Raw genomic sequence first — 72,089 nt, 5'->3', positions numbered from 1 at the left:
CATCGTCATTCGGAGGCCCTGAACGTTACAATTAACTATCATTTTTGCGTCGGATTCGAAAATCTAGACTCACAGGAGAAGGAACATGTAGTGCCCGAGGCAGCGATATCCCCTTGGAGACAAGTCGGCAGGAGGCCGATGTATTGAATCTCGACGCAATTTGAGTGTTCCATCGTCATTAGAAGGCCCTGAACGTTACAATTCACTATCATTTTAACGTCGGTTTCGAAAATCTAGACTCACAGGAGAAGGATCATATTGTGCCCGTGACAGCAATATCCCCTTGGAGAAAAGTCGGCTGGAGGACGATGTATTGAATCTCGACGCAATTTGAGTGTCCCATCGTCATTAGGAGGCCCTAAACGTTACAATTAACTATCATATTTGCGTCGGATTCGAAAATCTAAACTCACAGGCGAACGACCATACGGTGCCCGAGGCAGCTATTGACCCTTGGAGACTAGTCGGTTGGAGGAAGATGTATTGGATCGCCACGCAAAATGAGTGTTCCATCGTCATTAGGAGGCCCTGAATGTTACAATTAACTATCAGTTTTTCGTCGTATTCGAAAATCTAAACTCACAGGAGAACGACCATAAGGTGCCCGAGGCAGCAATAGACCGTTGGAGACAAGTCGGCTGGAGGCCGATGTATTGAATCTCGACGCAATTTGAGTGTTCCTCGTCATTACAAGGCCCTGAACGCTACAATTAACTATCATTTTTGCGTCGGATTCGAAAATCCAGACTCACAGGAGGGTGGCCGAGGCAGCAATAGACCCTTGGAAACAAGTCGGCTGGAGGCCGATGTATTGAATCTCGACGCAATTTGAGTGTTCCATCGTCATTAGGAGGCCCTAAACGTTACATATAACTATCATTTTTGTGTCGGATTCGATAATCTAAACTCACAGGAGAACGACCATAAGGTGCCCGAGGCAGCAACAGACCCTTGGAGACAAGTCGGCTGGAGGCCGATGTATTGAATCTCGACGCAATTTGAGTGTTCCATCGTCATTACAAGACCCTTAACGTTACAATTAACTATCATTTTTGCGTCGTATTCGAAAATCTACTCACAGGAGAAGTTCATACGGTGCTCGAGACAGCAATATACCCCTTTGGAGACAAATCGGCTGGAGGACGATGTATTGAATCTCGACGCAATTTGAGTCTTCTATCGTCATTAGGAGGCGCTGAACGTTACAATTCACTATCATTTTGGCGTCGGAGTCGAAAATCTAGACTCACAGGAGAAAGTTCATATTGTGCCCGAGACAGCAATATCCCCTTGGAGACAAGTCGGCTGGAGGACGATGTATTGAATCTCGACGCAATTTGAGTGTCCCATCGTCATTAGGAGGCCCTAAACGTTACAATTAACTATCATTTTTGCGTCGGATTCGATAATCTAAACTCACAGGGGAACGACCATACGGTGCCCGAGGCAGCTATTGACCCTTGGAGACAAGTCAGTTGGAGGACGATGTATTGGATCGCCACGCAAAATGAGTGTTGCATCGTCATTAGGAGGCCCTGAATGTTACAATTAACTATCAGTTTTTCGTCGGATTCGAAAATCTAAACTCACAGGAGAACGACCATAAGGTGCCCGAGGCAGCAATAGACCGTTAAAGACAAGTCGGCTGGAGGCCGATGTATTGAATCTCGACGCAATTTGAGTGTCCCATCGTCATTAGAAGGCCCTGAACGTTACAATTAACTATCATTTATGCGTCGGATTCGAAAATCTACTCACAGGAGAAGTTAATACGGTGCTCGAAACAGCGATATCCCCTTGGAGACAAGTCCGCTGGAGGCCGATGTATTGAATCTCGACGCAATTTGGGTGTTCCATCGTCATTACAAGGCCCTGAACGTTACAATTCAGTATCATTTTAGCGTCGGATTCGAAAATCTAGACTCACAGGAGAAGGATCATATTGTGCCCGAGACAGCAATATCCCCCTGGAGACAAGTCGGCTGGAGGACGATGCATTGAATCTCGACGCAATTTGAGTGTCCCATCGTCTTTAGGAGGCCCTAAACGTTACAATTAACTATCATTTTTGCGTCGGATTCGAAAATCTAAACTCACAGGAGAACGACCATAAGGTGCCCGAGGCAGCAACAGACCCTTGGAGACAATACTGCTGGAGGCCGATGTATTGAATCTCGACGCAATTTGAGTGTTCCATCGCATTACAAGGCCCTGAACGTTACAATTAACTATCAGTTTTTCGTCGGATTCGAAAATCTAGACTCACAGGAGAAAGACCATAAGGTGCCCGAGGCAGCAATATACCCTCGGAGACAAGTCGGCTGGAGGCCGATGTGTTGAATCTCGACGCAATTTGAGTGTTCCATCGGCATTAGGAGGCCCAGAACGTTACAATTAACTATCATTTTTGCTTCGGATTCGATAATCTAAACTCACAGGAGAACGATCATAAGGTGCCCGAGGCAGCAACAGACCCTTGGAGACAAGTAGCCTGGAGGACGATGTATTGAATCTCGACGCAATTTGAGTGTTCCATCGTCATTACAAGGCCCTGAACACTACAATTAACTATCATTTTTGCGTCGGATTCGAAAATCCAGACTCACAGGAGAACGACCATAAGGTGGCCGAGGCAGCAATAGACCCTTGGAGACAAGTCGGCTGGAGCACGATGTATTGGATCGCGACGCAATTTGAGTCTTCTATCGTCATTAGGAGGCGCTGAACGTTACAATTCACTATCACTTTTGCGTCGGATTCGAAAATCTAGACTCACAGGAGAAGGACCATGTGGTGTCCGAGGCAGCGATATCCCGTTGGAGACAAGTCGGCTGGAGGCCGATGTATTGAATCTCGACGCAATTTGAGTGTTCCATCGTCATTAGAAGGCCCTGAACGTTACAATTCACTATCATTTTAGCGTCGGATTCGAAAATCTAGACTCACAGGAGAAGGATCATATTGTGCCCGAGACAGCAATATCCCCCTGGAGACAAGTCGGCTGGAGGACGATGTATTGACACTCGACGCAATTTGAGTGTCCCATCGTCATTAGGAGGCCCTAAACGTTACAATTAACTATCATTTTTGCGTCGGATTCTAAAATCTAAACTCACAGGGGAACGATCATACGGTTCCCGAAGCAGCTATTGACCCTTGGAGACAAGTCGGTTGGAGGACGATGTATTGGATCGCGACGCAAAATGAGTGTTCCATCGTCATTCGGAGGCCCTGAACGTTACAATTAACTATCATTTTTGCGTCGGATTCGAAAATCTAGACTCACAGGAGAAGGAAGATGTAGTGCCTGAGGCAGCGATATCCCCTTGGAGACAAGTCGGCTGGAGGCCGATGTATTGAATCTCGACGCAATTTGAGTGTTCCATCGTCATTAGGAGGCCCTAAACGTTACAATTAACTATCATTTTTGCGTCGGATTCGATAATCTAAACTCACAGGAGAACGACCATAAGGTGCCCGAGGCAGCAACAGACCCTTGGAGACAAGTCGGCTGGAGGCCGATGTATTGAATCTCGACGCAATTTGAGTGTTCCATCGTCATTACAAGGCCCTGAACGCTACAATTAACTATCATTTTTGCGTCGGATTCGCAAATCCAGACTCACAGGAGAACGACCATAAGGTGCTCGAGGCAACAATAGACCCTTGGAGACAAGTCGGCTGGATGACGATGTATTGGATCGCGACGCAATTTGAGTCTTCTATCGTCATTAGGAGGCTCTGAACGTTACAATTCACTATCATTTTTGCGTCGGATTCGAAAATCTAGACTCACAGGAGAAGGACCATGAGGTGCCCGAGGCAGCGAGATCCCCTTGGAGACAAGTCGGCTGGAGGCCGATGTATTGAATCTCGACGCAATTTGAGTGTTCCATCGTCATTACAAGGCCCTGAACCTTACAATTAACTATCAGTTTCGCGTCGGATTCGAAAATCTACTCACAGGAGAACGACCATAAGGTGCCCGAGGCAGCAATAGACCGTTGGAGACAAGTCGGCTGGAGGCCGATGTATTGAATCTCGACGCAATTTGAGTGTCCCATCGTCATTAGAAGGCCCTGAACGTTACAATTAACTATCATTTATGCGTCGGATTCGAAAATCTACTCACAGGAGAAGTTCATACGGTGCTCGAGACAGCGATATCCCCTTGGAGACAAGTCCGCTGGAGGCCGATGTATTGAATCTCAAAGCAATTTGAGTGTTCCATCGTCATTACAAGGCCCTGAACGTTACAATTCACTATCATTTTAGAGTCGGACTCGAAAATCTAGACTCACAGGAGGAGGATCATATTGTGCCCGAGACAGCAATATCCCCCTGGAGACAAGTCGGCTGGAGGACAATGTATTGAATCTCGACGCAATTTGAGTGTTCCATCGTCATTACAAGGCCCTGAACGTTACAATTAACTATCATTTTTGCGTCGGATTCGAAAATCTAGACTCACAGGAGAAAGACCATAAGGTGCCCGAGGCAGCAATAGACCCTTGGAGACAAGTCGGCTGGAGGCCGATGTGTTGAATCTCGACGCAATTTGAGTGTTCCATCGGCATTAGGAGGCCCTGAACGTTACAATTAACTATCATTTTTGCGTCGGATTCGATAATCTAAACTCACAGGAGAACGACCATAAGGTGCCCGAGGCAGCAACAGACCCTTGGAGACAAGTTGGCTGGAGGACGATGTATTGAATCTCGACGCAATTTGAGTGTTCCATCGTCATTACAAGGAACTGAACGCTACAATTAACTATCATTTTTGCGTCGGATTCGAAAATCCAGACTCACAGGAGGGTGGCCGAGACAGCAATAGACCCTTGGAGACAAGTCGGCTGGAGGACGATGTATTGAATCTCGACGCAATTTGAGTGTCCCATCGTCATTAGGAGGCCCTAAACGTTACAATTAACTGTCATTTTTGCGTCGGATTCGAAAATCTAAACTCACAGGGGAACGACCATACGGTTCCCGAGGCAGCTATTGACCCTTGGAGACAAGTCGGTTGGAGGACGATGTATTGGATCCCGACGCAATTTGAGTCTTCTATCGTCATTAGGAGGCGCTGTACGTTACAATTAACTATCAGTTTCGCGTCGGATTCGAAAATCTACTCACAGGAGAAGTTCATACGGTGCTCGAGACAGCAATATACCCCTTGGAGACATATCGGCTGGAGGACGATGTATTGAATCTCGACGCAATTTGAGTGTCCCATCGTCATTAGGAGGCGCTGAACGTTACAATTAACTATCATTTTTGCGTCGGATTCGAAAATCTAGACTCACAGGAGAAGGATCATATGGTGCCCGAGGCAGCAACAGACCCTTGGAAACAAGTCGGCTGGAGGCCGATGTATTGAATCTCGACGCAATTTGAGTGTTCCATCGTCATTAGGAGGCCCTAAACGTTACAATTAACTATCATTTTTGTGTCGGATTCGATAATCTAAACTCACAGGAGAACGACCATAAGGTGCCCGAGGCAGCAACAGACCCTTGGAGACAAGTCGGCTGGAGGCCGATGTATTGAATCTCGACGCAATTTGAGTGTTCCATCGTCATTACAAGGCCCTTAACGTTACAATTAACTATCATTTTTGCGTCGTATTCGAAAATCTACTCACAGGAGAAGTTCATACGGTGCTCGAGACAGCAATATACCCCTTTGGAGACAAATCGGCTGGAGGACGATGTATTAAATCTCGACGCAATTTGAGTCTTCTATCGTCATTAGGAGGCGCTGAACGTTACAATTCACTATCATTTTTGCGTCGTAGTCGAAAATCTAGACTCACAGGAGAAAGATCATATTGTGCCCGAGACAGCAATATCCCCTTGGAGACAAGTCGGCTGGAGGACGATGTATTGAATCTCGACGCAATTTGAGTGTCCCATCGTCATTAGGAGGCGCTGAATGTTACAATTAACTATCATTTTTGCGTCGGATTCGAAAATCTAGACTCACAGGAGAAGGATCATATGGTGCCCGAGGCAGCAACAGACCCTTGGAAACAAGTCGGCTGGAGGCCGATGTATTGAATCTCGACGCAATTTGAGTGTTCCATCGTCATTAGGAGGCCCTAAACGTTACAATTAACTATCATTTTTGTGTCGGATTCGATAATCTAAACTCACAGGAGAACGACCATAAGGTGCCCGAGGCAGCAACAGACCCTTGGAGACAAGTCGGCTGGAGGCCGATGTATTGAATCTCGACGCAATTTGAGTGCTCCATCGTCATTACAAGGCCCTTAACGTTACAATTAACTATCATTTTTGCGTCGTATTCGAAAATCTACTCACAGGAGAAGTTCATACGGTGCTCGAGACAGCAATATACCCCTTTGGAGACAAATCGGCTGGAGGACGATGTATTGAATCTCGACGCAATTTGAGTCTTCTATCGTCATTAGGAGGCGCTGAACGTTACAATTCACTATCATTTTTGCGTCGGAGTCGAAAATCTAGACTCACAGGAGAAAGATCATATTGTGCCCGAGACAGCAATATCCCCTTGGAGACAAGTCGGCTGGAGGACGATGTATTGAATCTCGACGCAATTTGAGTGTCCCATCGTCATTAGGAGGCCCTAAACGTTACAATTAACTATCATTTTTGCGTCGGATTCGATAATCTAAACTCACAGGGGAACGACCATACGGTGCCCGAGGCAGCTATTGACCCTTGGAGACAAGTCAGTTGGAGGACGATGTATTGGATCGCCACGCAAAATGAGTGTTGCATCGTCATTAGGAGGCCCTGAATGTTACAATTAACTATCAGTTTTTCGTCGGATTCGAAAATCTAAACTCACAGGAGAACGAAAATAAGGTGCCCGAGGCAGCAATAGACCGTTGGAGACAAGTCGGCTGGAGGCCGATGTATTGAATCTCGACGCAATTTGAGTGTCCCATCGTCATTAGAAGGCCCTGAACGTTACAATTAACTATCATTTATGCGTCGGATTCGAAAATCTACCCACAGGAGAAGTTCATACGGTGCTCGAAACAGCGATATCCCCTTGGAGACAAGTCCGCTGGAGGCCGATGTATTGAATCTCGACGCAATTTGAGTGTTCCATCGTCATTACAAGGCCCTGAACGTTACAATTCACTATCATTTTAGCGTCGGATTCGAAAATCTAGACTCACAGGAGAAGGATCATATTGTGCCCGAGACAGCAATATCCCCCTGGAGACAAGTCGGCTGGAGGACGATGCATTGAATCTCGACGCAATTTGAGTGTCCCATCGTCTTTAGGAGGCCCTAAAAGTTACAATTAACTATCATTTTTGCGTCGGATTCGAAAATCTAAACTCACAGGAGAACGACCATAAGGTGCCCGAGGCAGCAACAGACCCTTGGAGACAATACTGCTGGAGGCCGATGTATTGAATCTCGACGCAATTTGAGTGTTCCATCGCATTACAAGACCCTGAACGTTACAATTAACTATCAGTTTTTCGTCGGATTCGAAAATCTAGACTCACAGGAGAAAGACCATAAGGTGCCCGAGGCAGCAATAGACCCTCGGAGACAAGTCGGCTGGAGGCCGATGTGTTGAATCTCGACGCAATTTGAGTGTTCCATCGGCATTAGGAGGCCCAGAACCTTACAATTAACTATCATTTTGTCGTCGGATTCGATAATCTAAACTCACAGGAGAACGATCATAAGGTGCCCGAGGCAGCAACAGACCCTTGGAGACAAGTAGCCTGGAGGACGATGTATTGAATCTCGACGCAATTTGAGTGTTCCATCGTCATTACAAGGCCCTGAACACTACAATTAACTATCATTTTTGCGTCGGATTCGAAAATCCAGACGCACAGGAGAACGACCATAAGGTGGCCGAGGCAGCAATAGACCCTTGGAGACAAGTCGGCTGGAGCACGATGTATTGGATCGCGACGCAATTTGAGTCTTCTATCGTCATTAGGAGCCCCTGAACGTTACAATTCACTATCACTTTTGCGTCGGATTCGAAAATCTAGACTCACAGGAGAAGGACCATGTGGTGCCCGAGGCTGCGATATCCCCTTGGAGACAAGTCGGCTGGAGGCCGATGTATTGAATCTCGACGCAATTTGAGTGTTCCATCGTCATTAGAAGGCCCTGAACGTTACAATTCACTATCATTTTAGCGTCGGATTCGAAAATCTAGACTCACAGGAGAAGGATCATATTGAGCCCGAGACAGCAATATCCCCCTGGAGACAAGTCGGCTGGAGGACGATGTATTGAATCTCGACGCAATCTGAGTGTCCCATCGTCATTAGGAGGCCCTAAACGTTACAATTAACTATCATTTTTGCGTCGGATTCGAAAATCTAAACTCACAGGGGAACGACCATTCGGTGCCCGAGGCAGCTATTGACCCTTGGAGACAAGTCGGTTGGAGGACGATGTATTGGATCGCGACGCAAAATGAGTGTTCCATCGTCATTCGGAGGCCCTGAACGTTACAATTAACTATCATTTTTGCGTCGGATTCGAAAATCTAGACTCACAGGAGAAGGAACATGTAGTGCCCGAGGCAGCGATATCCCCTTGGAGACAAGTCGGCAGGAGGCCGATGTATTGAATCTCGACGCAATTTGAGTGTTCCATCGTCATTAGAAGGCCCTGAACGTTACAATTCACTATCATTTTAACGTCGGTTTCGAAAATCTAGACTCACAGGAGAAGGATCATATTGTGCCCGTGACAGCAATATCCCCTTGGAGAAAAGTCGGCTGGAGGACGATGTATTGAATCTCGACGCAATTTGAGTGTCCCATCGTCATTAGGAGGCCCTAAACGTTACAATTAACTATAATTTTTGCGTCGGATTCGAAAATCTAAACTCACAGGCGAACGACCATACGGTGCCCGAGGCAGCTATTGACCCTTGGAGACTAGTCGGTTGGAGGACGATGTATTGGATCGCGACGCAAAATGAGTGTTCTATCGTCATTAGGAGGCCCTGAATGTTACAATTAACTATCAGTTTTTCGTCGTATTCGAAAATCTAAACTCACAGGAGAACGACCATACGGTGCCCGAGGCAGCAATAGACCGTTGGAGACAAGTCGGCTGGAGGCCGATGTATTGAATCTCGACGCAATTTGAGTCTTCTATCGTCATTAGGAGGCGCTGAACGTTACAATTCACTATCATTTTTGCGTCGGATTCGAAAATCTAGACTTACAAGAGAACGACCATAAGGTGCCCGAGACAGCATTACACCCTTGGAGACAAGTCGGCTGGAGGCCGGTGTATTGAATCTCGACGCAATTTGAGTGTCCCATCGTCATTACAAGGCCCTAAACGTTACAATTAACTATCATTTTTGCGTCGGATTAGATAGTCTAAAATCACAGGAGAACGACCATAAGGTGCCCGAGGCAGCAACAGACCCTTGGAGACAAGTCGGCTGGAGGCCGATGTATTGAATCTCGACGCAATTTGAGTGTTCCATCGGCATTACAAAGCCCTGAACGTTACAATTAACTATCATTTTTGCGTCGGATTCGAAAATTTAGACTCCCAGGAGAACGACCATAAGGTGCCCGAGGCAGTAATAGACCCTTGGAGACAAGTCGGCTGGAGGCCGATGTATTGAATCTCGACGCAATTTGAGTGTTCCATCGGCATTAGGAGGCCCTGAACGTTACAATTAACTATCATTTTTGCGTCGGATTCGAAAATCTAGACTCACAGGAGCAGGATCATATGGTGCCCGAGGCAGCAACAGACCCTTGGAGACAAGTCGGCTGGAGGCCGATGTATTGAATATCGACGCAATTTGAGTGTTCCATCGTCATGAGGAGGCCCTAAACGTTACAATTAACTATCATTTTTGCGTCGGATTCGGTAATCTAAACTCACAGGAGAAAGACCATAAGGTGCCCGAGGCAGCATTAGACACTTGGAGACAAGTCGGCTGGAGGAGGATGTATTGAATCTCGACGCAATTTGAGTGTCCCATCGTCATTACAAGGCCCTGAACGTTACAATTAACCATCATTTTTGCGTCGGATTCGAAAATCTAGACTCACAGGAGAACGACCATAAGGTGCCCGAGGCAGCAACAGACCCTTGGAGACAAGTAGGCTGGAGGACGATGTATTGAATCTCGACGCAATTTGAGTGTTCCATCGTCATTACAAGGCCCGGAACGCTACAATTAACTATCGTTTTTGAGTCGGATTCGAAAAACCAGACTCACAGGAGAACGACCATAAGGTGCTCGAGGCAGCAATAGACCCTTGGAGACAAGTCGGCTGGAGGACGATGTATTGGATCGCGACGCAATTTGAGTCTTCTATCGTCATTAGGAGGCGCTGAACGTTACAATTCACTATCATTTTTGCGTCGGATTCGAAAATGTAGACTCACAGGAGAAGGACCATGTGGTGCCCGAGGCAGCGATATCCCCTTGGAGACAAGTCGGCTGGAGGACGATGTATTGAATCTCGACGCAATTTGAGTGTTCCATCGTCATTACAAGGCCCTGAACCTTACAATTAACCATCAGTTTCGCGTCGGATTCGAAAATCTACTCACAGGAGAAGTTCATACGGTGCTCGAGACAGCAATATACCCCTTTGGAGACAAATCGCCTGGAGGACGATGTATTGACTCTCGACGCAATTTGAGTCTTCTATCGTCATTAGGAGGCGCTGAACGTTACAATTCACTATCATTTTTGCGTCGGATTCGAAAATCTAGACTCACAGGAGAAAGATCATATTGTGCCCGAGACAGCAAAATCCCCTTGGAGACAAGTCGGCTGGAGGACGATGTATTGAATCTCGACGCAATTTGAGTGTCCCATCGTCATTAGGAGGCCCTAAACGTTACAATTAACTATCATTTTTGCGTCGGATTCGATAATCTAAACTCACAGGGGAACGACCATTCGGTGCCCGAGGCAGCTATTGACCCTTGGAGACAAGTCGGTTGGAGGACGATGTATTGGATCGCCACGCAAAATGAGTGTTCCATCGTCATTAGGAGGCCCTGAATGTTACAATTAACTATCAGTTTTTCGTCGGATTCGAAAATCTAAACTCACAGGAGAACGACCATAAGGTGCCCGATGCAGCAATAGACCGTTGGAGACAAGTCGGCTGGAGGCCGATGTATTGAATCTCGACGCAATTTGAGTGTCCCATCGTCATTAGGAGGCCCTAAACGTTACAATTAACTATCATTTTTGCGTCGGATTCGAAAATCTAAACTCACAGGAGAACGACCATAAGGTGCCCGAGGCAGCAACAGACCCTTGGAGACAATACTGCTGGAGACCGATGTATTGAATCTCGACGCAATTTGAGTGTTCCATCGTCATTACAAGGCCCTGAACGTTACAATTAACTATCATTTTTGCGTCGGATTCGAAAATCTAGACTCACAGGAGAACGACCATAAGGTGCCCGAGGCAGCAATAGACCCTTGGAGACAAGTCGGCTGGAGGCCGATGTGTTGAATCTCGACGCAATTTGAGTGTTCCATCGGCATTAGGAGGCCCTGAACGTTACAATTAACTATCATTTTTGCGTCGGATTCGATAATCTAAACTCACAGGAGAACGACCATAAGGTGCCCGAGGCAGCAACAGACCCTTGGAGACAAGTAGGCTGGAGGACGATGTATTGAATCTCGACGCAATTTGAGTGTTCCATCGTCATTAGAAGGTCCTGAACGTTACAATTCACTATCATTTTAGCGTCGGATTCGAAAATCTAGACTCACAGGAGAAGGATCATATTGTGCCCGAGACAGCAATATCCCCCTGGAGACAAGTCGGCTGGAGGACGATGTATTGAATCTCGACGCAATTTGAGTGTCCCATCGTCATTAGGAGGCCCTAAACGTTACAATTAACTATCATTTCTGCGTCGGATTCGATAAGCTAAAGTCACAGGGGAACGACCATACGGTGCCCGAGGCAGCTATTGACCCTTGGAGACAAGTCGGTTGGAGGACGATGTATTGGATAGCCACGCAAAATGAGTGTTCCATCGTCATTAGGAGGCCCTGAATGTTACAATTAACTATCAGTTTTTCGTCGGATTCGAAAATCTAGACTCACAGGAGTAAGACCATAAGAGGCCCGAGGCAGCAATAGACCCTTGGAGACAAGTCGGCTGGAGGCCGATGTGTTGAATCTCGACGCAATTTGAGTGTTCCATCGGCATTAGGAGGCCCTGAACGTTACAATTAACTATCATTTTTGCGTCGGATTCGATAATCTAAACTCACAGGAGAACGACCATAAGGTGCCCGAGGCAGCAACAGACCCTTGGAGACAAGTAGCCTGGAGGACGATGTATTGAATCTGGACGCAATTTGAGTGTTCCATCGTCATTACAAGGCCCTGAACACTACAATTAACTATCATTTTTCCGTCGGATTCGAAAATCCAGACTCACAGGAGAACGATCATAAGGTGGCCGAGGCAGCAATACACCCTTGGAGACAAGTCGGCTGGAGCACGATGTATTGGATCGCGACGCAATTTGAGTCTTCTATCGTCATTAGGAGGCGCTGAACGTTACAATTCACTATCATTTTTGCGTCGGATTCGAAAATCTAGACTCACAGGAGAAGGACCATGTGGTGCCCGAGGCAGCGATAACCCCTTGGAGACAAGTCGGCTGGTGGCCGATGTATTGGATCGCGACGCAAAATGAGTGTTCCATCGTCATTAGGAGGCCCTGAATGTTACAATTAACTATCAGTTTTTCGTCGGATTCGAAAATCTAAACTCACAGGAGAACGACCATAAGGTGCCCGAGGCAGCAATAGACCGTTGGAGACAAGTCGGCTGGAGGCCGATGTATTGAATCTCGACGCAATTTGAGTGTTCCATCGTCATTACAAGGCCCTGAACCTTACAATTAACTATCAGTTTCGCGTCGGATTCGAAAATCTACTCACAGGAGAAGTTCATACGGTGCTCGAGACAGCAATATACCCCTTGGAGACAAATCGGCTGGAGGACGATGTATTGAATCTCGACGCAATTTGAGTCTTATATCGTCATTAGGAGGCGCTGAACGTTACAATTCACTATCATTTTTGCGTCGGATTCGAAAATCTAGACTCACAGGAGAAAGATCATATTGTGCCCGAGACAGCAATATTCCCCTGGAGACAAGTCGGCTGGAGGACGATGTATTGAATCTCGACGCAATTTGAGTGTCCCATCGTCATTAGGAGGCCCTAAACGTTACAATTAACTATCATTTTTGCGTCGGATTCGAAAATCTAAACTCACAGGGGAACGACCATACGGTTCCCGAGGCAGCTATTGACCCTTGGAGACAAGTCGGTTGGAGGACGATGTATTGGATCGCGACGCAAAATGAGTGTTCCATCGTCATTAGGAGGCCCTGAACGTTACAATTAACTATCATTTTTGCGTCGGATTCGAAAATCTAAACTCACAGGAGAACGACCATAAGGTGCCCGAGGCAGCAATAGACCGTTGGAGACAAGTCGGCTGGAGGCCGACGTATTGAATCTCGACGCAATTTGAGTCTTCTATCGTCATTAGGAGGCGCTGAACGTTACAATTCACTATCATTTTTGCGTCGGATTCGAAAATCCAGACTTACAAGAGAACGACCATAAGGTGCCCGAGACAGCTTTACACCCTTGGAGACAAGTCGGCTGGAGGCCGGTGTATTGAATCTCGACGCAATTTGAGTGTCCCATCGTCATTACAAGGCCCTACACGTTACAATTAACTATCATTTTTGCGTCGGATTCGATAATCTAAAATCACAGGAGAACGACCATAAGGTGCCCGAGGCAGCAACAGACCCTTGGAGACAATTCGGCTGGAGGCCGATGTATCTAATCTCGACGCAATTTGAGTGTTCCATCGTCATTACAAGGCCCTGAACGTTACAATTAACTATCATTTTTGCGTCGGATTCGAAAATCTAGACTCACAGGAGAACGACCATAAGGTGCCCGAGGCAGCAATAGACCGTTGGAGACAAGTCGGCTGGGGGCCGATGTATTGAATCTCGACGCAATTTGAGTGTTCCATCGGCATTAGGAGGCCCTGAACGTTACAATTAACTATCAATTTTGCGTCGGATTCGAAAATCTAGACTCACAGGAGAAGAATCATATGGTGTCCGAGGCAGCAACAGACCCTTGGAGACAAGTCGGCTGGAGGCCGATGTATTGAATACCGACGCAATTTGAGTGTTCCTTCGTCATTAGGAGGCCCTAAACGTTACAATTAACTATCATTTTTGCGTCGGATTCGGTAATCTAAACTCACAGGAGAACGACCATAAGGTGCCCGAGGCAGCATTAGACACTTGGAGACAAGTCGGCTGGAGGAGGATGTATTGAATCTCGACGCAATTTGAGTGTCCCATCGTCATTACAAGGCCCTAAACGTTACAATTAACTATCATTTTTGCGTCGGATTCGATAATCTAAACTCACAGGAGAACGACCATAAGGTGCCCGAGGCAGCAACAGACCCTTGGAGACAAGTCGGCTGGAAGGCGATGTATTGAATCCCGACGCAATTTGAGTGTTCCATCGTCATTACAAGGCCCTGAACGTTACAATTAACTATCATTTTTGCGTCGGATTCGAAAATCTAGACTCACAGGAGAACGACCATAAGGTGCCCGTGGCAGCAACAGACCCTTGGAGACAAGTCGGCTGGAAGCCGATGTATTGAATCTCGACGCAATTTGAGTGTTCCATCGTCATTACAAGGCCCTGAACGTTACAATTAACTATCATTTTTGCGTCGGATTCGAAAATCTAGACTCACAGGAGAAGGACCATGTGGTGCCCGAGGCAGCGATATCCCCTTGGAGACAAGTCGGCTGGAGGACGATGTATTGAATCTCGACGCAATTTGAGTGTCCCATCGTCATTAGGAGGCCCTAAACGTTACAATTAACTATCATTTTTGCGTCGGATTCGATAATCTAAACTCACAGGGGAACGACCATTCGGTGCCCGAGGCAGCTATTGACCCTTGGAGACAAGTCGGATGGAGGACGATGTATTGGATCGCCACGCAAAATGAGTGTTCCATCGTCATTAGGAGGCCCTGAATGTTACAATTAACTATCAGTTTTTCATCGGATTCGAAAATCTAAACTCACAGGAGAACGACCATAAGGTGCCCGATGCTGCAATAGACCGTTGTAGACAAGTCGGCTGGAGGCCGATGTATTGAATCTCGACGCAATTTGAGTGTCCCATTGTCATTAGAAGGCCCTGAACGTTACAATTAACTATTATTTATGCGTCGGGTTCGAAAATCTACTCACAGGAGAAGTTCATACGGTGCTCGAGACAGCGATATCCCCTTGGAGACAAGTCCGCTGGAGGCCGATGTATTGAATCTCGACGCAATTTGAGTGTTCCATCGTCATTACAAGGCCCTGAACGTTACAATTCACTATCATTTTAGCGTCGGATTCGAAAATCTAGACTCACAGGAGAAGGATCATATTGTGCCCGAGACAGCAATATCCCCCTGGAGACAAGTCGGCTGGAGGACGATGTATTGGATCGCGACGCAAAATGAGTGTTCCATCGTCATTAGGAGGCCCTGAATGTTACAATTAACTATCAGTTTTTCGTCGGATTCGAAAATCTAAACTCACAGGAGAACGACCATAAGGTGCCCGAGGCAGCAATAGACCGTTGGAGACAAGTCGGCTGGAGGCCGATGTATTGAATCTCGACGCAATTTGAGTGTTCCATCGTCATTACAAGGCCCTGAACCTTACAATTAACTATGTTTCGCGTCGGATTCGAAAATCTACTCACAGGAGAAGTTCATACGGTGCTCGAGACATCGATTTCCCTTGGAGACAAGTCCGCTGGAGGCCGATGTATTAAATCTCGACGCAATTTGAGTGTCCCATCGTCATTAGGAGGCCCTAAACGTTACAAATAACTATCATTTTTGCGTCGGATACGAAAATCTAAACTCACAGGAGAACGACCATAAGGTGCCCGAGGCAGCAACAGACCCTTGGAGACAAGACGGCTGGAGGCCGATGTATTGAATCTCGACGCAATTTGAGTGTTCCATCGTCATTACAAGGCCCTGAACGTTACAATTAACTATCATTTTTGCGTCGGATTCGAAAATCTAGACTCACAGGAGAAAGACCATAAGGTGCCCGAGGCAGCAACAGACCCTTGGAGACAAGTAGGCTGGAGGACGATGTATTGAATCTCGACGCAATTTGAGTGTTCCATCGTCATTACAAGGCCCTGAACGCTACAATTAACTTTCATTTTTGCGTCGGATTCGAAAATCCAGATTCACAGGAGAACGACGATAAGGTGGCCCAGGCAGCAATAGACCCTTGGAGACAAGTCGGCTGGAGGACGATGTATTGGATCGCGACGCAATTTGAGTCTTCTATCGTCATTAGGAGGCGCTGAACGTTACAATTCACTATCATTTTAGCGTCGGATTCGAAAATCTAGACTCACAGGAGAAGGATCATATTCTGCCCGAGACAGCAATATCCCCCTGGAGACAAGTCGGCTGGAGGACGATGTATTGAATCTCGACGCAATTTGAGTGTCCCATCGTCATTAGGAGGCCCTGAATGTTACAATTAACTTTCAGTTTTTCGTCGGATTCGAAAATCTAAACTCACAGGAGAACGACCATAAGGTGCCCGAGGCAGCAATAGACCGTTGGAGACAAGTCGGCTGGAGGCCGATGTATTGAATCTCGACGCAATTTGAGTGTTCCATCGTCATTACAAGGCCCTGAACGTTACAATTAACTATCATTTTTGCGTCGGATTCGAAAATCTAGACTCACAGGAGAAGGACCATGTGGTGCCCGAGGCAGCGATATCCCCTTGGAGACAAGTCGGCTGGAGGACGATGTATTGAATCTCGACGCAATTTGAGAGTCCCATCGTCATTAGGAGGCCCTAAACGTTACAATTAACTATCATTTTTGCGTCGGATTCGATGATCTAAACTCACAGGGGAACGACCATTCGGTGCCCGAGGCAGCTATTGACCCTTGGAGACAAGTCGGTTGGAGGACGATGTATTGGATCGCCACGCAAAATGAGTGTTCCATCGTCATTAGGAGGCCCTGAATGTTACAATTAACTATCAGTTTTTCATCGGATTCGAAAATCTAAACTCACAGGAGAACGACCATAAGGTGCCCGATGCTGCAATAGACCGTTGGAGACAAGTCGGCTGGAGGCCGATGTATTGAATCTCGACGCAATTTGAGTGTTCCATCGTCATTACAAGGCCCTGAACCTTACAATTAACTATGTTTCGCGTCGGATTCGAAAATCTACTCACAGGAGAAGTTCACACGGTGCTCGAGACAGCGATATCCCCTTGGAGACAAGTCCGCTGGAGGCCGATGTATTAAATCTCGACGCAATTTGAGTGTCCCATCGTCATTAGGAGGCCCTAAACGTTACAAATAACTATCATTTTTGCGTCGGATACGAAAATCTAAACTCACAGGAGAACGACCATAAGGTGCCCGAGGCAGCAACAGAGCCTTGGAGACAAGACGGCTGGAGGCCGATGTATTGAATCTCGACGCAATTTGAGTGTTCCATCGTCATTACAAGGCCCTGAACGTTACAATTAACTATCATTTTTGCGTCGGATTCGAAAATCTAGACTCACAGGAGAAAGACCATAAGGTGCCCGAGGCAGCAATAGACCCTTGGAGACAAGTCGGCTGGAGGCCGATGTGTTGAATCTCGACGCAATTTGAGTGTTCCATCGGCATTAGGAGGTCCTGAACGTTACAATTAACTATCATTTTTGCGTCGGATTCGATAATCTAAACTCACAGGAGAACGACCATAAGGTGCCCGAGGCAGCAACAGACCTTTGGAGACAAGTAGGCTGGAGGACGATGTATTGAATCTCGACGCAATTTGAGTGTTCCATCGTCATTACAAGGCCCTGAACCTTACAATTAACTATCATTTTTGCGTCGGATTCGAAAATCCAGATTCACAGGAGAACGACGATAAGGTGGCCGAGGCAGCAATAGACCCTTGGAGACAAGTCGGCTGGAGGACGATGTATTGGATCGCGACGCAATTTGAGTCTTCTATCGTCATTAGGAGGCGCTGAACGTTACAATTCACTATCATTTTAGCGTCGGATTCGAAAATCTAGACTCACAGGAGAAGGATCATATTGTGCCCGAGACAGCAATATCCCCCTGGAGACAAGTCGGCTGGAGGACGATGTATTGAATCTCGACGCAATTTGAGTGTCCCATCGTCATTAGGAGGCCCTGAATGTTACAATTAACTTTCAGTTTTTCGTCGGATTCGAAAATCTAAACTCACAGGAGAACGACCATAAGGTGCCCGAGGCAGCAATAGACCGTTGGAGACAAGTCGGCTGGAGGCCGATGTATTGAATCTCGACGCAATTTGAGTGTTCCATCGTCATTACAAGGCCCTGAACCTTACAATTAACTATCAGTTTCGCGTCGGATTCGAAAATCTACTCACAGGAGAAGTTCATACGGTGCTCGAGACAGCAATATACCCCTTGGAGACAAATCGGCTGGAGGACGATGTATTGAATCTCGACGCAATTTGAGTCTTCTATCGTCATTAGGAGGCGCTGAACGTTACAATTCACTTTCATTTTTGCGTCGGATTCGAAAATCTAGACTTACAAGAGAACGACCATAAGGTGCCCGAGGCAGCATTAGACCCTTGGAGACAAGTCGGCTGGAGGCCGGTGTATTGAATCTCGACGCAATTTGAGTGTCCCATCGTCATTACAACGCCCTGAACGTTACAATTAACTATCATTTTCGCGTCGGATTCGAAAATCTAGACTCACAGGAGAACCACCATAAGGTGCCCGAGGCACAATAGACCGTTGGAGACAAGTCGGGTGGGGGCCGATGTATTGAATCTCGACGCAATTTGAGTGTTCCATCGTCATTACAACGCCCTGAACCTTACAATTAACTATCAGTTTCGCGCCGGATTCGAAAATCTACTCACAGGAGAAATTCATACGGTGCTCGAGACAGCAATATACCCCTTGGAGACATATCGGCTGGAGGACGATGTATTGAATCTCGACGCAATTTGAGTGTTCCATCGGCATTACAAGGCCCTGAACGTTACAATTAACTATCATTTTTGAGTCGGATTCGCAAATCTCGACTCACAGGAGAACGACCATAAGATGCCCGAGGCAGTAATAGACCCTTGGAGACAAGTCGGCTGGAGGCCGATGTATTGAATATCGACACAATTTGAATGTTCCATCGTCATTAGGAGGCCCTAAACGTTACAATTAACTATCATTTTTGCGTCGGATTCGATAATCTAAACTCATAGGAGAACGACCATAAGGTGCCCGAGGCAGCAATAGACCCTTGGAGACAAGTCGGCTGGAGGCCGATGTGTTGAATCTCGACGCAATTTGAGTGTTCCATCGGCATTAGGAGGCCCTGAACGTTACAATTAACTATCATTTTTGCGTCGGATTCGATAATCTAAACTCACAGGAGAACGACCATAAGGTGCCCGAGGCAGCAACAGACCCTTGGAGACAAGTAGGCTGGAGGACGATGTATTGAATCTCGACGCAATTTGAGTGTTCCATCGTCATTAGGAGGCGCTGAACGTTACAATTCACTATCATTTTTGCGTCGGATTCGAAAATGTAGACTCACAGGAGAAGGACCATGTGGTGCCCTAGGCAGCGATATCCCCTTGGTGACAAGTCGGCTGGAGGCCGATGTATTGAATCTCGACGCAATTTGATTGTTCCATCGTAATTCCAAGGCCCTGAACCTTACAATTAACTATCAGTCTCGCGTCGGATTCGAAAATCTACTCACAGGAGAAGTTCATACGGTGCTCGAGACAGCAATATACCCCTTTGGAGACAAATCGGCAGGAGGACGATGTATTGAATCTCGACGCAATTTGAGTCTTCTATCGTCATTAGGAGGCGCTGAACGTTACAATTCACTATCATTTTAGCGTCGGATTCGAAAATCTAGACTCACAGGAGAAGGATCATATTGTGCCCGAGACAGCATTATCCCCCTGGAGACAAGTCGGCTGGAGGACGATGTATTGAATCTCGACGCAATTTGAGTGTCCCATCGTCATTAGGAGGCCCTGAATGTTACAATTAACTTTCAGTTTTTCGTCGGATTCGAAGATCTAAACTCACAGGAGAACGACCATAAGGTGCCCGAGGCAGCAATAGACCGTTGGAGACAAGTCGGCTGGAGGCCGATGTATTGAATCTGGACGCAATTTGAGTGTTCCATCGTCATTACAAGGCCCTGAACCTTACAATTAACTATCAGTTTCGCGTCGGATTCGAAAATCTACTCACAGGAGAAGTTCATACGGTGCTCGAGACAGCAATATACCCCTTGGAGACAAATCGGCTGGAGGACGATGTATTGAATCTCGACGCAATTTGAGTGTTCTATCGTCATTAGGAGGCGCTGAACGTAACAATTCACTTTCATTTTTGCGTCGGATTCGAAAATCTAGACTTACAAGAGAACGACCATAAGGTGCCCGAGGCAGCATTAGACCCTTGGAGACAAGTCGGCTGGAGGCCGGTGTATTGAATCTCGACGCAATTTGAGTGTCCCATCGTCATTACAACGCCCTGAACGTTACAATTAACTATCATTTTCGCGTCGGATTCGAAAATCTAGACTCACAGGAGAACCACCATAAGGTGCCCGAGGCACAATAGACCGTTGGAGACAAGTCGGGTGGGGGCCGATGTATTGAATCTCGACGCAATTTGAGTGTTCCATCGTCATTACAACGCCCTGAACCTTACAATTAACTATCAGTTTCGCGTCGGATTCGAAAATCTACTCACAGGAGAAATTCATACGGTGCTCGAGACAGCAATATACCCCTTGGAGACATATCGGCTGGAGGACGATGTATTGAATCTCGACGCAATTTGAGTGTTCCATCGGCATTACAAGGCCCTGAACGTTACAATTAACTATCATTTTTGAGTCGGATTCGCAAATCTAGACTCACAGGAGAACGACCATAAGATGCCCGAGGCAGTAATAGACCCTTGGAGACAAGTCGGCTGGAGGCCGATGTATTGAATATCGACGCAATTTGAATGTTCCATCGTCATTAGGAGGCCCTAAACGTTACAATTAACTATCATTTTTGCGTCGGATTCGATAATCTAAACTCACAGGAGAACGACCATAAGGTGCCCGAGGAAGCATTAGACCCTTGGAGACAAGTCGGCTGGAGGAGGATGTAGTGAATCTCGACGCAATTTGAGTGTACCATCGTCATTACAAGGCCCTAAACGTTACAATTAACTATCATTTTTGCGTCGGATTCGATAATCTAAACTCACAGGAGAACGACAATAAGGTGCCCGAGGCAGCAACAGACCCTTGGAGACAAGTCGGCTGGAGGCCGATGTATTGAATCTCGACGCAATTTGAGTGTTCCATCGTCATTACAAGGCCCTGAACGTTACAATTAACTATCATTCTTGCGTCGGATTCGAAAATCTAGACTCACAGGAGAACGACCATAAGGTGCCCGAGGCAGCAATAGACCCTTGGAGACAAGTCGGCTGGAGGCCGATGTGTTGAATCTCGACGCAATTTGAGTGTTCCATCGGCATTAGGAGGCCCTGAACGTTACAATTAACTATCATTTTTGCGTCGGATTCGATAATCTAAACTCACAGGAGAACGACCATAAGGTGCCCGAGGCAGCAACAGACCCTTGGAGACAAGTAGGCTGGAGGACGATGTATTGAATCTCGACGCAATTTGAGTGTTCCATCGTCATTACAAGGCCCTGAACGCTACAATTAACTATCATTTTTGCGTCGGATTCGAAAATCCAGACTCACAGGAGAACGACCATAAGGTGCTCGAGGCAGCAATAGACCCTTGGAGACGAGTCGGCTGGAGGACGATGTATTGGATCGCGACGCAATTTGAGTCTTCTATCGTCATTAGGAGGCGCTGAACGTTACAATTCACTATCATTTTTGCGTCGGATTCGGAAATGTAGACTCACAGGAGAAGGACAATGTGGTGCCCTAGGCAGCGATATCCCCTTGGTGACAAGTCGGCTGGAGGCTGATGTATTGAATCTCGACGCAATTTGAGTGTTCCATCGTAATTACAAGGCCCTGAACCTTACAATTAACTATCAGTTTCGCGTCGGATTCGAAAATCTACTCACAGGAGAAGTTCATACGGTGCTCGAGACAGCAATATACCCCTTTGGAGACAAATCGGCTGGAGGACGATGTATTGAATCTCGACGCAATTTGAGTCTTCTATCGTCATTAGGAGGCGCTGAACGTTACAATTCACTATCATTTTTGCGTCGGATTCGAAAATCTAGACTCACAGGAGAAAGATCATATTGTGCCCGAGACAGCAATATCCCCTTGGAGACAAGTCGGTTGGAGGACGATGTATTGAATCTCGACGCAATTTGAGTGTCCCATCGTCATTAGGAGGCCCTAAACGTTACAATTAACTATCATTTTTGCGTCGGATTCGATAATCTAAACTCACAGGGGAACGACCATTCGGTGCCCGAGGCAGCTATTGACCCTCAGAGACAAGTCGGTTGGAGGACGATGTATTGGATCGCCACGCAAAATGAGTGTTCCATCGTCATTAGGAGGCCCTGAATGTTACAATTAACTATCAGTTTTTCGTCGGATTCGAAAATCTAAACTCACAGGAGAACGACCATAAGGTGCCCGATGCTGCAATAGACCGTTGGAGACAAGTCGGCTGGAGGCCGATGAATTGAATCTCGACGCAATTTGAGTGTTCCATCGTCATTACAAGGCCCTGAACCTTACAATTAACTATGTTTCGCGTCGGATTCGAAAATCTACTCACAGGAGAAGTTCATACGGTGCTCGAGACAGCGATATCCCCTTGGAGACAAGTCCGCTGGAGGCCGATGTATTAAATCTCGACGCAATTTGAGTGTCCCATCGTCATTAGGAGGCCCTAAACGTTACAAATAACTATCATTTTTGCGTCGGATACGAAAATCTAAACTCACAGGAGAACGACCATAAGGTGCCCGAGGCAGCAACAGAGCCTTGGAGACAAGACGGCTGGAGGCCGATGTATTGAATCTCGACGCAATTTGAGTGTTCCATCGTCATTACAAGGCCCTGAACGTTACAATTAACTATCATTTTTGCGTCGGATTCGAAAATCTAGACTCACAGGAGAAAGACCATAAGGTGCCCGAGGCAGCAATAGACCCTTGGAGACAAGTCGGCTGGAGGCCGATGTGTTGAATCTCGACGCAATTTGAGTGTTCCATCGGCATTAGGAGGTCCTGAACGTTACAATTAACTATCATTTTTGCGTCGGATTCGATAATCTAAACTCACAGGAGAACGACCATAAGGTGCCCGAGGCAGCAACAGACCTTTGGAGACAAGTAGGCTGGAGGACGATGTATTGAATCTCGACGCAATTTGAGTGTCCCATCGTCATTAGGAGGCCCTGAATGTTACAATTAACTTTCAGTTTTTCGTCGGATTCGAAAATCTAAACTCACAGGAGAACGACCATAAGGTGCCCGAGGCAGCAATAGACCGTTGGAGACAAGTCGGCTGGAGGCCGATGTATTGAATCTCGACGCAATTTGAGTGTTCCATCGTCATTACAAGGCCCTGAACCTTACAATTAACTATCAGTTTCGCGTCGGATTCGAAAATCTACTCACAGGAGAAGTTCATACGGTGCTCGAGACAGCAATATACCCCTTGGAGACAAATCGGCTGGAGGACGATGTATTGAATCTCGACGCAGTTTGAGTCTTCTATCGTCATTAGGAGGCGCTGAACGTTACAATTCACTTTCATTTTTGCGTCGGATTCGAAAATCTAGACTTACAAGAGAACGACCATAAGGTGCCCGAGGCAGCATTAGACCCTTGGAGACAAGTCGGCTGGAGGCCGGTGTATTGAATCTCGACGCAATTTGAGTGTCCCATCGTCATTACAACGCCCTGAACGTTACAATTAACTATCATTTTCGCGTCGGATTCGAAAATCTAGACTCACAGGAGAACCACCATAAGGTGCCCGAGGCACAATAGACCGTTGGAGACAAGTCGGGTGGGGGCCGATGTATTGAATCTCGACGCAATTTGAGTGTTCCATCGTCATTACAACGCCCTGAACCTTACAATTAACTATCAGTTTCGCGTCGGATTCGAAAATCTACTCACAGGAGAAATTCATACGGTGCTCGAGACAGCAATATACCCCTTGGAGACATATCGGCTGGAGGACGATGTATTGAATCTCGACGCAATTTGAGTGTTCCATCGGCATTACAAGGCCCTGAACGTTACAATTAACTATCATTTTTGAGTCGGATTCGCAAATCTCGACTCACAGGAGAACGACCATAAGATGCCCGAGGCAGTAATAGACCCTTGGAGACAAGTCGGCTGGAGGCCGATGTATTGAATATCGACACAATTTGAATGTTCCATCGTCATTAGGAGGCCCTAAACGTTACAATTAACTATCATTTTTGCGTCGGATTCGATAATCTAAACTCATAGGAGAACGACCATAAGGTGCCCGAGGAAGCATTAGACCCTTGGAGACAAGTCGGCTGGAGGAGGATGTATTGAATCTCGACGCAATTTGAGTGTACCATCGTCATTACAAGGCCCTAAACGTTACAATTAACTATCATTTTTGCGTCGGATTCGATAATCTAAACTCACAGGAGAACGACAATAAGGTGCCCGAGGCAGCAACAGACCCTTGGAGACAAGTCGGCTGGAGGCCGATGTATTGAATCTCGACGCAATTTGAGTGTTCCATCGTCATTACAAGGCCCTGAACGTTACAATTAACTATCATTCTTGCGTCGGATTCGAAAATCTAGACTCACAGGAGAACGACCATAAGGTGCCCGAGGCAGCAATAGACCCTTGGAGACAAGTCGGCTGGAGGCCGATGTGTTGAATCTCGACGCAATTTGAGTGTTCCATCGGCATTAGGAGGCCCTGAACGTTACAATTAACTATCATTTTTGCGTCGGATTCGATAATCTAAACTCACAGGAGAACGACCATAAGGTGCCCGAGGCAGCAACAGACCCTTGGAGACAAGTAGGCTGGAGGACGATGTATTGAATCTCGACGCAATTTGAGTGTTCCATCGTCATTAGGAGGCGCTGAACGTTACAATTCACTATCATTTTTGCGTCGGATTCGAAAATGTAGACTCACAGGAGAAGGACCATGTGGTGCCCTAGGCAGCGATATCCCCTTGGTGACAAGTCGGCTGGAGGCCGATGTATTGAATCTCGACGCAATTTGAGTGTTCCATCGTAATTCCAAGGCCCTGAACCTTACAATTAACTATCAGTCTCGCGTCGGATTCGAAAATCTACTCACAGGAGAAGTTCATACGGTGCTCGAGACAGCAATATACCCCTTTGGAGACAAATCGGCTGGAGGACGATGTATTGAATCTCGACGCAATTTGAGTCTTCTATCGTCATTAGGAGGCGCTGAACGTTACAATTCACTATCATTTTAGCGTCGGATTCGAAAATCTAGACTCACAGGAGAAGGATCATATTGTGCCCGAGACAGCATTATCCCCCTGGAGACAAGTCGGCTGGAGGACGATGTATTGAATCTCGACGCAATTTGAGTGTCCCATCGTCATTAGGAGGCCCTGAATGTTACAATTAACTTTCAGTTTTTCGTCGGATTCGAAAATCTAAACTCACAGGAGAACGACCATAAGGTGCCCGAGGCAGCAATAGACCGTTGGAGACAAGTCGGCTGGAGGCCGATGTATTGAATCTGGACGCAATTTGAGTGTTCCATCGTCATTACAAGGCCCTGAACCTTACAATTAACTATCAGTTTCGCGTCGGATTCGAAAATCTACTCACAGGAGAAGTTCATACGGTGCTCGAGACAGCAATATACCCCTTGGAGACAAATCGGCTGGAGGACGATGTATTGAATCTCGACGCAATTTGAGTGTTCTATCGTCATTAGGAGGCGCTGAACGTTACAATTCACTTTCATTTTTGCGTCGGATTCGAAAATCTAGACTTACAAGAGAACGACCATAAGGTGCCCGAGGCAGCATTAGACCCTTGGAGACAAGTCGGCTGGAGGCCGGTGTATTGAATCTCGACGCAATTTGAGTGTCCCATCGTCATTACAACGCCCTGAACGTTACAATTAACTATCATTTTCGCGTCGGATTCGAAAATCTAGACTCACAGGAGAACCACCATAAGGTGCCCGAGGCACAATAGACCGTTGGAGACAAGTCGGGTGGGGGCCGATGTATTGAATCTCGACGCAATTTGAGTGTTCCATCGTCATTACAACGCCCTGAACCTTACAATTAACTATCAGTTTCGCGTCGGATTCGAAAATCTACTCACAGGAGAAATTCATACGGTGCTCGAGACAGCAAAATACCCCTTGGAGACATATCGGCTGGAGGACGATGTATTGAATCTCGACGCAATTTGAGTGTTCCATCGGCATTACAAGGCCCTGAACGTTACAATTAACTATCATTTTTGAGTCGGATTCGCAAATCTAGACTCACAGGAGAACGACCATAAGATGCCCGAGGCAGTAATAGACCCTTGGAGACAAGTCGGCTGGAGGCCGATGTATTGAATATCGACGCAATTTGAATGTTCCATCGTCATTAGGAGGCCCTAAACGTTACAATTAACTATCATTTTTGCGTCGGATTCGATAATCTAAACTCACAGGAGAACGACCATAAGGTGCCCGAGGAAGCATTAGACCCTTGGAGACAAGTCGGCTGGAGGAGGATGTAGTGAATCTCGACGCAATTTGAGTGTACCATCGTCATTACAAGGCCCTAAACGTTACAATTAACTATCATTTTTGCGTCGGATTCGATAATCTAAACTCACAGGAGAACGACAATAAGGTGCCCGAGGCAGCAACAGACCCTTGGAGACAAGTCGGCTGGAGGCCGATGTATTGAATCTCGACGCAATTTGAGTGTTCCATCGTCATTACAAGGCCCTGAACGTTACAATTAACTATCATTCTTGCGTCGGATTCGAAAATCTAGACTCACAGGAGAACGACCATAAGGTGCCCGAGGCAGCAATAGACCCTTGGAGACAAGTCGGCTGGAGGCCGATGTGTTGAATCTCGACGCAATTTGAGTGTTCCATCGGCATTAGGAGGCCCTGAACGTTACAATTAACTATCATTTTTGCGTCGGATTCGATAATCTAAACTCACAGGAGAACGACCATAAGGTGCCCGAGGCAGCAACAGACCCTTGGAGACAAGTAGGCTGGAGGACGATGTATTGAATCTCGACGCAATTTGAGTGTTCCATCGTCATTACAAGGCCCTGAACGCTACAATTAACTATCATTTTTGCGTCGGATTCGAAAATCCAGACTCACAGGAGAACGACCATAAGGTGCTCGAGGCAGCAATAGACCCTTGGAGACGAGTTGGCTGGAGGACGATGTATTGGATCGCGACGCAATTTGAGTCTTCTATCGTCATTAGGAAGCGCTGAACGTTACAATTCACTATCATTTTTGCGTCGGATTCGGAAATGTAGACTCACAGGAGAAGGACCATGTGGTGCCCTAGGCAGCGATATCCCCTTGGTGACAAGTCGGCTGGAGGCTGATGTATTGAATCTCGACGCAATTTGAGTGTTCCATCGTAATTACAAGGCCCTGAACCTTACAATTAACTATCAGTTTCGCGTCGGATTCGAAAATCTACTCACAGGAGAAGTTCATACGGTGCTCGAGACAGCAATATACCCCTTTGGAGACAAATCGGCTGGAGGACGATGTATTGAATCTCGACGCAATTTGAGTCTTCTATCGTCATTAGGAGGCGCTGAACGTTACAATTCACTATCATTTTTGCGTCGGATTCGAAAATCTAGACTCACAGGAGAAAGATCATATTGTGCCCGAGACAGCAATATCCCCTTGGAGACAAGTCGGTTGGAGGACGATGTATTGAATCTCGACGCAATTTGAGTGTCCCATCGTCATTAGGAGGCCCTAAACGTTACAATTAACTATCATTTTTGCGTCGGATTCGATAATCTAAACTCACAGGGGAACGACCATTCGGTGCCCGAGGCAGCTATTGACCCTCAGAGACAAGTCGGTTGGAGGACGATGTATTGGATCGCCACGCAAAATGAGTGTTCCATCGCCATTAGGAGGCCCTGAATGTTACAATTAACTATCAGTTTTTCGTCGGATTCGAAAATCTAAACTCACAGGAGATCGACCATAAGTTGCCCGAGGCAGCAATAGACCGTTGGAGACAAGTCGGCTGGAGGCCGATGTATTGAATCTCGACGCAATTTGAGTGTTCCATCGTCATTGCAAGGCCCTGAACCTTACAATTAACTATCAGTTTCGCGTCGGATTCGAAAATCTACTCACAGGAGAAGTTCATACGGTGCTCGAGACAGCAATATACCCCTTGGAGACAAATCGGCTGGAGGACGATGTATTGAATCTCGACGCAATTTGAGTCTTCTATCGTCATTAGGAGGCGCTGAACGTTACAATTCACTATCATTTTTGCGTCGGATTCGAAAATCTAGACTCACAGGAGAAAGAGCATATTGTGCCCGAGACAGCAATATCCCCTTGGAGACAAGTCGGCTGGAGGACGATGTATTGAATCTCGACGCAATTTGAGTGTCCCATCGTCATTAGGAGGCCCTAAACGTTACAATTAACTATCATTTCTGCGTCGGATTCGATAAGGTAAACTCACAGGGGAACGACCATACGGTGCCCGAGTCAGCTATTGACCCTTGGAGACAAGTCGGTTGGAGGACGATGTATTGGATCGCGACGCAATTTGAGTCTTCTATCGTCATTAGGAGGCGCTGAACGTTACAATTCACTATCATTTTTGCGTCGGATTCGAAAATCTAGACTCACAGGAGAAGGACCATGTGGTGCCCGAGGCAGCGATATCCCCTTGGAGACAAGTCGGCTGGAGGCCGATGTATTGAATCTCGACGCAATTTGAGTGTTCCATCGTCATTAGAAGGCCCTGAACGTTACAATTCACTATCATTTTAGCGTCGGATTCGATAATCTAAACTCACAGGGGAACGACCATACGGTGCCCGAGGCACCTATTGACCCTTGGAGATAAGTCGGTTGGAGGACGATGTATTGGATCGCGACGCAAAATGAGTGTTCCATCGGCATTAGGAGGCCCTGAACGTTACAATTAACTATCATTTTTGCGTCGGATTCGAAAATCTAGACTCACAGGAGAAGGATCATATGGTGCCCGAGGCAGCAACAGAGCCTTGGAGACAAGTCGGCTGGAGGCCGATGTATTGAATATCGACGCAATTTGAGTGTTCCATCGTCATTAGGAGGCCCTAAACGTTACAATTAACTATCATTTTTGCGTCGGATTCGATAATCTAAACTCACAGGAGAACGACCATAAGGTGCCCGAGGAAGCATTAGACCCTTGGAGACAAGTCGGCTGGAGGCCGATGTATTGAATCTCGACGCAATTTGAGTGTTCCATCGTCATTACAAGGCCCTGAACGTTACAATTAACTATCATTCTTGCGTCGGATTCGAAAATCTAGACTCACAGGAGAACGACCATAAGGTGCCCGAGGCAGCAATAGACCCTTGGAGACAAGTCGGCTGGAGGCCGATGTGTTGAATCTCGACGCAATTTGAGTGTTCCATCGGCATTAGGAGGCCCTGAACGTTACAATTAACTATCATTTTTGCGTCGGATTCGATAATCTAAACTCACAGGAGAACGACCATAAGGTGCCCGAGGCAGCAACAGACCCTTGGAGACAAGTAGGCTGGAGGACGATGTATTGAATCTCGACGCAATTTGAGTGTTCCATCGTCATTACAAGGCCCTGAACGCTACAATTAACTATCATTTTTGCGTCGGATTCGAAAATCCAGACTCACAGGAGAACGACCATAAGGTGCTCGAGGCAGCAATAGACCCTTGGAGACGAGTCGGCTGGAGGACGATGTATTGGATCGCGACGCAATTTGAGTCTTCTATCGTCATTAGGAGGCGCTGAACGTTACAATTCACTATCATTTTTGCGTCGGATTCGGAAATGTAGACTCACAGGAGAAGGACCATGTGGTGCCCTAGGCAGCGATATCCCCTTGGTGACAAGTCGGCTGGAGGCTGATGTATTGAATCTCGACGCAATTTGAGTGTTCCATCGTAATTACAAGGCCCTGAACCTTACAATTAACTATCAGTTTCGCGTCGGATTCGAAAATCTACTCACAGGAGAAGTTCATACGGTGCTCGAGACAGCAATATACCCCTTTGGAGACAAATCGGCTGGAGGACGATGTATTGAATCTCGACGCAATTTGAGTCTTCTATCGTCATTAGGAGGCGCTGAACGTTACAATTCACTATCATTTTTGCGTCGGATTCGAAAATCTAGACTCACAGGAGAAAGATCATATTGTGCCCGAGACAGCAATATCCCCTTGGAGACAAGTCGGTTGGAGGACGATGTATTGAATCTCGACGCAATTTGAGTGTCCCATCGTCATTAGGAGGCCCTAAACGTTACAATTAACTATCATTTTTGCGTCGGATTCGATAATCTAAACTCACAGGGGAACGACCATTCGGTGCCCGAGGCAGCTATTGACCCTCAGAGACAAGTCGGTTGGAGGACGATGTATTGGATCGCCACGCAAAATGAGTGTTCCATCGCCATTAGGAGGCCCTGAATGTTACAATTAACTATCAGTTTTTCGTCGGATTCGAAAATCTAAACTCACAGGAGATCGACCATAAGTTGCCCGAGGCAGCAATAGACCGTTGGAGACAAGTCGGCTGGAGGCCGATGTATTGAATCTCGACGCAATTTGAGTGTTCCATCGTCATTGCAAGGCCCTGAACCTTACAATTAACTATCAGTTTCGCGTCGGATTCGAAAATCTACTCACAGGAGAAGTTCATACGGTGCTCGAGACAGCAATATACCCCTTGGAGACAAATCGGCTGGAGGACGATGTATTGAATCTCGACGCAATTTGAGTCTTCTATCGTCATTAGGAGGCGCTGAACGTTACAATTCACTATCATTTTTGCGTCGGATTCGAAAATCTAGACTCACAGGAGAAAGAGCATATTGTGCCCGAGACAGCAATATCCCCTTGGAGACAAGTCGGCTGGAGGACGATGTATTGAATCTCGACGCAATTTGAGTGTCCCATCGTCATTAGGAGGCCCTAAACGTTACAATTAACTATCATTTCTGCGTCGGATTCGATAAGGTAAACTCACAGGAGAACGACCATAAGGTGCCCGAGGAAGCATTAGACCCTTGGAGACAAGTCGGCTGGAGGCCGATGTATTGAATCTCGACGCAATTTGAGTGTTCCATCGTCATTACAAGGCCCTGAACGTTACAATTCACTATCATTTTTGCGTCGGATTCGAAAATCTAGACTCACAGGAGAAAGAGCATATTGTGCCCGAGACAGCAATATCCCCTTGGAGACAAGTCGGCTGGAGGACGATGTATTGAATCTCGACGCAATTTGAGTGTCCCATCGTCATTAGGAGGCCCTAAACGTTACAATTAACTATCATTTCTGCGTCGGATTCGATAAGGTAAACTCACAGGGGAACGACCATACGGTGCCCGAGTCAGCTATTGACCCTTGGAGACAAGTCGGTTGGAGGACGATGTATTGGATCGCGACGCAATTTGAGTCTTCTATCGTCATTAGGAGGCGCTGAACGTTACAATTCACTATCATTTTTGCGTCGGATTCGAAAATCTAGACTCACAGGAGAAGGACCATGTGGTGCCCGAGGCAGCGATATCCCCTTGGAGACAAGTCGGCTGGAGGCCGATGTATTGAATCTCGACGCAATTTGAGTGTTCCATCGTCATTAGAAGGCCCTGAACGTTACAATTCACTATCATTTTAGCGTCGGATTCGATAATCTAAACTCACAGGGGAACGACCATACGGTGCCCGAGGCACCTATTGACCCTTGGAGATAAGTCGGTTGGAGGACGATGTATTGGATCGCGACGCAAAATGAGTGTTCCATCGGCATTAGGAGGCCCTGAACGTTACAATTAACTATCATTTTTGCGTCGGATTCGAAAATCTAGACTCACAGGAGAAGGATCATATGGTGCCCGAGGCAGCAACAGAGCCTTGGAGACAAGTCGGCTGGAGGCCGATGTATTGAATATCGACGCAATTTGAGTGTTCCATCGTCATTAGGAGGCCCTAAACGTTACAATTAACTATCATTTTTGCGTCGGATTCGATAATCTAAACTCACAGGAGAACGACCATAAGGTGCCCGAGGAAGCATTAGACCCTTGGCGACAAGTCGGCTGGAGGAGGATGTATTGAATCTCGACGCAATTTGAGTGTCCCATCGTCATTAGGAGGCCCTAAACGTTACAATTAACTATCATTTTTGCGTCGGATTCGATAATCTAAACTCACAGGAGAACGACAATAAGGTGCCCGAGGCAGCAACAGACCCTTGGAGACAAGTCGGCTGGAGGCCGATGTATTGAATCTCGACGCAATTTGAGTGTTCCATCGTCATTACAAGGCCCTGAACGTTACAATTAACTATCATTTCTGCGTCGGATTCGAAAATCTAGACTCACAGGAGAACGAACATAAGGTGCCCGAGGCAGCAATAGACCCTTGGAGACAAGTCGGCTGGAGGCCGATGTGTTGAATCTCGACGCAATTTGAGTGTTCCATCGGCATTAGGAGGCCCTGAACGTTACAATTAACTATCATTTTTGCGTCGGATTCGATAATCTAAACTCACAGGAGAACGACCATAAGGTGCTCGAGGCAGCAATAGACCCTTGGAGACAAGTCGGCTGGAGGACGATGTATTGGATCGCGACGCAATTTGAGTCTTCTATCGTCATTAGGAGGCGCTGAACGTTACAATTCACTATCATTTTTGCGTCGGATTCGAAAATGTAGACTCACAGGAGAAGGACCATGTGGTGCCCTAGGCAGCGATATCCCCTTGGAGACAAGTCGGCTGGAGGCCGATGTATTGAATCTCGACGCAATTTGAGTGTTCCATCGTCATTACAAGGCCCTGAACCTTACAATTAACTATCAGTTTCGCGTCGGATTCGAAAATCTACTCACAGGAGAAGTTCATACGGTGCTCGAGACAGCAATATACCCCTTTGGAGACAAATCGGCTGGAGGACGATGTATTGAATCTCGACGCAATTTGAGTCTTCTATCGACATTAGGAGGCGCTGAACGTTACAATTCACTATCATTTTTGCGTCGGATTCGAAAATCTAGACTCACAGGAGAAAGATCATATTGTGCCCGAGACAGCAATATCCCCTTGGAGACAAGTCGGCTGGAGGACGATGTATTGAATCTCGACGCAATTTGAGTGTCCCATCGTCATTAGGAGGCCCTAAACGTTACAATTAACTATCATTTCTGCGTCGGATTCGATAAGGTAAACTCACAGGGGAACGACCATACGGTGCCCGTGTCAGCTATTGACCCTTGGAGACAAGTCGTTTGGAGGACGATGTATTGGATCGCGACGCAATTTGAGTCTTCTATCGTCATTAGGAGGCGCTGAACGTTACAATTCACTATCATTTTTGCGTCGGATTCGAAAATCTAGACTCAGAGGAGAAGGACCATGTGGTGCCCGAGGCAGCGATATCCCCTTGGAGACAAGTCGGCTGGAGGCCGATGTATTGATTCTCGACAAAATTTGAGTGTTCCATCGTCATTAGAAGGCCCTGAACGTTACAATTCACTATCATTTTTGCGTCGGATTCGAAAATCTAGACTCACAGGAGAAGGATCATATTGTGCCCGAGACAGCAATATCCCCTTGGAGACAAGTCGGCTGGAGGACGATGTATTGAATCTCGACGCAATTTGAGTCTCCCATCGTCATTAGGAGGCCCTAAACGTTACACTTAACTATCATTTTTGCGTCGGATTCGCTAATCTAAACTCACAGGGGAACGACCATACGGTGTCCAAGGCAGCTATTGACCTTTGGAGACAAGTCGGTTGGAGGACGATGTATTGGATCGCCACGCAAAATGAGTGTTCCATCGTCATTAGGAGGCCCTGAATGTTACAATTAACTATCAGTTTTTCGTCGGATTCGAAAATCTAAACTCACAGGAGAACGACCATAAGGTGCCCGAGGCAGCAATAGACCGTTGGAGACAAGTCGGCTGGAGGCCGATGTATTGAATCTCGACGCAATTTGAGTGTTCCATCGGCATTACAAGGCCCTGAACGTTACAATTAACTATCAGTTTCGCGTCGGATTCGAAAATCTACTCACAGGAGAAGTTCAACGATGCTCGAGACAGCAATATAACCCTTGGAGACAAATCGGCTGGAGGACGATGTATTGAATCTCGACGCAATTTGAGTCTTCTATCGTCATTAGGAGGCGCTGAACGTTACAATTCACTATCATTTTTGCGTCGGATTCGGAAATCTAGACTTACAAGAGAACGACCATACGGTGCCCGAGGCAGCATTAGACCCTTGGAGACAAGTCGGCTGGAGGCCGATGTATTGAATCTCGACGCAATTTGAGTGTTCCATCGGCATTAGGAGGCCCTGAACGTTACAATTAACTATCATTTTAGCATCGGATTCGAAAATCTAAACTCACAGGAGAACGACCATAAGGTGCCCGAGGCAGCAATAGACCCTTGGACACAAGTCGGCTGGAGGCCGATGTGTTGAATCTCGACGCAATTTGAGTGTTCCATCGGCATTAGGAGGCCCTGAACGTTACAATTAACTATCATTTTTGCGTCGGATTCGAAAATCTAGACTCACAGGAGCAGGATCATATGGTGCCCGAGGCAGCAACAGAGCCTTGGAGACAAGTCGGCTGGAGGCCGATGTATTGAATATCGACGCAATTTGAGTGTTCCATCGTCATTAGGAGGCCCTAAACGTTACAATTAACTATCATTTTTGCGTCGGATTCGATAATCTAAACTCACAGGAGAACGACCATAAGGTGCCCGAGGAAGCATTAGACCCTTGGAGACAAGTCGGCTGGAGGAGGATGTATTGAATCTCGACGCAATTTGAGTGTCCCATCGTCATTAGGAGGCCCTAAACGTTACAATTAACTATCATTTTTGCGTCGGATTCGATAATCTAAACTCACAGGAGAACGACAATAAGGTGCCCGAGGCAGCAACAGACCCTTGGAGACAAGTCGGCTGGAGGCCGATGTATTGAATCTCGACGCAATTTGAGTGTCCCATCGTCATTAGAAGGCCCTGAACGTTACAATTAACTATCATTTATTCGTCGGATTCGAAAATCTACTCACAGGAGAAGTTCATACGGTGCTCGAGACAGCGATATCCCCTTGGAGACAAGTCGGCTGGAGGCCGATGTATTAAATCTCGACGCAATTTGAGTGTTCCATCGTCATTAGGAGGCCCTGAATGTTACAATTAACTATCAGTTTTTCGTCGGATTCGAAAATCTAAACTCACAGGAGAAGGATCATATTGTGCCCGAGACAGCAATATCCCCTTGGAGACAAGTCGGCTGGAGGACGATGTATTGAATCTCGACGCAATTTGAGTGTTCCATCGTCATTGCAAGGCCCTGAACCTTACAATTAACTATCAGTTTCGCGTCGGATTCGAAAATCTACTCACAGGTTGAAGTTCATACGGTGCTCGAGACAGCAATATACCCCTTGGAGACAAATCGGCTGGAGGACGATGTATTGAATCTCGACGCAATTTGAGTCTTCTATCGTCATTAGGAGGCGCTGAACGTTACAATTCACTATCATTTTTGCGTCGGATTCGAAAATCTAGACTCACAGGAGAAAGATCATATTGTGCCCGAGACAGCAATATCCCCTTGGAGACAAGTCGGCTGGAGGACGATGTATTGAATCTCGACGCAATTTGAGTGTCCCATCGTCATTAGGAGGCCCTAAACGTTACAATTAACTATCATTTCTGCGTCGGATTCGATAAGGTAAACTCACAGGGGAACGACCATACGGTGCCCGAGTCAGCTATTGACCCTTGGAGACAAGTCGTTTGGAGGACGATGTATTGGATCGCGACGCAATTTGAGTCTTCTATCGTCATTAGGAGGCGCTGAACGTTACAATTCACTATCATTTTTGCGTCGGATTCGAAAATCTAGACTCAGAGGAGAAGGACCATGTGGTGCCCGAGGCAGCGATATCCCCTTGGAGACAAGTCGGCTGGAGGCCGATGTATTGATTCTCGACGCAATTTGAGTGTTCCATCGTCATTAGAAGGCCCTGAACGTTACAATTCACTATCATTTTAGCGTCGGATTCGAAAATCTAGACTCACAGGAGAAGGATCATATTGTGCCCGAGACAGCAATATCCCCTTGGAGACAAGTCGGCTGGAGGACGATGTATTGAATCCCGACGCAATTTGAGTGTCCCATCGTCATTAGGAGACCCTAAACGTTACAATTAACTATCATTTTTGCGTCGGATTCGAAAATCCAAACTCACAGGCGATCGACCATATGGTGCCCGAGGCAGCTATTGACCCTTGGAGACAAGTCGGTTGGAGGACGATGTATTGGATCGCGACGCAAAATGAGTGTTCCATCGTCATTAGGAGGCCCTGAATGTTACAATTAACTATCAGTTTTTCGTCGGATTCGAAAATCTAAACTCACAGGAGAAGGATCATATTGTGCCCGAGACAGCAATATCCCCTTGGAGACAAGTCGGCTGGAGGACGATGTATTGAATCTCGACGCAATTTGAGTGTTCCATCGTCATTGCAAGGCCCTGAACCTTACAATTAACTATCAGTTTCGCGTCGGATTCGAAAATCTACTCACAGGTTGAAGTTCATACGGTGCTCGAGACAGCAATATACCCCTTGGAGACAAATCGGCTGGAGGACGATGTATTGAATCTCGACGCAATTTGAGTCTTCTATCGTCATTAGGAGGCGCTGAACGTTACAATTCACTATCATTTTTGCGTCGGATTCGAAAATCTAGACTCACAGGAGAAAGATCATATTGTGCCCGAGACAGCAATATCCCCTTGGAGACAAGTCGGCTGGAGGACGATGTATTGAATCCCGACGCAATTTGAGTGTCCCATCGTCATTAGGAGGCCCTAAACGTTACAATTAACTATCATTTCTGCGTCGGATTCGATAAGGTAAACTCACAGGGGAACGACCATACGGTGCCCGAGTCAGCTATTGACCCTTGGAGACAAGTCGTTTGGAGGACGATGTATTGGATCGCGACGCAATTTGAGTCTTCTATCGTCATTAGGAGGCGCTGAACGTTACAATTCACTATCATTTTTGCGTCGGATTCGAAAATCTAGACTCAGAGGAGAAGGACCATGTGGTGCCCGAGGCAGCAATATCCCCTTGGAGACAAGTCGGCTGGAGGCCGATGTATTGATTCTCGACGCAATTTGAGTGTTCCATCGTCATTAGAAGGCCCTGAACGTTACAATTCACTATCATTTTAGCGTCGGATTCGAAAATCTAGACTCACAGGAGAAGGATCATATTGTGCCCGAGACAGCAATATCCCCTTGGAGACAAGTCGGCTGGAGGACGATGTATTGAATCCCGACGCAATTTGAGTGTCCCATCGTCATTAGGAGACCCTAAACGTTACAATTAACTATCATTTTTGCGTCGGATTCGAAAATCCAAACTCACAGGCGATCGACCATATGGTGCCCGAGGCAGCTATTGACCCTTGGAGACAAGTCGGTTGGAGGACGATGTATTGGATCGCGACGCAAAATGAGTGTTCCATCGTCATTAGGAGGCCCTGAATGTTACAATTAACTATCAGTTTTTCGTCGGATTCGAAAATCTAAACTCACAGGAGAACGACCATAAGGTGCCCGAGGCAGCAATAGACCGTTGGAGACAAGACGGCTGGAGGCCGATGTATTGAATCTCGACGCAATTTGAGTGTTCCATCGTCATTGCAAGGCCCTGAACCTAACATTTAACAATCAGTTTCGCGTCGGATTCGAAAATCTACTCACAGGAGAAGTTCATACGGTGCTCGAGACAGCAATATACCCCTTGGAGACAAGTAGGCTGGAGGACGATGTATTGAATCTCGACGCAATTTGATACTTCTATCGTCATTAGGAGGCGCTCAACGTTACAATTCACTATCATTTTTGCGTCGGATTCGAAAATCTAGACTCACAGGAGAAGGATCATATTGTGCCCGAGACAGCAATATCCCCTTGGAGACAAGTCGGCTGGAGGACGATGTATTGAATCTCGGCGCAATTTGAGTCTCACATCGTCATTAGGAGGCCCTAAACGTTACACTTAACTATCATTTTTGCGTCGGATTCGCTAATCTAAACTCACAGGGGAACGACCATACGGTGCCCAAGGCAGCTATTGACCTTTGGAGACAAGTCGGTTGGAGGACGATGTATTGGATCGCCACGCAAAATGAGTGTTCCATCGTCATTAGGAGGCCCTGAATGTTACAATTAACTATCAGTTTTTTGTCGGATTCGAAAATCTAAACTCACAGGAGAACGACCATAAGGTGCCCGAGGCAGCAATAGACCGTTGGAGACAAGTCGGCTGGAGGCCGATGTATTGAATCTCGACGCAATTTGAGTGTTCCATCGGCATTACAAGGCCCTGAACGTTACAATTAACTATCAGTTTCGCGTCGGATTCGAAAATCTACTCACAGGAGAAGTTCATACGATGCTCGAGACAGCAATATAACCCTTGGAGACAAATCGGCTGGAGGACGATGTATTGAATCTCGACGCAATTTGAGTCTTCTATCGTCATTAGGAGGCGCTGAACGTTACAATTCACTATCATTTTTGCGTCGGATTCGGAAATCTAGACTTACAAGAGAACGACCATACGGTGCCCGAGGCAGCATTAGACCCTTGGAGACAAGTCGGCTGGAGGCCGATGTATTGAATCTCGACGCAATTTGAGTGTTCCATCGGCATTAGGAGGCCCTGAACGTTACAATTAACTATCATTTTAGCATCGGATTCGAAAATTTAAACTCACAGGAGAACGACCATAAGGTGCCCGAGGCAGCAATAGACCCTTGGACACAAGTCGGCTGGAGGCCGATGTGTTGAATCTCGACGCAATTTGAGTGTTCCATCGGCATTAGGAGGCCCTGAACGTTACAATTAACTATCATTTTTGCGTCGGATTCGAAAATCTAGACTCACAGGAGAAGGATCATATGGTGCCCGAGGCAGCAACAGAGCCTTGGAGACAAGTCGGCTGGAGGCCGATGTATTGAATATCGACGCAATTTGAGTGTTCCATCGTCATTAGGAGGCCCTAAACGTTGCAATTAACTATCATTTTTGCGTCGGATTCGATAATCTAAACTCACAGGAGAACGACCATAAGGTGCCCGAGGAAGCATTAGACCCTTGGAGACAAGTCGGCTGGAGGAGGATGTATTGAATCTCGACGCAATTTGAGTGTCCCATCGTCATTAGGAGGCCCTAAACGTTACAATTAACTATCATTTTTGCGTCGGATTCGATAATCTAAACTCACAGGAGAACGACAATAAGGTGCCCGAGGCAGCAACAGACCCTAGGAGACAAGTCGGCTGGAGGCCGATGTATTGAATCACGACGCAATTTGAGTGTTCCATCGTCATTACAAGGCCCTGAACGTTACAATTAACAATCATTTCTGCGTCGGATTCGAAAATCTAGACTCACAGGAGAACGACCATAAGGTGCCCGAGGCAGCAATAGACCCTTGGAGACAAGTCGGCTGGAGGCCGATGTGTTGAATCTCGACGCAATTTGAGTGTTCCATCGGCATTAGGAGGCCCTGAACGTTACAATTAACTATCATTTTTGCGTCGGATTCGATAATCTAAACTCACAGGAGAACGACCATAAGGTGCCCGAGGCAGCAATAGACCCTTGGAGACAAGTAGGCTGGAGGACGATGTATTGAATCTCGACGCAATTTGAGTGTTCCATCGTCATTACAAGGCCCTGAACGCTACAATTAACTTTCAATTTTGCGTCGGATTCGAAAATCCAGACTCACAGGAGAACGACCATAAGGTGCTCGAGGCAGCAATAGACCCTTGGAGACAAGTCGGCTGGAGGACGATGTATTGGATCGCGACGCAATTTGAGTCTTCTATCGTCATTAGGAGGCGCTGAACGTTACAATTCACTATCATTTTTGCGTCGGATTCGAAAATGTAGACTCACAGGAGAAGGACCATGTGGTGCCCTAGGCAGCGATATCCCCTTGGAGACAAGTCGGCTGGAGGCCGATGTATTGAATCTCGACGCAATTTGAGTGTTGCATCGTCATTACAAGGCCCTGAACCTTACAATTAACTATCAGTTTCGCGTCGGATTCGAAAATCTACTCACAGGAGAAGTTCATACGGTGCTCGAGACAGCAATATACCCCTTTGGAGACAAATCGGCTGGAGGACGATGTATTGAATGTCGACGCAATTTGAGTCTTCTATCGACATTAGGAGGCGCTGAACGTTACAATTCACTATCATTTTTGCGTCGGATTCGAAAATCTAGACTCACAGGAGAAAGATCATATTGTGCCCGAGACAGCAATATCCCCTTGGAGACAAGTCGGCTGGAGGACGATGTATTGAATCTCGACGCAATTTGAGTGTCCCATCGTCATTAGGAGGCCCTAAACGTTACAATTAACTATCATTTTTGCGTCGGATTCGATAATCTAAACTCACAGGGGACCGACCATTCGGTGCCCGAGGCAGCTATTGACCCTCGGAGACAAGTCGGTTGGAGGACGATGTATTGGATCGCCACGCAAAATGAGTGTTCCATCGTCATTAGGAGGCCCTGAATGTTACAATTAACTATCAGTTTTTCGTCGGATTCGAAAATCTAAACTCACAAGAGAACGACCATAAGGTGCCCGAGGCAGCAATAGACCGTTGGAGAGAAGTCGGCTGGAGGCCGATGTATTGAATCTCGACGCAATTTGAGTGTCCCATCGTCATTAGAAGGCCCTGAACGTTACAATTAACTATCATTTATGCGTCGGATTCGAAAATCTACTCACAGGAGAAGTTCATACGGTGCTCGAGACAGCGATATCCCCTTGGAGACAAGTCGGCTGGAGGCCGATGTATTAAATCTCGACGCAATTTGAGTGTTCCATCGTCATTAGGAGGCCCTGAATGTTACAATTAACTATCAGTTTTTCGTCGGATTCTAAAATCTAAACTCACAGGAGAAGGATCATATTGTGCCCGAGACAGCAATATCCCCTTGGAGACAAGTCGGCTGGAGGACGATGTATTGAATCTCGACGCAATTTGAGTGTTCCATCGTCATTGCAAGGCCCTGAACCTTACAATTAACTATCAGTTTCGCGTCGGATTCGAAAATCTACTCACAGGTTGAAGTTCATACGGTGCTCGAGACAGCAATATACCCCTTGGAGACAAATCGGCTGGAGGACGATGTATTGAATCTCGACGCAATTTGAGTCTTCTATCGTCATTAGGAGGCGCTGAACGTTACAATTCACTATCATTTTTGCGTCGGATTCGAAAATCTAGACTCACAGGAGAAAGATCATATTGTGCCCGAGACAGCAATATCCCCTTGGAGACAAGTCGGCTGGAGGACGATGTATTGAATCTCGACGCAATTTGAGTGTCCCATCGTCATTAGGAGGCCCTAAACGTTACAATTAACTATCATTTCTGCGTCGGATAAGATAAGGTAAACTCACAGGGGAACGACCATACGGTGCCGGAGTCAGCTATTGACCCTTGGAGACAAGTCGTTTGGAGGACGATGTATTGGATCGCTACGCAATTTGAGTCTTCTATCGTCATTAGGAGGCGCTGAACGTTACAATTCACTATCATTTTTGCGTCGGATTCGAAAATCTAGACTCAGAGGAGAAGGACCATTTGGTGCCCGAGGCAGCGATATCCCCTTGGAGACAAGTCGGCTGGAGGCCGATGTATTGAATCTCGACGCAATTTGAGTGTTCCATCGTCATTAGAAGGCCCTGAACGTTACAATTCACTATCATTTTAGCGTCGGATTCGAAAATCTAGACTCACAGGAGAAGGATCATATTGTGCCCGAGACAGCAATATCCCCGTGGAGACAAGTCGGCTGGAGGACGATGTATTGAATCCCGACGCAATTTGAGGGTCCCATCGTCATTAGGAGACCCTAAACGTTACAATTAACTATCATTTTTGCGTCGGATTCGAAAATCCAAACTCACAGGCGATCGACCATATGGTGCCCGAGGCAGCTATTGACCCTTGGAGACAAGTCGGTTGGAGGACGATGTATTGGATCGCGACGCAAAATTAATGTTCCATCGTCATTAGGAGGCCCTGAATGTTACAATTAACTATCAGTTTTTCGTCGGATTCGAAAATCTAAACTCACAGGAGAACGACCATAAGGTGCCCGAGGCAGCAATGGACCGTTGGAGACAAGTCGGCTGGAGGCCGATGTATTGAATCTCGACGCAATTTGAGTGTTCCATCGTCATTGCAAGGCCCTGAACCTAACATTTAACAATCAGTTTCGCGTCGGATTCGAAAATCTACTCACAGGAGAAGTTCATACGGTGCTCGAGACAGCAATATACCCCTTGGAGACAAGTAGGCTGGAGGACGATGTATTGAATCTCGACGCAATTTGATACTTCTATCGTCATTAGGAGGCGCTGAACGTTACAATTCACTATCATTTTTGCGTCGGATTCGAAAATCTAGACTCACAGGAGAAGGACCATATTGTGCCCGAGACAGCAATATCCCCTTGGAGACAAGTCGGCTGGAGGACGATGTATTGAATCTCGACGCAATTTGAGTCTCCCATCGTCATTAGGAGGCCCTAAACGTTACACTTAACTATCATTTTTGCGTCGGATTCGCTAATCTAAACTCACAGGGGAACGACCATACGGTGCCCAAGGCAGCTATTGACCTTTGGAGACAAGTCGGTTGGAGGACGATGGATTGGATCGCCACGCAAAATGAGTGTTCCATCGTCATTAGGAGGCCCTGAATGTTACAATTAACTATCAGTTTTTCGTCGGATTCGAAAATCTAAACTCACAGGAGAACGACCATAAGGTGCCCGAGGCAGCAATAGACCGTTGGAGACAAGTCGGCTGGAGGCCGATGTATTGAATCTCGACGCAATTTGAGTGTTCCATCGGCATTACAAGGCCCTGAACGTTACAATTAACTATCAGTTTCGCGTCGGATTCGAAAATCTATTCACAGGAGAAGTTCATACGATGCTCGAGACAGCAATATAACCCTTGGAGACAAATCGGCTGGAGGACGATGTATTGAATCTCGACGCAATTTGAGTCTTCTATCGTCATTAGGAGGCGCTGAACGTTACAATTCACTATCATTTTTGCGTCGGATTCGAAAATCTAGACTTACAAGAGAACGACCATACGGTGCCCGAGGCAGCATTAGACCCTTGGAGACAAGTCGGCTGGAGGCCGATGTATTGAATCTCGACGCAATTTGAGTGTTCCATCGGCATTAGGAGGCCCTGAACGTTACAATTAACTATCATTTTAGCATCGGATTCGAAAATCTAAACTCACAGGAGAACGACCATAAGGTGCCCGAGGTAGCAATAGACCCTTGGAGACAAGTCGGCTGGAGGCCGATGTGTTGAATCTCGACGCAATTTGAGTGTTCCATCGGCATTAGGAGGCCCTAAACGTTACAATTAACTATCATTTTTGCGTCGGATTCGATAATCTAAACTCACAGGAGAACGACCATAAGGTGCCCGAGGCAGCATTAGACCCCTGGAGACAAGTCGGCTGGAGGAGGATGTATTGAATCTCGACGCAATTTGAGTGTCCCATCGTCATTACAAGGCCCTAATCGTTACAATTAACTATCATGTTTGCGTCGGATTCGATAATCTAAACTCACAGGAGAACGACCATAAGGTGCCCGAGGCAGCAACAGACCCTTGGAGACAAGTCGGCTGGAGGCCGATGTATTGAATCTCGACGCAATTTGAGTGTTCCATCGTCATTACAAGGCCCTGAACGTTACAATTAACTATCATTTTTGCGTCGGATTCGAAAATCTAGACTCACAGGAGAACGACCATAAGGTGCCCGAGGCAGCAATAGACCCTTGGAGACAAGTCGGCTGGAGGAGGATGTGTTGAATCTCGACGCAATTTGAGTGTTCCATCGGCATTAGGAGGCCCTGAACGTTACAATTAACTATCATTTTTGCGTCGGATTCGATAATCTAAACTCACAGGAGAACGACTATAAGGTGCCCGAGGCAGCATTAGACCCTTGGAGACAAGTCGGCTGGAGGAGGATGCATTGAATCTCGACGCAATTTGAGTGTTCCATCGTCATTGCAAGGCCCTGAACCTTTCATTTAACAATCAGTTTCGCGTCGGATTCGAAAATCTACTCACAGGTTGAAGTTCATACGGTGCTCGAGACAGCAATATACCGCTTGGAGACAAATCGGCTGGAGGACGATGTATTGAATCTCGACGCAATTTGAGTCTTCTATCGTCATTAGGAGGCGCTGAACGTTACAATTCACTATCTTTTTTGCGTCGGATTCGAAAATCTAGACTCACAGGAGAAAGATCATATTGTGCCCGAGACAGCAATATCCCCTTGGAGACAAGTCGGCTGGAGGCCGATGTATTAAATCTCGACGCAATTTGAGTGTTCCATCGTCATTAGGAGGCCCTGAATGTTACAATTAACTATCAGTTTTTCGTCGGATTCTAAAATCTAAACTCACAGGAGAAGGATCATATTGTGCCCGAGACAGCAATATCCCCTTGGAGACAAGTCGGCTGGAGGACGATGTATTGAATCTCGACGCAATTTGAGTGTTCCATCGTCATTGCAAGGCCCTGAACCTTACAATTAACTATCAGTTTCGCGTCGGATTCGAAAATCTACTCACAGGTTGAAGTTCATACGGTGCTCGAGACAGCAATATACCCCTTGGAGACAAATCGGCTGGAGGACGATGTATTGAATCTCGACGCAATTTGAGTCTTCTATCGTCATTAGGAGGCGCTGAACGTTACAATTCACTATCATTTTTGCGTCGGATTCGAAAATCTAGACTCACAGGAGAAAGATCATATTGTGCCCGAGACAGCAATATCCCCTTGGAGACAAGTCGGCTGGAGGACGATGTATTGAATCTCGACGCAATTTGAGTGTCCCATCGTCATTAGGAGGCCCTAAACGTTACAATTAACTATCATTTCTGCGTCGGATAAGATAAGGTAAACTCACAGGGGAACGACCATACGGTGCCGGAGTCAGCTATTGACCCTTGGAGACAAGTCGTTTGGAGGACGATGTATTGGATCGCTACGCAATTTGAGTCTTCTATCGTCATTAGGAGGCGCTGAACGTTACAATTCACTATCATTTTTGCGTCGGATTCGAAAATCTAGACTCAGAGGAGAAGGACCATTTGGTGCCCGAGGCAGCGATATCCCCTTGGAGACAAGTCGGCTGGAGGCCGATGTATTGAATCTCGACGCAATTTGAGTGTTCCATCGTCATTAGAAGGCCCTGAACGTTACAATTCACTATCATTTTAGCGTCGGATTCGAAAATCTAGACTCACAGGAGAAGGATCATATTGTGCCCGAGACAGCAATATCCCCGTGGAGACAAGTCGGCTGGAGGACGATGTATTGAATCCCGACGCAATTTGAGGGTCCCATCGTCATTAGGAGACCCTAAACGTTACAATTAACTATCATTTTTGCGTCGGATTCGAAAATCCAAACTCACAGGCGATCGACCATATGGTGCCCGAGGCAGCTATTGACCCTTGGAGACAAGTCGGTTGGAGGACGATGTATTGGATCGCGACGCAAAATTAATGTTCCATCGTCATTAGGAGGCCCTGAATGTTACAATTAACTATCAGTTTTTCGTCGGATTCGAAAATCTAAACTCACAGGAGAACGACCATAAGGTGCCCGAGGCAGCAATGGACCGTTGGAGACAAGTCGGCTGGAGGCCGATGTATTGAATCTCGACGCAATTTGAGTGTTCCATCGTCATTGCAAGGCCCTGAACCTAACCTTTAACAATCAGTTTCGCGTCGGATTCGAAAATCTACTCACAGGAGAAGTTCATACGGTGCTCGAGACAGCAATATACCCCTTGGAGACAAGTAGGCTGGAGGACGATGTATTGAATCTCGACGCAATTTGATACTTCTATCGTCATTAGGAGGCGCTGAACGTTACAATTCACTATCATTTTTGCGTCGGATTCGAAAATCTAGACTCACAGGAGAAGGACCATATTGTGCCCGAGACAGCAATATCCCCTTGGAGACAAGTCGGCTGGAGGACGATGTATTGAATCTCGACGCAATTTGAGTCTCCCATCGTCATTAGGAGGCCCTAAACGTTACACTTAACTATCATTTTTGCGTCGGATTCGCTAATCTAAACTCACAGGGGAACGACCATACGGTGCCCAAGGCAGCTATTGACCTTTGGAGACAAGTCGGTTGGAGGACGATGGATTGGATCGCCACGCAAAATGAGTGTTCCATCGTCATTAGGAGGCCCTGAATGTTACAATTAACTATCAGTTTTTCGTCGGATTCGAAAATCTAAACTCACAGGAGAACGACCATAAGGTGCCCGAGGCAGCAATAGACCGTTGGAGACAAGTCGGCTGGAGGCCGATGTATTGAATCTCGACGCAATTTGAGTGTTCCATCGGCATTACAAGGCCCTGAACGTTACAATTAACTATCAGTTTCGCGTCGGATTCGAAAATCTATTCACAGGAGAAGTTCATACGATGCTCGAGACAGCAATATAACCCTTGGAGACAAATCGGCTGGAGGACGATGTATTGAATCTCGACGCAATTTGAGTCTTCTATCGTCATTAGGAGGCGCTGAACGTTACAATTCACTATCATTTTTGCGTCGGATTCGAAAATCTAGACTTACAAGAGAACGACCATACGGTGCCCGAGGCAGCATTAGACCCTTGGAGACAAGTCGGCTGGAGGCCGATGTATTGAATCTCGACGCAATTTGAGTGTTCCATCGGCATTAGGAGGCCCTGAACGTTACAATTAACTATCATTTTAGCATCGGATTCGAAAATCTAAACTCACAGGAGAACGACCATAAGGTGCCCGAGGTAGCAATAGACCCTTGGAGACAAGTCGGCTGGAGGCCGATGTGTTGAATCTCGACGCAATTTGAGTGTTCCATCGGCATTAGGAGGCCCTAAACGTTACAATTAACTATCATTTTTGCGTCGGATTCGATAATCTAAACTCACAGGAGAACGACCATAAGGTGCCCGAGGCAGCATTAGACCCCTGGAGACAAGTCGGCTGGAGGAGGATGTATTGAATCTCGACGCAATTTGAGTGTCCCATCGTCATTACAAGGCCCTAATCGTTACAATTAACTATCATGTTTGCGTCGGATTCGATAATCTAAACTCACAGGAGAACGACCATAAGGTGCCCGAGGCAGCAACAGACCCTTGGAGACAAGTCGGCTGGAGGCCGATGTATTGAATCTCGACGCAATTTGAGTGTTCCATCGTCATTACAAGGCCCTGAACGTTACAATTAACTATCATTTTTGCGTCGGATTCGAAAATCTAGACTCACAGGAGAACGACCATAAGGTGCCCGAGGCAGCAATAGACCCTTGGAGACAAGTCGGCTGGAGGAGGATGTGTTGAATCTCGACGCAATTTGAGTGTTCCATCGGCATTAGGAGGCCCTGAACGTTACAATTAACTATCATTTTTGCGTCGGATTCGATAATCTAAACTCACAGGAGAACGACTATAAGGTGCCCGAGGCAGCATTAGACCCTTGGAGACAAGTCGGCTGGAGGAGGATGCATTGAATCTCGACGCAATTTGAGTGTTCCATCGTCATTGCAAGGCCCTGAACCTTTCATTTAACAATCAGTTTCGCGTCGGATTCGAAAATCTACTCACAGGAGAAGTTCATACGGTGCTCGAGACAGCGATATCCCCTTGGAGACAAGTCGGCTGGAGGCCGATGTATTAAATCTCGACGCAATTTGAGTGTTCCATCGTCATTAGGAGGCCCTGAATGTTACAATTAACTATCAGTTTTTCGTCGGATTCGAAAATCTAAACTCACAGGAGATGGATCATATTGTGCCCGAGACAGCAATATCCCCTTGGAGACAAGTCGGCTGGAGGACGATGTATTGAATCTCGACGCAATTTGAGTGTTCCATCGTCATTGCAAGGCCCAGAACCTTACAATTAACTATCAGTTTCGCGTCGGATTCGAAAATCTACTCACAGGTTGAAGTTCATACGGTGCTCGAGACAGCAATATACCGCTTGGAGACAAATCGGCTGGAGGACGATGTATTGAATCTCGACGCAATTTGAGTCTTCTATCGTCATTAGGAGGCGCTGAACGTTACAATTCACTATCTTTTTTGCGTCGGATTCGAAAATCTAGACTCACAGGAGAAAGATCATATTGTGCCCGAGACAGCAATATCCCCTTGGAGACAAGTCGGCTGGAGGACGATGTATTGAATCTCGACGCAATTTGAGTGTCCCATCGTCATTAGGAGGCCCTAAACGTTACAATTAACTATCATTTCTGCGTCGGATTCGATAAGGTAAACTCACAGGGGAACGACCATACGGTGCCCGAGTCAGCTATTGACCCTTGGAGACAAGTCGTTTGGAGGACGATGTATTGGATCGCGACGCAATTTGAGTCTTCTATCGTCATTAGGAGGCGCTGAACGTTACAATTCACTATCATTTTTGCGTCGGATTCGAAAATCTAGACTCAGATGAGAAGGACCATGTGGTGCCCGAGGCAGCGATATCCCCTTGGGGACAAGTCGGCTGGAGGCCGGTGTATTGATTCTCGACGCAATTTGAGTGTTCCATCGTCATTAGAAGGCCCTGAACGTTACAATTCACTATCATTTTAGCGTCGGATTCGAAAATCTAGACTCACAGGAGAAGGATCATATTGTGCCCGAGACAGCAATATCCCCTTGGAGACAAGTCGGCTGGAGGACGATGTATTGAATCCCGACGCAATTTGAGTGTACCATCGTCATTAGGAGACCCTAAACGTTACAATTAACTATCATTTTTGCGTCGGATTCGAAAATCCAAACTCACAGGCGATCGACCATATGGTGCCCGAGGCAGCTATTGACCCGTGGAGACAAGTCGGTTGGAGGACGATGTATTGGATCGCGACGCAAAATGAGTGTTCCATCGTCATTAGGAGGCCCTGAATGTTACAATTAACTATCAGTTTTTCGTCGGATTCGAAAATCTAAACTCACAGGAGAACGACCATAAGGTGCCCGAGGCAGCAATAGACCGTTGGAGACAAGTCGGCTGGAGGCCGATGTATTGAATCTCGACGCAATTTGAGTGTTCCATCGTCATTGCAAGGCCCTGAACCTTACATTTAACAATCAGTTTCGCGTCGGATTCGAAAATCTACTCACAGGAGAAGTTCATACGGTGCTCGAGACAGCAATATACCCCTTGGAGACAAGTAGGCTGGAGGACGATGTATTGAATCTCGACGCAATTTGATACTTCTATCGTCATTAGGAGGCGCTGAACGTTACAATTCACTATCATTTTTGCGTCGGATTCGAAAATCTAGACTCACAGGAGAAGGATCATATTGTGCCCGAGACAGCAATATCCCCTTGGAGACAAGTCGGCTGGAGGACGATGTATTGAATCTCGACGCAATTTGAGTCTCCCATCGTCATTAGGAGGCCCTAAACGTTACACTTAACTATCATTTTTGCGTCGGATTCGCTAATCTAAACTCACAGGGGAACGACCATACGGTGCCCAAGGCAGCTATTGACCTTTGGAGACAAGTCGGTTGGAGGACGATGTATTGGATCGCCACGCAAAATGAGTGTTCCATCGTCATTAGGAGGCCCTGAATGTTACAATTAACTATCAGTTTTTCGTCGGATTCGAAAATCTAAACTCACAGGAGAACGACCATAAGGTGCCCGAGGCAGCAATAGACCGTTGGAGACAAGTCGGCTGGAGGCCGATGTATTGAATCTCGACGCAATTTGAGTGTTCCATCGGCATTACAAGGCCCTGAACGTTACAATTAACTATCAGTTTCGCGTCGGATTCGAAAATCTACTCACAGGAGAAGTTCATACGATGCTCGAGACAGCAATATAACCCTTGGAGACAAATCGGCTGGAGGACGATGTATTGAATCTCGACGCAATTTGAGTCTTCTATCGTCATTAGGAGGCGCTGAACGTTACAATTCACTATCATTTTTGCGTCGGATTCGAAAATCTAGACTTACAAGAGAACGACCATACGGTGCCCGAGGCAGCATTAGACCCTTGGAGACAAGTCAGCTGGAGGCCGATGTATTGAATCTCGACGCAATTTGAGTGTTCCATCGGCATTAGGAGGCCCTGAACGTTACAATTAACTATCATTTTAGCATCGGATTCGAAAATCTAAACTCACAGGAGAACGACCATAAGGTGCCCGAGGCAGCAATAGACCCTTGGAGACAAGTCGGCTGGAGGCCGATGTGTTAAATCTCGACGCAATTTGAGTGTTCCATCGGCATTAGGAGGCCCTAAACGTTACAATTAACTATCATTTTTGCGTCGGATTCGATAATCTAAACTCACAGGAGAACGACCATAAGGTGCCCGAGGCAGCATTAGACCCTTGGAGACAAGTCGGCTGGAGGAGGATGTAATGAATCTCGACGCAATTTGAGTGTCCCATCGTCATTACAAGGCCCTAATCGTTACAATTAACTATCATGTTTGCGTCGGATTCGATAATCTAAACTCACAGGAGAACGACCATAAGGTGCCCGAGGCAGCAACAGACCCTTGGAGACAAGTCGGCTGGAGGCCGATGTATTGAATCTCGACGCAATTTGAGTGTTCCATCGTCATTACAAGGCCCTGAACGTTACAATTAACTATCATTTTTGCGTCGGATTCGAAAATCTAGACTCACAGGAGAACGACCATAAGGTGCCCGAGGCAGCAATAGACCCTTGGAGACAAGTCGGCTGGAGGAGGATGTGTTGAATCTCGACGCAATTTGAGTGTTCCATCGGCATTAGGAGGCCCTGAACGTTACAATTAACTATCATTTTTGCGTCGGATTCGATAATCTAAACTCACAGGAGAACGACTATAAGGTGCCCGAGGCAGCATTAGACCCTTGGAGACAAGTCGGCTGGAGGAGGATGCATTGAATCTCGACGCAATTTGAGTGTTCCATCGTCATTGCAAGGCCCTGAGCCTTACATTTAACAATCAGTTTCGCGTCGGATTCGAAAATCTACTCACAGGAGAAGTTCATACGGTGCTCGAGACAGCAATATACCCCTTGGAGACAAGTAGGCTGGAGGACGATGTATTGAATCTCGACGCAATTTGAGTCTTCTATCGTCATTAGGAGGCGCTGAACGTTACAATTCACTATCATTTTTGCGTCGGATTCGAAAATCTAGACTCACAGGAGAAGGATCATATTGTGCCCGAGACAGCAATATCCCCTTGGAGACAAGTCGGCTGGAGGACGATGTATTGAATCTCGACGCAATTTGAGTGTCCCATCGTCATTAGGAGGCCCTAAACGTTACACTTAACTATCATTTTTGCGTCGGATTTGCTAATCTAAACTCACAGGGGAACGACCATACGGTGCCCGAGGCAGCTATTGACCTTTGGAGACAAGTCGGTTGGAGGACGATGTATTGGATCGCCACGCAAAATGAGTGTTCCATCGTCATTAGGATGCCCTGAATGTTACAATTAACTACAAGTTTTTCGTCGGATTCGAAAATCTAAACTCACAGGAGAACGACCATAAGGTGCCCGAGGCAGCAATAGACCGTTTGAGACAAGTCGCCTGGAGGCTGATGTATTGAATATCGACGCAATTTCAGTGTCCCATCGTCATTAGAAGGCCCTGAACGTTACAATTAACTATCATTTATGCGTCGGATTCGAAAATCTACTCTCAGGAGAAGTTCATACGGTGCTCGAGACAGCAATATCCCCTTGGAGACAAGTCCGCTGGAGGCCGATGTATTGAATCTCGACGCAATTTGAGAGTTCCATCGGCATTAGGAGGCCCTGAACGTTACAATTAACTATCATTTTTGCGTCGGATTCGAAAATCTATACTCACAGGAGAAGGAACATGTAGTGCCCGAGGCAGCGATATCCCCTTGGAGACAAGTCGGCAGGAGGCCGATGTATTGAATCTCGACGCAATTTGAGTGTTCCATCGTCATTAGAAGGCCCTGAACGTTACAATTCACTATCATTTTAGCGTCGGATTCGAAAATCTAGACTCACAGGAGAAGGATCATATGGTGCCCGAGGCAACAACAGACCCTTGGAGACAAGTCGGCTGGAGGCCGATGTATAGAATATCCACGCAATTTGAGTGTTCCATCGTCATTAGGAGGCCCTAAACGTTACAATTAGCTATCATTTTTGCGTCGGATTCGATAATCTAAACTCACAGGAGAACGACCATAAGGTGCGCGAGGCAGCATTAGACCCTTGGAGACAAGTCGGCTGGAGGACGATGTATTGAATCTCGACGCAATTTGAGTGTCCCATCGTCATTACAAGGCCCCAAACGTTACAATTAACTATCATTTTTGCGTCGGATTCGATAATCTAAACTCACAGGAGAACGACCATAAGTTGCCCGAGGCAGCAACAGACCCTTGGAGACAATTCGGCTGGAGGCTGATGTATTGTTCTCGACGCAATTTGAGTGTTCCATCGTCATTACAAGGCCCTGAACGTTACAATTAACTATCATTTTGCGTCGGATTCGAAAATCTAGACTCACAGGAGAACGACCATAAGGTGCCCGAGGCAGCAATAGACCCTTGGAGACAAGTCGGCTGGAGGCGGATGTATTGAATCTCGACGCAATTTGAGTGTTCCATCGGCATTAGGAGGCCCTGAACGTTACAATTAACTATCATTTTTGCGTCGGATTCGATAATCTAAACTCACAGGAGAACGACCATAAGGTGCCCGAGGCAGCAATAGACCCTTGGAGACAAGTCGGCTGGAGGCCGATGTATTGAATCTCGACGCATTTTGAGTGTTCCATCGTCATTACAAGGCCCTGAACCTTACAATTAACTATCAGTTTCGCGTCGGATTCGAAAATCTACTCACAGGAGAAGTTCATACGGTGCTCGAGACACCCTTGGAGACAAATCGGCTGGAGGACGATGTATTGAATCTCGACGCAATTTGAGAGTTCCATCGGCATTAGGAGGCCCTGAACGTTACAATTAACTATCATTTTTGCGTCGGATTCGAAAACCTAGACTCACAGGAGAAGGAACATGTAGCGCCCGTGGCAGCGATATCCCCTTGGAGACAAGTCGGCTGGAGGCCGATGTATTGAATCTCGACGCAATTTGAGTGTTCCATCGTCATTAGAAGGCCCTGAACGTCCAATTCACTATCATTTTAGCGTCGGATTCGAAAATCTAGACTCACAGGAGAAGGATCATATTGTGCCCGAGACAGCAATATCCCCTTGGAGACAAGTCGGCTGGAGGACGATGTATCGAATCTCGACGCAATTTGAGTGTCCCATCGTCATTAGGAGGCCCTAAACGTTACAATTAACTATCATTTTTGCGTCGGATTCGAAAATCTAAACTCACAGGCGAACGACCATATGGTGCCCGAGGCAGCTATTGACCCTTGGAGACTAGTCGGTTGGAGGACGATGTATTGGATCGCGACGCAAAATGAGTGTTCCATCGTCATTACGAGGCCCTGAATGTTACAATTAACTATCAGTTTTTCGTCGTATTCGAAAATCTAAACTCACAGGCGAACGACCATAAGGTGCCCGAGGCAGCAATAGACCATTGGAGACAAGTCGGCTGGAGTCCGATGTATTGAATCTCGACGCAATTTGAGTGTTCCATCGTCATTACAAGGCCCTGAACCTTACAATTAACTATCAGTTTCGCGTCGGATTCGAAAATCTACTCACAGGAGAAGTTCATACGGTGCTCGAGACAGCAATATACCCCTTGGAGACAAATCGGCTGGAGGACGATGTATTGAATCTCGACGCAATTTGAGTCTTCTATCGTCATTAGGAGGCGCTGAACGTTACAATTCACTATCATTTTTGCGTCGGATTCGAAAATCTAGACTTACAAGAGAACGACCATAAGGTGCCCGAGGCAGCATTAGACCCTTGGAGACAAGTCGGCTGGACGCCGATGTATTGAATCTCGACGCAATTTGAGTGTTCCATCGTCATTGCAAGGGCCTGAACCTTACATTTAGCAATCAGTTTCGCGTCGGATCCGAAAATCTACTCACAGGAGAAGTTCATACGGTGCTCGAGACAGCAATATCGCCTTGGAGACAAGTCCGCTGGAGGCCGATGTATTGAATCTCGACGCAATTTGAGAGTTCCATCGGCATTAGGAGGCCCTGAACGTTACAATTAACTATCATTTTTGCGTCGGATTCGATAATCCAAACTCACAGGAGAACGACCATAAGGTGCCCGAGGCAGCAATAGACCCTTGGAGACAAGTCGGCTGGAGGCCGATGTATTGAATCTCGACGCAATTTGAGTGTTCCATCGTCATTACAAGGCCCTGAACGTTACAATTAACTATCATTTTTGCGTCGGATTCGAAAATCTAGACTCACAGGAGAACGTCCATATAGTGCCCGAGGCAGCAATAGACCCTTGGAGACAAGTCGGCTGGAGGCCGATGTATTGAATCTCGACGCAATTTGAGTGTTCCATCGGCATTAGGAGACCCTGAACGTTACAATTAACTATCATTTTTGCGTCGGATTCGATAATCTAAACTCACAGGAGAACGACCATAAGGTGCCCGAGGCAGCAACAGACCCTTGGAGACAAGTCGGCTGGAGAACGATGTATTGAATCTCGACGCAATTTGAGTGTTCCATCGTCATTACAAGGCCCTGAACGTTACAATTAACTATCATTTTAGCGTCGGATTCGAAAATCTACTCACAGGAGAAGTTCATACGGTGCTCGAGACAGCATTATACCCCTTGGAGACAAATCGACTGGAGGCCGATGTATTGAATAGCGACGCAATTAGAGTGTTCCATCGTCTTTAGGAGTCCCTGAACGTTACAATTAACTATCATTTTTGCGTCGGATTCGATAATCTAAACTCACAGGAGAACGACCATAAGGTGCCCGAGGCAGCAACAGACCCTTGGAGACAAGTTGGCTGGAGGCCGATGAATTGAATCTCGACGCAATTTGAGTGTTCCATCGTCATTACAAGGCCCTAAACGTTACAATTAACTATCATTTTTGCGTCGGATTCGATAATCTAAACTCACAGGAGAACGACCATAAGGTGCCCGAGGCAGCAACAGACCCTTGGAGACAAGTCGGCTGGAGGCCGATGTATTGAATCTCGACGCAATTTGAGTGTTCCATCGTCATTAGAAGGCCCTAAACGTTACAATTAACTATCATTTTTGCGTCGGATTCGATAATCTAAACTCACAGGAGAACGACCATAAGGTTCCCGAGGCAGCAATAGACCCTTGGATACAAGTCGGCTGGAGGCGGATGTATTGAATCTCGACGCAATTTGAGTGTTCCATCGGCATTAGGAGGCCCTGAACGTTACAATTAACTATCATTTTTGCGTCGGATTCGATAATCTAAACTCACAGGAGAACGACCATAAGGTGCCCGAGGCAGCAATAGACCCTTGGAGACAAGTCGGCTGGAGGCCGATGAATTGAATCTCGACGCAATTTGAGTGTTCCATCGTCATTACAAGGCCCTGAACGTTACAATTAACTATCATTTTTGCGTCGGATTCGAAAATCTAGACTCACAGGAGAACGTCCATATAGTGCCCGAGGCAGCAATAGACCCTTGGAGACAAGTCGGCTGGAGGCCGATGTATTGAATCTCGACGCAATTTGAGTGTTCCATCGGCATTAGGAGACCCTGAACGTTACAATTAACTATCATTTTTGCGTCGAATTCGATAATCTAAACTCACAGGAGAACGACCATAAGGTGCCCGAGGCAGCAACAGACCCTTGGAGACAAGTCCTCTGGAGAACGATGTATTGAATCTCGACGCAATTTGAGTGTTCCATCGTCATTACAAGGCCCTAAACGTTACAATTAACTATCATTTTTGCGTCGGATTCGATAATCTAAACTCACAGGAGAACGACCATAAGGTGCCCGAGGCAGCAATAGACCCTTGGAGACAAGTCGGCTGGAGGCCGATGTATTGAATCTCGACGCAATTTGAGTGTTCCATCGTCATTACAAGGCCCTGAACGTTACAATTAACTATCATTTTTGCGTCGGATTCGAAAATCTAGACTCACAGGAGAACGTCCATATAGTGCCCGAGGCAGCAATAGACCCTTGGAGACAAGTCGGCTGGAGGCCGATGTATTGAATCTCGACGCAATTTGAGTGTTCCATCGGCATTAGGAGACCCTGAACGTTACAATTAACTATCATTTTTGCGTCGGATTCGATAATCTAAACTCACTGGAGAACGACCATAAGGTGCCCGAGGCAGCAACAGACCCTTGGAGACAAGTCCTCTGGAGAACGATGTATTGAATCTCGACGCAATTTGAGTGTTCCATCGTCATTACAAGGCCCTGAACGTTACAATTAACTATCATTTTAGCGTCCGATTCGAAAATCTACTCACAGGAGAAGTTCATACGGTGCTCGAGACAGCATTATACCCCTTGGAGACAAATCGACTGGAGGCCGATGTATTGAATAGCGACGCAATTAGAGTGTTCCATCGTCTTTAGGAGTCCCTGAACGTAACAATTAACTATCACTTTTGCGTCGGATTCGACTATCTAAAATCACAGGAGAACGACCATAAGGTGCCCGAGGCAGCAACAGACCCTTGGAGACAAGTCGGCTGGAGGCCGATGAATTGAATCTCGACTCAATTTGAGTGTTCCATCGTCATTACAAGGCCCTAAACGTTACAATTAACTATCATTTTTGCTTCGGATTCGATAATCTAAACTCACAGGAGAACGACCATAAGGTGCCCGAGGCAGCAACAGACCCTTGGAGACAAGTCGGCTGGAGGCCGATGTATTGAATCTCGACGCAATTTGAGTGTTGCATCGTCATTAGAAGGCCCTAAACGTTACAATTAACTATCATTTTTGCGTCGGATTCGATAATCTAAACTGACAGGAGAACGACCATAAGGTGCCCGAGGCAGCATCAGACCCTTGGAGATAAGTCGGCGGGAGGCCGATGTGTTGAATCTCGACGCAAATTGAGTTTTCCATCGTCATTACAAGGTCCTGAACGTTACAATCAACTATAATTTTTGAGTCGGATTCGAAAATCTAGACTCACAGGAGAACGACCATAAGGTGCCCGAGGCAGCAACAGACCCTTGGAGACAAGTCGCCTGGAGGCCGATGTATTGAATCTCGACGCATTTTGAGTGTTCCTTCGTCATTACAAGGCCCTGTACGTCACAGTTAACTATCATTTTATCGTCGGATTCAATAATCTAAACTCACAGGAGAAGGATCATATGGTGCACGAGACTGCAATATCCCCCTGGATACAAGTCGACTGCAGGTCGATTTATTGAGTCTCGACGCAGTTTGAGTGTTCCATCGTCTTTAGGAGACCCTGAACGTTACAATTAACTATCATTTATGTGTCGGATTCGAAAATCTACTCACAGGAGAAGTTCATACGGTGCTCGAGGCAGCAATAGACCTTTGGAGACAAGTCGGCTGGAAACCGATGTATTCTTTCTTCACGCAAATTGAGTGTTCCATCGTCATTAGGAGGCCTTGAACGTTACAATTGGAGACAAGTCGGCTGGAGGCCGATGTATTGAATTTCGACGCAATTTGAGTGTTCCATCGTCATTAGAAGGCTCTGAACGTTACAATTAACTATCATTTTTGCGTCGGATTCGAAAATCTAGACTCACAGGAGAACGACCATAAGGTGCCCGAGACAGCAATAGACCCAAGGAGACAAGTCGGCTGGAGGCCGATGTATTGAATCTCGACGCAATTTGAGTGTTCCATCGGCATTAGGAGGCCCTGAACGTTAAAATTAACTATCATTTTTGCGTTGGATTCGATAATCTAAACTCACAGGAGAACGACCATAAGGTGCCCGAGGCAGCAACAGACCCTTGGAGACTAGTCGGCTGGAGGCCGATGTATTGAATCTCGACGCAATTTGAGTGTTCCATCGGCATTAGGAGGCCCTGAACGTTACAATTAACTATCATTTTTGCGTCGGATTCGATAATCTAAACTCACAGGAGAACGACCATAAGGTGCCCGAGGCAGCAACAGACCCTTGGAGACAAGTCGGCTGGAGGACGATGTATTGAATCTCGACGCAATTTTAGTGATCCATCGTCATTACAAGGCCCTGAACGTTACAATTAACTATCATTTTTGCGTCGGATTCGAATATCTAGACTCACAGGTGAACGACCATAAGGTGCCCGAGGCAGCAATAGACCCTTGGAGACAAGTCGGCTGGAGGACGATGTATTGGATCGCGACGCAATTTGAGTCTTCTATCGTCCTTAGGAGGCGCTGAACGTTACAATTCACTATCAGTTTTTCGTCGGATTCGAAAATCTAGACTCACAGCAGACGAACCATTTGGTGCCCGAGGCAGCAATATCCCCTTGGAGACAAATCGGCTTTAGGACGATGTATTGAATCCCGAAGCCATTTGAGTCTTCTATCGCCATTAGGAGGCGCTGCACGTTACAAATACACTATCATTTTTGCGTCGGATACGAAAATCTAGACTCACAGCAGAAGGATCATATTGTGCCCGAGACAGCAATATCCCCTAGGAGACAAGTCGGCTGGAGGACGATGTATTGAATCTCGACGCAATTTGAGTGTCCCATCTTCATTAGGAGGCCCTAAACGTTACAATTAACTATCATTTTTGCGTCGGATTCGATAATGTAAACTCACAGGGGAACGACTATACGATGCCCGAGGCAGCTATTGACCCTTGGAGACAAGTCGGTTGGAGGACGATGTATTGGATCGCGACGCAAAATGAGTGTTCCATCGTCATTAGGAGGCCCTGAATGTTACAATTAACTATCAGTTTTTTGTCGGATTCGAAAATCTAAACTCACAGGAGAATGATCATAAGGTGCCCGAGGCAGCAATAGACCGTTGGAGACAAGTCGGCTGGAGGCCGATGTATTGAATCTCGACGCAATTTGAGTGTTCCATCGTCATTACAAGGCCCTGAACCTTACAATTAACTATCAGTTTCGCGTCGGATTCGAAAATCTACTCACAGGAGAATGATCATATTGTGCCCGAGACAGCAATATCCCCTTGGAGACAAGTCGGCTGGAGGACGATGTATTGAATCTCGACGCAATTTGAGTGTCCCATCGTCATTAGGAGGCCCTAAACGTTACAATTAAGTATCATTTTTGCGTCGGATTCGATAATCTAAACTCACAGGGGAACGACCATACGGTGCCCGAGGCAGCTAATGACCCTTGGAGACAAGTCGGTTGGAGGACGATGTATTGGATCGCGACGCAAAATGAGAGTTCCATCGTCATTAGGAGGCAATGAATGTTACAATTAACTTCTGTTTTTCGTCGGATTCGAAAATCTAAACTCACAGGAGAACGACCATAAGGTGCCTGAGGCAGCAATAGACCGTTGGAGACAAGTCGGCTGGAGGCCGATGTATTGAATCTCGACGCAATTTGAGTGTCCCTTCGTCATTAGAAGGCCCTGAACGTTACAATTAACTATCATTTATGCGTCGGATTCGAAAAACTACTCACAGGAGAAGTTCATACGGTGCTCGAGACAGCAATATCCCCTTGGAGACAAGTCCGCGGGTGGCCGATGTATTGAATCTCGACGCAATTTGAGAGTTCTATCGGCATTAGGAGGCCCTGAACGTTACAATTAACCATCATTTTTGCGTCGGATTCGAAAATCTAGACTCACAGGAGAACGACCATAAGGTGCCCGAGGCAGCAACAGACCCTTGGAGACAAGTCGGCTGGAGGACGATGTATTAAATCTCGACGCAATTTGAGTGTTCCATCGTCATTACAAGGCCCTGAACGTTAAAATTAACTATCATTTTTGCGTCGGATTCGATAATCTAAACTCACAGGAGAACGACCATAAGGTGCCCGAGGCAGCAACAGACCCTTGGAGACTAGTCGGCTGGAAGCCGATGTATTGAATCTCGACGCAATTTGAGTGTTCCATCGGCATTAGGAGGCCCTGAACGTTACAATTAACTATCATTTTTGCGTCGGATTCGATTATCTAAACTCACAGGAGAACGACCATAAGGTGCCCGTGGCAGCAACAGATCCTTGGAGACAAGTAGGCTGGAGGACGATGTATTGAATCTCGACGCAATTTGAGTGTTCCATCGTCATTACAAGGCCCTGAACGTTTTAATTAACTATCAATTTTGCGTCGGATTCGAATATCTAGACTCACAGGAGAACGACCATAAGGTGCCCGAGGCAGCAATAGACCCTTGGAGACATGTCTGCTGGAGGACGACGTATTGGATCGCGACGCAATTTGAGTCTTCTATCGTCATTAGGAGGCGCTGAACGTTACAATTCACTATCAGTTTTTCGTCGGATTCGAAAATCTAGACTCACAGCAGACGAACCATTTGGTGCCCGAGGCAGCAATATCCCCTTGGAGACAAGTCGGCTGGAGGACGATGTATTGAATCTCGACGCAATTTGAGTGTCCCATCGTCATTAGGAGGCCCTAAACGTTACAATTAACTATCATTTTTGCGTCGGATTCGATAATCTAAACTCACAGGGGAACGACCATACGGTGCCCGAGGCAACTATTGACCCTTGGAGACAAGTCGGTTGGAGGACGATGTATTGGATCGCGACGCAAAATGAGTGTTCCATCGTCATTAGGAGGCCCTGAATGTTACAATTAACTATCAGTTTTTCGTCGGAATCGAAAATCTAAACTCACAGGAGATCAATCATAAGGTGCCCGAGGCAGCAATAGACCCTTGGAAACAAGTCGGCTGGAGGCCGATGTATTGAATCTCGAAGCAATTTGAGTGTTCCATCGGCATTAGGAGGCCCTGAACGTTAAAATTAACTATCATTTTTGCGTCGGATTCGATAATCTAAACTCACAGGAGAACGACCATAAGGTGCCCGAGGCAGCAATAGATCCTTGGAGACAAGTCGGCTGGAGGCCGATGTATCGAATCTCGACGCAATTTGAGTGTTCCATCGTCATTAGAAGGCCCTGAACGTTACTATTAACTATCATTTTTGCGTCGGATTCGAAAATCTAGACTCACAGGAGAACGACCTTAAGGTGCCCGAGGCAGCAATAGCCCCTTGGAGACAAGTCGGCTGGAGGCCGATGTATTGAATCTCGACGCAATTTGAGTGTTCCATCGGCATTAGGAGGCCCTGAACGTTAAAATTAACTATCATTTTTGCGTCGGATTCGATAATCTAAACTCACAGGAGAACGACCATAAGGTGCCCGAGGCAGCAACAGACCCTTGGTGACAAGTGGTCTGGTGGACGATGTATTGAATCTCGACGCAATTTGAGTGTTCCATCGTCATTACATGGCAATGAACGTTACAATTAACTATCATTTTTGCGTCGGATTCGAATATCTAGACTCACAGGAGAACGACCATAAGGTGCCCGAGGCAGCAATAGACCCTTGGAGACAAGTCGGCTGGAGGACGATGTATTGGATCGCGACGCAATTTGAGTCTTCTATCGTCATTAGGAGGCGCTGAACGTTACAATTCACTATCATTTTTGTGTCGGATTCGAAAATCTAGACTCACAGGAAAAGGATCATATTGTCCCCGAGACAGCAATATCCCCTTGGAGACAAGTCGGCTGGAGGACGATGTATTGAATCTCGACGCAATTTGAGTGTCCCATCGTCATTAGGAGGCCCTAAACGTTACAATTAACTATCATTTTTTCGTCGGATTCGATAATCTAAACTCACAGGGGAACGACCATACGGTGCCCGAGGCACCTATTGACCCTTGGAGATAAGTCGGTTGGAGGACGAAGTATTGGATCGCGACGCAAAATGAGTGTTCCATCGTCATTACGAGGCCCTGAATGTTACAATTAACTATCAGTTTTTCGTCGGATTCGAAAATCTAAACTCACAGGAGAACGATCATAAGGTGCCCGAGGCAGCAATAGACCGTTGGAGACAAGTCGGCTGGAAGCCGATGTATTGAATCTCGACGCAATTTGAGTGTTCCATCGTCATTACAAGGCCCTGAACCTTACAATTAACTATAAGTTTCGCGTCGGATTCGAAAATCTACTCACAGGAGAAGTTCATACGGTGCTCGAGACAGCAATATGCACCTTGGAGACAAATCGGCTGGAGGACGATGTATTGAATCTCGACGCAAGTTGAGTCTTCTATCGTCATTAGGAGGCGCTGAACGTTACAATTCACTATCATTTTTGGGTCGGATTCGAAAATCTAGACTCACAGGAGAAGGATCATATTGTGCCCGAGACAGCAATATCCCCTTGGAGACAAGTCGGCTGGAGGACGATGTATTGAATCTCGACGCAATTTGAGTGTCCCATCGTCATTAGGAGGGCCTAAACGTTACAATTAACTATCATTTTTGCGTCGGATTCGATAATCTAAACTCACAGGGGAACGACCATACGGTGCCCGAGGCAGCTATTGACCCTTGGAGACAAGTCGGTTGGAGGACGATGTATTGGATCGCGACGCAAAATGAGTGTTCCATCGTCATTAGGAGGCCCTGAATGTTACAATTAACTATCTGTTTTTCGTCGGACTCGAAAATCTAAACTCACAGGAGAACGACCATAAGGTGCCCGAAGCAGCAATAGACCGTTGGAGACACGTCGGCTGGAGGCCGATGTATTGAATCTCGACGCAGTTTGAGTGTCCCATCGTCATTAGAAGGCCCTGAACGTTGCAATTAACTATCATTTATGCGTCGGATTCGAAAATCTACTCACAGGAGAAGTTCATAGGGTGCTCGAGACAGCAATATCCCCTGGGAGACAAGTCCGCGGGAGACCGATGTATTGAATCTCGACGCAATTTGAGAGTTCCATCGGCATTAGGAGGCCCTGAACGTTAAAACTAACTATCATTTTTGCGTCGGATTCGATAATCTAAACTCACAGGAGAACGACCATAAGGTGCCCGAGGCAGCAACAGACCCTTGGAGACTAGTGGGCTGGAGGCCGATGTATTGAATCTCGACGCAATTTGAGTGTTCCATCGGCATTAGGAGGCCCTGAACGTTACAATTAACTATCATTTTTGCGTCGGATTCGATAATCTAAACTCACAGGAGAACGACCATAAGGTGCCCGTGGCAGCAACAGATCCTTGGAGACAAGTAGGCTGGAGGACGATGTATTGAATCTCGACGCAATTTGAGTGTTCCATCGTCATTACAAGGCCCTGAACGTTACAATTAACTATCATTTTTGCGTCGGATTCGAATATCTAGACTCACAGGAGAACGACCATAAGGTGCCCGAGGCAGCAATAGACCCTTGGAGACATGTCTGCTGGAGGACGACGTATTGGATCGCGACGCAATTTGAGTCTTCTATCGTCATTAGGAGGCGCTGAACGTTACAATTCACTATCAGATTTTCGTCGGATTCGAAAATCTAGACTCACAGCAGACGAACCATTTGGTGCCCGAGGCAGCAATATCCCCTTGGAGACAAATCGGCTTTAGGACGATGTATTGAATCCCGACGCCATTTGAGTCTTCTATCGTCATTACGAGGCGCTGCACGTTACAATTCACTATCATTTTTGCGTCGGATTCGAAAATCTAGACTCACAGGAGAAGGATCATATTGTGCCCTAGACAGCAATATCCCCTTGGAGACAAGTCGGCTGGAGGACGATGTATTGAATCTCGACGCAATTTGAGTGTCCCATCGTCATTAGGAGGCCCTAAACGTTACAATTAACTATCATTTTTGCGTCGGATTCGATAATCTAAACTCACAGGGGAACGACCATACGGTGCCCGAGGCAGCTATTGACCCTTGGAGACAAGTCGGTTGGAGGACGATGTATTGGATCGCGACGCAAAATGAGTGTTCCATCGTCATTAGGAGGCCCTGAATGTTACAATTAACTATCAGTTTTTCGTCGGAATCGAAAATCTAAACTCACAGGAGAACAATCATAAGGTGCCCGACGCAGCATTACACCGTTGGAGACAAGTCGGCTGGAGGACGATGTATTGAATCTCGACGCAATTTGAGTGTTCCATCGTCATTACAAGGCCCTGAACCTTACAATTAACTATCAGTTTCGCGTCGGATTCGAAAATCTACTCACAGGAGTAGTTCATAGGTTGCTCGAGTCAGCAATATACCCCTTGGAGACAAATCGGCTGGAGGACGATGTATTGAATCTCGACGCAATTTGAGTCTTCTATCGTCATTAGGAGGCGCTGAACGTTACAATTCACTATCATTTTTGGGTCGGATTCGAAAATCTAGACTCACAGGAGAAGGATCATATTGTGCCCGAGACAGCAATATCCCCTTGGAGACAAGTCGGCTGGAGGAAGATGTATTGACTCTCGACGCAATTTCGGTGTTCCATCGTCATTAGGAGACCCTGAGCATTACATTTAACTATCAGTTTTGCGTCGGATTCTAAAATGTTGACTCACAGGGGAACGACCACATGGTGCCCGAGGCAGCAATAGACCCTTGGAGACAAGTCGGCTGGAGGCCGATGTATTGAATCTCGATGCAATTTGAGTGTTCCATCGGCATTAGGAGGCCCTGAACGTTAAAATTAACTATCAATTTTGCGTCGGATTCGATAATCTAAACTCACTGGAGAACGACCATAAGGTGCCCGAGGCAGCAATAGACCCTTGGAGACAAGTCGGCTGGAGGCCGATGTATTGAATCTCGAAGCAATTTGAGTGTTCCATCGGCATTAGGAGGCCCTGAACGTTAAAATTAACTATCATTTTTGCGTCGGATTCGATAACCTAAACTCACAGGAGAACGACCATAAGGTGCCCGAGGCAGAAACTGACCCTTGGAGACAAGTCGGCTGGAGGCCGATGTATTGAATCTCGACGCAATTTGAGTGTTCCATCGTCATTAGAAGGCCCTGAACGTTACAATTAACTATCATTTTTGCGTCGGATTCGAAAATCTAAACTCACAGGAGAACGACCATAAGGTGCCTGAGGCAGCAATAGCCCCTTGGAGACAAGTCGGCTGGAGGCAATTTGAGTGTTCCATCGGCATTAGGAGGCACTGAACGTTAAAATTAACTATCATTTTTGCGTCGGATTCGAAAAATCTAGACTCACAGGAGAACGACCATAAGGTGCCAGAGGCAGCAATAGACACTTGGAGACAAGTCGGCTGGAGGCCGATGTATTGAATCTCGAAGCAATTTGAGTGTTCCATCGGCATTAGGAGGCCCTGAACGTTAAAATTAACTATCATTTTTGCGTCGGATTCGATAATCTAAACTCACAGGAGAACGACCATACGGTGCCCGAGGCAGCAACAGACCCTTGGAGACATGTCGGCTGGAGGACGATGTATTGGATCGCGACGCAATTTGAGTGTTCCATCGTCATTAGGAAGCCCTGAATGTTACAATTAACTATCATTTTTGCGTCGGATTCGAAAATCTAGACTCACAGGAGAACGACCATAAGGTGCCCGAGGCAGCAATAGACACTTGGAGACAAGTCGGGTGGAGGCCGATGTATTGAATCTCGACGCAATTTGAGTGTTCCATCGGCATTAGGAGGCCCTGAACGTTAAAATCAACTATCATTTTTGCGTCGGATTCGATAATCTAAACTCACAGGAGAACGACCATACGGTGCCCGAGGCAGCAACAGACCCTTGGAGACAAGTCGGCTGGAGGACGATGTATTGAATCTCGACGCAATTTGAGTTTGCCATCTTCATTAGGAGGCCCTGAACGTTACAATTAACTATCATTTTTGCGTCGGGTTCGAAAATCTAGACTCACAGGAGAACGACCATAAGGTGCCCGAGGCAGCAATAGACCCTTGGAGAGATGTCGGCTGGAGGACGATGTATTGGATCGCGACGCAATTTGAGTGTTCCATCGTCATTAGGAGGCGCTGTACGTTACAATTCACTATCATTTTTGCGTCGGATTCGAAAATCTAGACTCCCAGGAGAAGGACCATGTGGTGCTTGAGGCAGCGATATCCCCTTGGAGACAAGTCGGCTGGAGGCCGATGTATTGAATCTCGACGCAATTTCAGTGTTCGTTCGTCATTAGAAGGCCCTGAACGTTACAATTAACTATCATATTGGCGTCGGATACGAAAACTAGACTCACAGGAGAACGACCATAAGGTGCCCGAGGCAGCAATTGACCCTTGGAGACAAGTCGGCTGGAGGACGATGTATTGAATCTCGACGCAATTTGTGAGTTCCATCGTCATTAGGCGTCCCTGAACGTTACAATTAACTATCATTTTTGCGTCGCATTCGAAAATCTAGACTCACAGGAGAACGACCATAAGGTGCCCGAGGCAGCAATAGACCCTTGGAGACAAGTCGGCTGGAGGACGATATATTGGATCGCGACGCAATTTGAGTCTTCTATCGTCATTAGGAGGCGCTGAACGTTACAATTCACTATCATTTTTGCGTCGGATTCGAAAATCTAGACTCACAGGAGAAGGACCATGTGGTGCCCGAGGCAGCGATATCCCCTTGGAGACAAGTCGGCTGGAGGCCGATGTATTGAATCTCGACGCAATTTGAGTGTTCCATCGTCATTACAAGGCCCTGAACGTTACAATTAACTATCATTTTTGAGTCGGATTCGAAAATCTAGACTCACAGGAGAACGACCATAAGGTGCCCGAGGCAGCAATAGACCCTTGGAGACAAGTCGGCTGGAGGCCGATGTATTGAATCTCGACACAATTTGAGTGTTCCATCGTCATTACAAGGCCCTGAACGTTACAATTAACTATCATTTTTGCGTCGGATTCGAAAATCTAGACTCACAGGAAAACGACCATAAGGTGCCCGAGGCAGCAATAGACCCTTGGAGACAAGTCGGTTGGAGGACGATGTATTGGATCGCGACGCAAGATGAGTGTTCCATCGGCATTAGGATGCCCTGAATGTTATAATTAACTATCAGTTTTTCGTCGGATTCGAAAATCTAAACTCACAGGAGAACGACCATTAGGTGCCCGAGGAAGCAGTAGACTGTTGGAGACAAGTCGGCTGGAGGCCGATGTATTGAATCACGACGCAATTTGAGTGTCCCATCGTCATTAGAAGGCCCTGAACGTTACAATTAACTATCATTTATGCGTCGGATTCGAAAATCTACTCACAGGAGAAGTTCATATGGTGCTCGAGACAGCAATATCCCCTTGGAGACAAGTCCGCTGGAGGCCGATGTATTGAATATCGACGCAATTTGAGAGTTCCATCGGCATTAGGAGGCCATGAACGTTACAATTAACTATTATTTTTGCGTCGGATTCGAAAACTAGACTCACAGGAGAAGGATCATATGGTGCCCGAGGCAGCAACAGACCCTTGGAGACAAGTCGGCTGGAGGCCGTTGTATTGAATATCGACGCAATTTGAGTGTTCCATCGTCATTAGGAGGCCCTAAACGTTACAATTAACTATCATTTTTGCGACGAATTCGATAATCTAAACTCACAGGAGAACGACCATAAGGTGCCCGAGGCAGCATCACCCTTGGAGACAAGTCGGTGGGAGGCCGATGTATTGAATCTCGACGCAATTTGAGTGTTCCATCGTCATTACATGGCTCTGAACGTTACAATTAACTATCCTTTTTGCGTCGGATTCGAAAATCTAGACTCACAGGAGAACGACCATAAGGTGCCCGAGGCAGCAATAGACCCTTGGAGACAAGTCGGCTGGAGGCCGATGTATTGAATCTCGACGCAATTTGAGTTTTCCATCTTCATTAGGAGGCCCTGAACGTTACAATTAACTATCATTTTTGCGTCGGGTTCGAAAATCTAGACTCACAGGAGAACGACCATAAGGTGCCCGAGGCAGCAATAGACCCTTGGAGACAAGTCGGCTGGAGGACGATGTATTGAATCTCGACGCAATTTGAGTTTTCCATCTTCATTAGGAGGCCCTGAACGTTACAATTAACTATCATTTTTGCGTCGGGTTCGAAAATCTAGACTCACAGGAGAACGACCATAAGGTGCCCGAGGCAGCAATAGAACCTTGGAGACAAGTCGGCTGGAGGACGATGTATTGGATCGCGACGCACTTTGAGTGTTCCATCGTCATTAGGAGGCATTCAATGTTACAATTAACTATCAGTTTTTCGTCGGATTCGAAAATCTAAACTCACAGGAGAACGACCATAAGGTGCCCGAGGCAGCAATAGACCCTTGGAGACAAGTCGGCTGGAGGCCGATGTATTGAATCTCGACGCAATTTGAGTTTTCCATCTTCATTAGGAGGCCCTGAACGTTACAATTAACTATCATTTTTGCGTCGGGTTCGAAAATCTAGACTCACAGGAGAACGACCATAAGGTGCCCGAGGCAGCAATAGACCCTTGGAGAGATGTCGGCTGGAGGACGATGTATTGGATCGCGACGCAATTTGAGTGTTCCATCGTCATTAGGAGGCCCTGAATGTTACAATTAACTATCAGTTTTTCGTCGGAATCGAAAATCTAGACTCACAGCAGACGAACCATTTGGTGCCCGAGGCAGCAATATCCCCTTGGAGACAAATCGGCTGGAGGACGATGTATTGAATCCCGACGCAATTTGAGTCTTCTATCGTCATTAGGAGGCGCTGAACGTTACAATTCACTATCATTTTTGCGTCGGATTCGAAAATGTAGACTCACAGGAGAAGGATCATATTCTGCCCGAGACAGCAATATTCCCTTGGAGACAAGTTGGATGGAGGACGATGTATTGAATCTCGACGCAATTTGAGTGTCCCATCGTCATTAGGAGGCCCTAAACGTTACAATTAACTATCATTTTTGCGTCGGATTCGATAATCTAAACTCACAGGGGAACGTGCATACGGTGCCGACCCTTGGAGACAAGTCGGTTGGAGGACGATGTATTGGATCGCGACGCAAAATGAGTGTTCCATCGTCATTAGGAGGCCCTGAAAGTTACAATTAACTATCAGTTTTTCGTCGGATTCGAAAATCTAAACTCACAGGAGAACGACCATAAGGTGCCCGAGGCAGCAATAGACCGTTGGAGACAAGTCGGCTGGAGGACGATGTATTGAATCTCGACGCAATTTGAGTTGTCCACCGGCATTAGAAGGCCCTGAACGTTACAATTAACTATCATTTTTGCGTCGGATTCGAAAATCTAGACTCACAGAAGAACGACCATAAGGTGCCCGAGGCAGCAATAGACCCCTGGTGACAAGTCGGCTGGAGGCCGATGTATTGAATCTCGACGCAATTTGAGTGTTCCATCGTCATTAGAAGGCCCTGAATGTTACAATTAACTACCATTTTTGCGTCGGATTCGAAAATCTAGACTCATAGGAGAACGAGCATAAGGTGCCCGAGGCAGCAATAGACCCTTGGAGACAAGTCGGCTGGAGGACGATGTATTGAATCTCGACGCAATTAGAGAGTTCCATCATCATTAGGCGGCCCTGAACGTTACAATTAACTATCATTTTGGCGTCGGATTCGTAAATCTAGACTTACAAGAGAACGACCATAAAGTGCCCGAGGCAGGATTAGACCCTTGGAGACAAGTCGGCTGGAGGACGATGTATAGGATCGCGACGCAATTTGAGTGTTCCATCGTCATTAGGAGGCCCTGAATGTTACAATTAACTATCAGTTTTTCGTCGGATTCGAAAATCTAGACTCACAGCAGACGAACCATTTGGTGGCCGAGGCGGCAATATCCCCTTGGAGACAAATCGGCTGGAGAACGATGTATTGAATCCCGACGCAATTTGAGTCTTCTATCGTCATTAGGAGGCGCTGAACGTTACAATTCACTATCATTTTTGCGTCGGATTCGATAATCTAAACTCACAGGGGAACGACCATACGGTGCCCGAGGCAGCTATTGACCCTTGGAGACAAGTCGGTTGGTGGACGATGTATTGGATCGCGACGCAAAATGAGTGTTCCATCGTCATTAGGAGGCCCTAAACGTTACAATTAACTATCATTTTTGCGTCGGATACGAAAATCTAGACTCACAGGAGAACGACCATAAGGTGCCCGAGGCAGCAATAGACCCTTGGAGACAAGTCGGCTGGAGGACGATGTATTGGATCGCGACGCAATTTGAGTCTTCTATCGTCATTAGGAGGCGCTGAACGTTACAATTCACTATCATTTTTGCGTCGGATTCGAAAATCTAGACTCACAGGAGAAGGACCATGTGGTCATTAGGTCATTAGGAGGCGCTGAATCTCGACGCAATTTGAGTGTTCCATCGGCATTAGGAGGCCCTGAACGTTACAATTAACTATCATTTTTGCGTCGGATTCGATAATCTAAACTCACAGGAGAACGACCATAAGGTGCCCGAGGCAGCAATAGACCCTTGGAGACAAGTCGGCTGGAGGCCGATGTATTGAATCTCGACGCAATTTGTGTCTTCCATCGTCATTAGAAGGCCCTGAAAGTTACAATTAACTATCATTTTTGCGTCGGATTCGAAAATCTAGACTCACAGGAGAACGACCATAAGGTGCCCGAGGCAGCAATAGACCCCTGGTGACAAGTCGGCTGGAGGACGATGTATTGAATCTCGACGCAATTTGAGAGTTCCATCATCTTTAGGCGGCCCTGAACGTTACAATTAACTATCATCTTTGCGTCGGATTCGAAAATCTAGACTTACAAGAGAACGACCATAAAGTGCCCAAGGCAGCATTAGATCCTTGGAGACCAGTCGGCTGGAGGACGATGTATTGGATCGCGACGCAATTTGAGTGTTCCATCGTCATTAGGAGGCCCTGAATGTTACAATTAACTATCAGTTTCGCGTCGGATTCGAAAATCTACTCACAGGAGAAGTTCATACGGTGCTCGAGACAGCAATATACCCCTTGGAGACAAATCGGCTGGAGGACGATGTATTGAATCTCGACGCAATTTGAGTCTTCTATCGTCATTCGGAGGCGCTGAACGTTACAATTCATTATCATTTTTGCGTCGGATTCGGAAATCTAGACTCACAGGAGAAGGATTATATTGTGCCCGAGACAGCATTATCCCCTTGGAGACAAGTCGGCTGGAGGACGATGTATTGAATCTCGACGCAATTTGAGTGTCCTATCGTCATTAGAAGGCCCTGAACGTTACAATTAACTATCATTTATGCGTCGGATTCGAAAATATACTCTCAGGAGAAGTTCATACGGTGCTCGAGACAGCAATATCCCCTTGGAGACAAGTCCGCTGGAGGCCGATGTATTGAATCTCGACGCAATTTGAGAGTTCCATCGGCATTAGGAGGCCATGATCGTTACAATTAACTATCATTTTTGCGTCGGATTCGATAATCTAAACTCACAGGAGAACGACCATAAGGTGCCCGAGGCAGCATTAGACGCTTGGAGACAAGTCGGCTGGAGGACGATGTATTGAATCTCGACGCAATTTGAGTGT

This window comes from Schistocerca serialis, chromosome 11, assembly GCF_023864345.2.
Source record: "Schistocerca serialis cubense isolate TAMUIC-IGC-003099 chromosome 11, iqSchSeri2.2, whole genome shotgun sequence".
Classification (NCBI taxonomy): domain Eukaryota; kingdom Metazoa; phylum Arthropoda; class Insecta; order Orthoptera; family Acrididae; genus Schistocerca; species Schistocerca serialis.
This window is presented reverse-complemented; position numbering follows the sequence as displayed.